We start from the raw sequence: 72,089 nt of genomic DNA on the forward strand, positions 1-72,089 counted from the left end.
CAAAACCGTAAACTCCCATAAAGGGGTTTTGATGCCCCAAAACCCTTCCAAATCCTTTCTAGTGCTTAGATATGACTTAAGGACTTGCATGTACGAGCTTTGATCACCAAAATCTTGTCTTTTAGGTAGTAAACATGAGTTTACGGCCCAAGAACATTCTTGGACCATAAACACTCCTTCATAGACCATAAACACCTTTTAAGGTGTTAAATTGCCCCTTAAACACCTCCAAAAGCTTGCATGAGTGCCTAGAACCTTGTATTCCTTCATGTGATGAACCAAAACATGTATAAATGAGCCACACTTGATTTTACGGTTTGGGAAGGTCTCCCAAAACCGTAAACACCTCCCAAGGGTGTTTATAGTGCTCTTAACACCTTGCATGGCTTACATTTGGGTCTAGAACATTGCATGCTTAACCTACAACCACCAAAACACATGAAGAATGGACCAAGCATGAGTTTACGGCCGTAAACTCATGTGTTTACGGCAGTAAACTCCCCCAGTCTCCTTGAAGAACCGTAAACCTCTTTTCCAAGGTCATTTTAAGTCCCGGTCACTTCCTTAGCCTTTGAACCAACCCTAGAACCTTCCTTTGTGCATTGTAAGACCTTTAAGCGCCCAATAACACACCACCCATGAGTTTACGGCCGTAAACTCATGGGGATATGGTCTATGGGCCGTAATCTCCCCTAGGAGTTTACTCTTGAAGAGCAAACTCCATATCTAAGCCTTACACCTCCTTAGATGCAACCCGGATCACTCGTAACACTTGAGATAAAGTGTTTTCGCGTCTCGGAGTGTATTATATCAATTAATTAGTATTTCAAAGTCTAATTAGATACAATTATGTATCTATTCATATTACATAGGAACCTCGCGTGTATTCAAGCCTCGAACTGACACTTAGCATCCTAACCGGCACATTTCTCGTCTGGTGAGTTCATACCCCTACACTTTTTCCGTGTTTTCAATGTTTTCAGGGGGAATACAAGCAAAAGTACAAGAATATCTTGTACTCAAACTTATTATTTCGTATGAAATGTTTCATATTCCGTATGCTTTTAACACTGGAAACTGTATTAACCGACCGTTTAATTTGCAGAATTAGTTTTCAAACTATTTGTGAAACTCATTATAAAATGCTATATTTTATATTTCACAAATGATTTTCCAAATTATTAATGTTAAAAGCATTAACCTTAGAACTTTTGATACATCCTCTGTAACACTCCACAGAGATACGCGAGTGGAGTACCACCTTTGTAACCAGAATCTAAAACAGGATTTTTCGCATTATTAATTGTAAATTCATTATTCTTAAAAATTGGAGATATGTCCTCTGAAACACTCCACGGAGATATGCGAGTGGAGGACCGCCCCTGTAACCAGAATCTCCTGGACGGAGAGCGTGACTTGAGTGTATAGATCTATACGGGCTCACTACCCCGCACCTTGTTGGTAGCTACAGTGGGACCAGCAGGTCGACGGGTGACAAAAGTCATAAAATGATATTGGACTTCTTATTGCCATATCTAGTCTATCGTATGGTTATGGAACTCGCAATTTAGATAACGAAGATTTACTTGTTAGTAATAATGAACCTAGTGAACTAATAACATTAAGAATTAGTTTACTACCTACTTATTAGTTTTATATACGTGTTAAAACTAATGCACTTTACAAGGATAACCAGGCTTTCAGAATACTTCATTAACACTATAAGTATGGTAGATACTTGTACACTTCATTCCGAATCGATAGCCAACCACAAAATTTTAAGGAAAATAAGGGTTTTTCCTAGGATAACTGAACTGTTCTTAACCAGATTGTGTAACAAACGGATAACTCAACTTTTCTTATAAGGAAATATGGGATTTTCTTGGATAACAACATTTACACAAAACCAAAGGAAACTTGTTCTTTTACTAAAACAAACCGCTTATGAACTCACCAACTTTATGCTGATATTTCTAAAACTGCTTGTATTCTCAGGTCAACGTTAGACAGGTACCCCGCAATCTTTTGTAGAAGACGAAGCATTTAAGAAGTCACGTCTTTACTTTTGTTCAAACTAATGTATCTATAAAACATGTATTACTTTACTTTCAAACAATTGTAAATATTCTTAATGTAATGTAATGTTTTGTGTTTACTATGCTTACTATGTACATTGGTTGTGATACTTACATGACGTCCTCCGCCCCGGAACATTTCCGCCATCGGTTTCGGAGTGTGACAAATTGGTATCAGAGCCCTTGTTTATAGTGAACTAAGTATACCGAACCTTACATGGTATAAGACTATAAACACTAAGGGGCCGAAGTGCTCTGAACTAAAAGTATACTTTAAAATATAAGTATTTTTCAAAAGTATACAAGAATACCTAACCGCCAGAAATCGTAACTACAAGTAGAACAAAACATAAGTAATTGGGTGTTGTGTATTGCGGTTAAACCTGGGCAGTTATGTAGTCGTGTCTAGGGTCAATATAGCCTGATCAACAATATTCATTCGAGACACGACCAACATGTGCTTGGGAGTGACTGTGGTATGCATCATGCCTAAAGCTTACCTGATATCCAAACAATGAGTTATCGATGCAGCGAAACATAAAATACTATGGGAGTATTTTAGCCAAAACCGAATACGTTGTAGAAATTCATTCCGAGTGTTGTTATTCATTCCTTCCTTAGCGATAGTTTATCTGCTTTGATAACTCTTCCTGTTTTATCGCTTAGTAGAAGTCTATATCTGTCATAATGAGATATCTCTTGTTCCATATCTCTTGATTCAATTTATAGGACTTATGATCCTCTCTTTCTTGGCTATTTTAGATCAAGATGACTCCAAAGAAAAGACCCAGCTCAAAGAACAACAATCCTCCTCCACCACCACCTCCCTCTCCATTTGATCCCGCCATGTTCCAAGCAGCTGTTACTGCTTCTGTGACTGCCGCTATGTCACAAACGAACCCCAATGGTTCATGCGGGCCAGGAGGTGGAACTCAGCCCCAAAATCAGGAAGGTAGTCAGGGACATCGGAAGGAGTGTTCCTACAAATACTTTATGAACGCGAAACCCACGCCCTTCAATGGCACTGTAGGTGTCATTACCCTAATTCGATGGTTCGAGAAAATCGAATCTATCTTCGAAATTTGTGCCTACTCTGAAACTGATAAGATGAAGTTCGCCACCTGCACTTTCACCGACAAGGCCCTGACTTGGTGGAACGGCCGAGTCAAATCCTTGACCCCACCTGTAGCCAATGCTATGGGTTGGGAGAGCATGAAGGAGCTTCTGCTTGCAGAGTACTGCACCCGGGGCAAAATGCAGAAGCTAGAGCACGAACTCTAGAACCTAAAGATGAAGGGTTCCGATTACACTTCAAGATTTGATGACTTGGCGCTTCTCTGTTCGGGAATGGTTACCCCGGGGAGTAAAAAGATTGAGACATTTATCTGGGGGTTGACCCAGCCAACCAAGGGTAATATCTTGGCTGCAAAGCCAGACACCTACGACAGCGCCAAATGCCTAGCACAAACTATGATTGACCATAGTGATGACCTTGAGGAAGCAGCCACCACTCCTGAACCGACAAAAAGGAGTGGTGAGAAAAGAAAATTTTAGAAAAAGAAGAAGATTCAGTCTTCGTAGGAGTCCTCGAAGAAGCAGCAAACTGTGGCAGTCCACGCTGCTACTACCCCTGTTGCTGCTTCTGTCATCGCTTCCATAGCTCAAACACCTACTAGTAGGTATGCTGGTACCTTTCCCCAATGCGACAAGTGTAACTTCCACCATAACACTAGTCTATGCCGTGAATTGTCATGCTCCAACTGTGGTAAAAAGGGGCATACAATTCGATTCTGCAAAGCACCAATCCAATCAACAAATTAATCTTCAGGAGCGGGTGTCGGTCAGGCCTGCTACGGATGTGGTGAAGTCGGGCATTTCAAGAGAAACTGCCCCTAGGTAGCAACAGCTGGCAACACCGGGAGATTCCTAGCTATGGGACGAGAGGAGGCAGTCGCCGATCCCACTATTGTCTCGGGTACGTTCCTTCTCGACAACACTTATGCTAATATCCTTTTCGATTCTGGTGTTGAAAGAAGTTTTGTTAGCAATTCATTCAAACATATTATTAAACATAATCCCCAACCATTAACCGAAACATTTACCGTCAAGATGGCTAACGGTGAGAAAGAAAACACTAATGAAATATTCATAGGTTGTACCCTTACCCTGAATGATCATTCTTTTCCCATCGACCTAATGCCAGTTACCATAAAGAGCTTTGATATTATTATTGGCATGGATTGGTTGAGTCCCAATCATGCTGATATCCTTTGTTACAAAAAATCCATCCGTCTAAATCTCCCCTCTGGCCAGACTCTCATGATCTATGACGATAAACTCAGTTCCAATCTTCGCATCATTTCATGCATTAAAGCTCAAAAACTTATGTGAAAGGAGTGTTACACATTCCTAGTTCATGTAATCAACGAGAAATAGGAATTTAAAGACCTCGAGAGCATCCCCGAAGTCTGCAACTTTCCTGATGTCTTTCCCGAAGTGTTCCCAGGAATTCCTCCCGAACGTCAAGTCAAGTTTCGCATCGACCGAATTCCTAGAGCTACCCCCATAGCCAAGTCTCCATATCACTTAGCTCCAACAGAAATGCAGGAGTTATCCAGTCAGCTTAATGAGCTGCTCGACAAAGGGTTCATCAGGCCGAGTTCCTCACCTTGGGGATCCCCGGTATTATTAGTGAAGAAGAAAGATGGATCCTTTTGGATGTGTATAGACTACCGTGAGTTGAATAACTTTACCGTCAAAAACCGATATCCTCTTCCTCGAATAAACGACCTTTTCGATCAACTTCAGGGAGCCAGTTACTTCTCGAAGATAGACCTTAGATCAGGGTACCATCAGCTTCGAGTCCACGAGAATGATGTTTCCAAGACAACATTTAGGACTCGATACGGTCACTATGAGTTCGTAGTAATGCCCTTCGGTCTAACCAACGTACCGGCAATGTTCATGGATCTGATGAACCGGGTGTGTCGTCCTTTTCTGGACAAGTTTGTCATCGTGTTCATTAACGACATACTTGTCTATTCCCGAAACAAAGAAGATCACAAAAAACACTTGAGGTTAGTGTTGGAAACTCTTAGAACGGAGAAGTTGTACGCGAAATTCTCCAAATGCAAATTCTGGATTCGGAAGGTATCTTTCCTTGGTGACGTGGTAAGCAAGGAGGGTATACACGTGGACCTGTCCAAAATCAAGGAGATAGAGAATTGGTCGGCACCGAAGACACCCACAGAAATCCATCAATTCTTGGGTCTCGCTGGTTACTATCGTAGATTAATTCAGAATTTTTCCAGAATTGCCAAACCCCTAACTACTCTGACATAGAAAGGTGTACCCTTTTGTTGGAGTAAGAAACAAGACACTACATTCCAAACATTGAAGCGAGCCCTGTGCAGCGCACCTATCCTGTCCCTGCCCGAAGGAAAAGAGGATTTCGTTGTCTATTGCGATGCGTCCAATTAGGATTTAGGCTATGTGCTTATGCAGAGAGGAAAAGTTATTGCTTATGCCTCAAGACAGTTGAAGGCACACGAAGTTAACTACACAACTCACGACCTGGAGTTAGGAGCAGTGGTCTTCGCATTGAAGATTTGGAGACATTACCTCTACGAAACTAAGTGCACGATCTTCACTAACCATAAAATCCTGCAACATATCTTCCATCAGAAAGACTTAAACATGAGGCAGCGGTGATGGGTAGAACTGCTTAGTGACTATGAGTGCAAAATCTGCTACCATCCCGGCAAGGCCAATGTGGTAGCAGATGCCCTTAGCCGAAAGGAGAGTTCAAGCCGCAAGGTGAAGACACTGACAATGACCATCCATTTCCACTTATCCATACAGATCCGAGAAGCCTAGTTGGAAGCCTTAAAACCAGAGAACGTGTCGAACGAAGCCTTAAGAGGAATGGATAAGAAACTTGAGATCAGAGGTGACGGAGTCTATTGTTTCATGGATCGAATCTGGACCCCAAAGTTCGGAGGTTTCAGAGAAGTTGTTATGAATGAAGCTCACAAGACCAGATACTCTGTTCACCCAGGTTCGGATAAGATGTACCTGGATCTCAAGAAACAATACTGGTGGCCAAATATGAAAGCTGAAATCGCTACCTTCGTGGGGAAGTGTTTGACTTACGCCAAGGTGAAGGTTGAATACCAAAAGCCCTCGGGTCTGCTCCAGCAGCCCGAGATACATGAGTGGAAACAGGAGATGATTACCATGGATTTCATAACCAAGTTACCCAGATCTCCGAGTAGGTACGATACCATTTGGGTAATTTTCGATCGTTTGACAAAATCCGCTCACTTCCTTCTGATTAAAGAATCAATCAAGATGGAAAGACTTACACGAACCTACATCCAAGAGATAGTCCGGCTGCACGGTGTGCCTGTGTCCATTATCTCCGATCGAGATAGAAAATTTACTTCAGGGTTTTGGCAGTCCCTTCAGAAAGCTCTTGGAACTAAGCTAGATATGAGTACAGCTTATCATCCTCAGACTGACGGAAATAGTGAGAGAACTATCCAAACCATGGAAGACATGCTGAGAGCATGTGCCATCGACTTCGAAAAGTTGTGGGACACCCATTTACCCTTGATCGAGTTCTCGTATAACAACAACTACCACACCAGCATCAAGGCTGCCCCGTTCGAAGCCCTCTATGATCGCAAGTGCAGATCCCCTTTGTGTTGGGCCAAGGTATGGGACACGCGGCTAGCTAAGAATCGAGTCCCCGATAGTGTTCTCATTGGTCCTGAAATCAACCACGAAACCATCGAAAAGATCATCCATATCCGAGAACGATTGAAAGCTTCATGAGACAGACAAAAGAGTTACGCCGATAAACGACTGAAACCCTTGGAATTCCAGGTTGGAGATCGTGTCCCATTGAAAGTCTCACCCTGGAAAGGCACAATATGCTTTGGAAAGTGCAGAAAACTTAACCCTAGGTACATAGGACCTTTCGAGATCCTTGCTAGGATCGGTCCCGTAGCCTATAAACTCCGACTACCTCAAAAGCTTAGCAACATCCATCCTGTCTTCCACGTCTCTAATATTAAAAAGTGTCTATCCGATGAAACCCTCATGATCCCTCTTGATGAGATTGAGATCAACGAAAGTCTGAACTTTGTGGAAGAACCAATCGAAATCATGGATCGAGAGATCAAACGTACGAAAGAAAGTCGCATCCCGATAGTGAAGGTTCGCTGGAATGCCAAGCGGGGACCCGAATTCACTTGGGAGTGCAAAGACTCGATGAAACACAAATATCCGCATCTCTTTCCAAATCCATGATTTGTGTCTTAATTCTAAATTTCAGGACGAAATTCCCTCTAATGGGGGGATAATGTGACAATCCGAAAATTTTCCGTCACTGTAACCCGTTCCCGTTAATAAAATCGTTTGTATTCCAATTTTTATGTTAACTTTGGATTAGGTTAATTAATTAAGACTTTCATTATGACCTCATGAGTGTCGAAACCCATTAGAAACGCGTGAAAACACCCTCGATATTCAATTGGATATTTTTTAGTTACGACCACGTCGGGTTACGACAACTTAATCGGGTACGACCATAAGCCTCGTTTAACGTCGGTATCGGGTAGATATCCATCGCGCCACAAACTCAATCCTTATATAAAGGATGAGTGACCTTCATATTAAGCTTTTTTCCCACCTCCTCATAACTTTCTCTCTCTACTCTCTCTCTAAAACTCGAATTTTGATCCAAAAACGCCCCTTCAAGCTCCAAAATCGTAGGTGATCTATCCTAGCTTGTTGTTTAACTTGTTAAGCATGCCAATCTATGTTTAAACCATCCAAAACTCTCAAAAACTTGTGTTTACGGTTGGGGAACATCTCCCAAAACCGTAAACTCTCATAAAGGGGTTTTGATGCCCCAAAACCTTTCTAGTGCTTAGATATGAGTTAAGGACTTGCATGTAAGAGATTTGATCACCAAAATCTTGTCTTTTGGGTAGTAAACATGATTTTACGGCCCAAGAACATTCTTGGACCGTAAACACTCCTTCATAGACCATAAACACCTTTTAAGGTGTTAAATTGCCCCTTAAACACCTCCAAAAGCTTGCATGAGTGCCTAGAACCTTGTATTCCTTCATGTGATGAACCAAAACATGTACAAATGAGCCACACTTGAGTTTACGGTTTGAGAAGGTCTCCCAAAACCGCAAACACCTCCAAAGGGTGTTTAAAGTGCTCTTAACAATTTGCATGGCTTACATTTGGGTCTAGAACATTGCATGCTTAACCTACAACCACCAAAACACATGAAGAATGCACCAAGCATGATTTTAAGGTAGTAAACTCATGTGTTTACGACAATAAACTCCTCAAGTGTCCTTCAAGAACCGTAAACCCCTTTTCCAAGGTCATTTCAAGTCCCGATCACTTCCTTAGCCTTTGATTCAACCCTAGAACCTTCCTTTGTGCATTGTAAGACCTTTAAGCACCCAATAACACACCACCCATGAGTTTACGACAACAAACTCATGGGGATATGGTGTATGGGCCGTAATCTCCCTTAGGAGTTTACTCTTGAAGAGCAAACTCCATATCTAAGCCTTACACCTCCTTAGATGCAACCCGGATCACTCGTAACACTTGAGATAAAGTGTTTTCGCGTCTCGGAGTGTATTATATCAATTAATTAGTATTTCAAAGTCTAATTAGATACAATTATGTATCTCTTCATATTACATAGGAACCTCGCGTGTATTCAAGCCTCGAACTGACACTTAGCATCCTAACCGGCACATTTCTCGTCTGGTGAGTTCATACCCCTACACTTTTTCCGTGTTTTCAATGTTTTCAGGGGGGATACAAGCAAAAGTACAAGAATATCTTGTACTCAAACTTATTATTTCGTATGAAATGTTTCATATTCCGTATGCTTTTAACACTGGAAACTGTATTAACCGACCGTTTAATTTGCAGAATTAGTTTTCAAACTATTTGTGAAACTCATTATAAAATGCTATATTTTATATTTCACAAATGATTTTCCAAATTATTAATGTTAAAAGCATTAACCTTAGAACTTTTGATACGTCCTCTGTAACACTCCACAGAGATACGCGAGTGGAGTACCACCTTTGTAACCAGAATCTAAAACAGGATTTTTCGCATTATTACTTGTAAATTCATTATTCTTAAAAATTGGAGATATGTCCTCTGAAACACTCCACAGAGATACGCGAGTGGAGGACCGCCCCTGTAACCAGAATCTCCTGGACGGAGAGCATGACTTGAGTGTATAGATCTATAAGGGCTCACTACCCCGCACCTGGCTGGTAGCTACAGTTGGACCAACAGGTCTACGGGTGACAAAATGTGACATCCCCATTTTCACGGCCACAAAAGACCGATTTTGTTTATGCTTTATAAAAATCAGAGTTCTTCTTTTAATAAAAATGTTGCGGAATTTGTTCCCAGAAAAACATGATAAATACGTTATTAAAACATTTTCGGAGAAACGTATTTTATTCATTTCAAAATGTTTGGGATGTCATCGTTAATACAGAAACATAAGCATAAACAAAACTTATATTTATTTACACTAGTGATCTACATCTCTTTAAATCTCTCAGTGTAAAGTGACTTCGTATCAATACCTGTGATATAAATAAACTGAGTGGGTCAGGTTGGGAAACCTTGTGAGTACATAGGGTTTTCAACCCACAATAATATAATTATTATGTTTAAATAATCAAACAATCAACCCAATTACCCATCCCCATTATCTTCTTTATTCTTAAGGGTCTACCCTAAGAATCAGCTATTTCTCATTCATTCATTCCTAAGGATCATCCTAAGGAAACAACATGAAGTCCATTGTTGCCAATGACACATTGGTCAAGCGCAGCTGCTAATCTTGTCACTTAGGCGCAGCTGCCAGAATTGGGACATTTACTATGAGGCGCCTCTGCCGGTATTAACCTTTAAACGCTACTGTCATGGTCATAAGGCTCCATATTAGGCGCAACTGCCGATACTATCCTTAGTGCACAGCTGCTAGGACGTTTACCGTAGATCTAAATCATCTACGGGTTGTGGCGCAGCTGCCAGTGCTCATCTATAGGGTACTAGGTCCACTGCTGCCAATGTACACCTATAGGGTACTAGGTCCATACTACTAATGCTCCTCTATTTTAGCTTTTATCCCTCATCATTCATCTACCCATGATTTACCCAACATGTTTTGTAGATATAAAATACTTTATACAACTTACATCATTTAAAACAAGTATAAAAATCTTTCATCAGCATAGACAACAAGTATTCAGACAATATGCACACATAGCACATAATTTATTTTAAAATACTTCATATCTATGTGTAAGATGAAAGGGACTATGCACTCACCTGAAAGGTGGTGACTCAACACTCGGACAGCGCTTCGATACTCTCAAAACAACTTTCCTTCGATAAAACCTAGTATCAACACCACTAGGGTTTAGTCTACCGATATCCGCGAAAAATTAATAGTCTGACTATTATTATTATTATATAAAAGTTAAATAACACTCAATACAACTCATAATAATAGCCCAAATAATTATTTTCAGGTCCTAATAATGTTACTATAATTAATTAGAAGCTATATTAAAACTAGCGTAGGCGTAGCTCACTTACAACGGGTTTTTCGCAGAACCGGGCTTCGCTGGAGCAGCGTTTCCTGAGCCGAAAGGCTCTTTTCTCAGAGCCGTCGGGTACTCCGGGGCTTCCGCCTCGTGCTAGGGAGTTACCCTAGGCTTTAGGGGGTTAGGGAGGCTTAGAGAGAGAGTTTAGAGAGAGAAAGAAGGTTTGGAAGGTGTGAGAATGAATGGAACCCGACACCTCTATTTATAGTGGAAAAACCTGATGGACTCGCCGATTCTGAGTCATGACTCGCCGATTTGGTGCATGTGGCATCCTTCTGGTGGTGCCACGTGTCCAATTCTGGTGGTGCCATGTCACCCCCTATCGCGTATCAGCCTTCAAACTTAGAAAAATCATAACTTTCGCATACGAGCTCCGTTTTCGAAGTTCTTTATATCCACACGTAGGTAAAATCAATATCTACAACTTTCGTTTAGACTCCGTTGGCTAATCCTCGACCGATCTCAAATTTAACAGTAGGAGGCGTTTAGACTGTTAAATGACCGTGAAGAATTCATAACTCCTTCATACGGACTTCGTTTTCGTCTGTCTTTTTACCGTTGAGTTCCTATTAATGAGATATTCAACTTTCATTTAGGTCGTGTAAGCTAAAAACCGCTCGAACTAAAATTCGAGTTTCGGGCTGTATACTGCTAAGCCGAATCTTAGAAAAATCATAACTTCCTCATACGAAGTCAGATTTGGGCGTTCTTTTTATCGACGCTCTTAGTTTAACATATTCTACGAATTTCATTTAGATCACTAAGGCTAAAAAGTCCTCCATTGTAAATTCACTATTTACGCTTCCCGGTGCCGTGTCGGTTCCGTCGCGAAACTTCGATGGGCCATAACTTCTTCGTTATAACTCGGATTTCGGCGTTCTTTATATGTAAGGAAACCTTGTGACATATTCTACAACTTGGTTAAGATTATTTATTCTAAATAATCTTTTGTCGAAAAGTCATTTTCGACCCCTATTGCCTCTAAATTGACTAGCCCGGATCTGCGGGCGTTACACAAAAGTCATAAACCGGGCTTCGCTGGAGCAGCCTTTCCTGAGCCGAAAGGCTCTTTTCTCAGAGCCGTCGGGTACTCCGGGGCTTCCGCCTCGTGCTAGGGAGTTACCCTAGGCTTTAGGGGGTTAGGGAGGCTTAGAGAGAGAGTTTAGAGAGAGAAAGAAGGTTTGGAAGGTGTGAGAATGAATGGAACCCGACACCTCTATTTATAGTGGAAAAACCTGATGGACTCGCCGATTCTGAGTCATGACTCGCCGATTTGGTGCATGTGGCATCCTTCTGGTGGTGCCACGTGTCCAATTCTGGTGGTGCCATGTCACCCCCTATCGCGTATCAGCCTTCAAACTTAGAAAAATCATAACTTTCGCATACGAGCTCCGTTTTCGAAGTTCTTTATATCCACACGTAGGTAAAATCAATATCTACAACTTTCGTTTAGACTCCGTTGGCTAATCCTTGACCGATCTCAAATTTAACAGTAGGAGGCGTTTAGACTGTTAAATGACCGTGAAGAATTCATAACTCCTTCATACGGACTTCGTTTTCGTCTGTCTTTTTACCGTTGAGTTCCTATTAATGAGATATTCAACTTTCATTTAGGTCGCGTAAGCTAAAAACCGCTCGAACTAAAATTCGAGTTTCGGGCTGTATACTGCTAAGCCGAATCTTAGAAAAATCATAACTTCCTCATACGAAGTCAGATTTGGGCGTTCTTTTTATCGACGCTCTTAGTTTAACATATTCTACGAATTTCATTTAGATCACTAAGGCTAAAAAGTCCTCCATTGTAAATTCACTATTTACGCTTCCCGGTGCCGTGTCGGTTCCGTCGCGAAACTTCGATGGGCCATAACTTCTTCGTTATAACTCGGATTTCGGCGTTCTTTATATGTAAGGAAACCTTGTGACATATTCTACAACTTGGTTAAGATTATTTATTCTAAATAATCTTTTGTCGAAAAGTCATTTTCGACCCCTATTGCCTCTAAATTGACTAGCCCGGATCTGCGGGCGTTACACAAAAGTCATAAAATGATATTGGACTTCTTATTGCCATATGTAGTCTATCGTATGGTTATGGAACTCGCAATTTAGATAACGGAGATTTACTTGTTAGTAATAATGAACCTAGTGAACTAATAACCTTAAGAATTAGTTTACTACCTACTTATTAGTTTTATATATGTGTTAAAACTAATGCACTTTACAAGGATAACTAGGCTTTCAGAATACTTCATTAACGCTATAAGTATGGTAGATACTTGTACACTTCATTCCGAATCGATAGCCAACCACAAACTTTTAAGGAAAATAAGGGTTTTTCCTGGGATAACTGAACTGTTCTTAACCAGATTGTGTAACAAATGGATAACTCAACTTTTCTTATAAGAAAATATGGGATTTTATTGGATAACAACTTTTACAGAAAACCATAGGAAACTTGTTCTTTTACTAAAACAAACCGCTTATGAACTCACCAGCTTTATGCTGATATTTCTAAAACTGCTTGTATTCTCAAGTCAACGTTAGACAGGTACCCCACAATCTTTTGTAGAAGACGAAGCATTTAAGAAGTCACGTCTTTACTTTTGTTCAAACTAATGTATCTATAAAACATGTATTACTTTACTTTCAAACAATTTTAAATATTCTTAATGTAATGTAATGTTTTGTGTTTACTATGCTTACTATGTACATTGGTTGTGATACTTACATGACGTCCTCCGCCCCGGAACGTTTCCGCCATCTGTTTTGGGGTGTGACATTTGGTGTATATATATATATATATATATATATATATATATATATATATATATATATATATATATATATATATATATATATATATATATATATATGGAGTGGTTCAAATGAGAACCACAAAAGATTAAGAACCCTAAGAACCTCATTTAATGAGAACCGCAAAATTGTAATTTTTTTAGTCTAATACTTCCGTGCATGCATTCATTTATGTTTTAACACAAAACTTTTATAAAATATAACTTTATACAGTCCATTTACTAATACATAAAATTCACAACTTAACAGAACTTATTTTACACTAATTCTCAAATTCATAGAAATCAAACTCAAACTTTACCACCACCAAATGCCGCCACCAACCACCCGTGCCAACATTGCAACAACTCTTTCTTCCAAATGAGATCTGCATATAAAATCAGATAATTACATGTTAAATACTACATTCATAGTTTAATAAACTGGTTTATTCATCGATTTTGAATTTAATACAAAATAATTATAAAACCTAAGGCATTCTTACATACTTATATAACATTAAAAATAAATATATTTACAACAAATTAATATAAATTTTTTTACATAAATCATTCATATTTTATTACAAAAATTATTAAAAAAAATCACAGCAACATGTAGTCAATTCATCATTTAATATACTTAATTATCGTTTAATATATAAAATTTAATTCTTAATATAAAAAATTAAAACTTTAATACATAAAAATATCATATTCTTAACTTAAAACATACATTTATATATTTAGATCCAACGGTTGGTGTTTTTCAAAATTTAATGTACATAATATTCACAATTTAAATTTTATATAATTTTGTTAAAATTAGATAAAATCATATATATGTATAATGATTCTTTCTTCTCATATTTCAGAAGCAAATACAAAATTCATAAAAATTTCAAATTTTAATACAGTCAATTCACAGCTTAATACAATCATTTCACAGTTTAATACATAAAATGATAGCTTAATACAATAATTCATAGTTTAATAGACAAAAAATATATATGCACGACTATATTTTTTTAACTTAATACTAACAGTTATATGTTCATATCTTGAGGCATTTTTATCTATTAAATTGTGAATTTATTATACTAAGCTGTGAACAAATTTACAGCTTAACACAACAAATTCACAGTTTAATACAATACATTTACAACCTATTTACAAGTATAATCTCATATTTCAGTGTGTAAAAAACTCATTTATATTTTAATACATGCATAAGTTATCTCATACTTCATAAGCAAACATCAAAAGAAAAATATATACGTGAATCATAAAAGCAGATAACTTATCTGAAATCAACGAAGAAGATGAGTGAGAAATAACACATATCATTACTCTACAACCATCGCCACCATTAACATTGCTAACTACCATACGTTGCCATCAACCATCGCCACCACAAAGCATCAATGTCAACACCACCAACACCATTCCCTAAAATATCATATAAGGATTAAAAAAAACAAAATTCACAGTTTAATTCATTGTTTCAGACACTAATTCACAACATAATTTAATATTTCAAACACTAATTCAAAACTTAATTCAATATTTCAGACACTAATTCACAACTTAGTGCATAAAAAAAACACATTCACAACTTAACTTACATATTCACAATTTAATGCATAAAAACACATATTCACAGTTTAATACATTATGTTCACAACTATTTTATAGGTATATAATTCAAATCTGGATTAAAAAAATTAGAATTCACAATTTAATAAAGCATTTTAGGACTTTTATTCACAATTTAATCAAAAACCTGGTATGCTCTATACAAAGATATTCAGATGATCGATTTAAAAAAAACAACTTAAAACTTATAAAAAATAATATATTCTCATATTAAAATTAATAAAAAAAAAGTCATGTATTCACAACATAAAACATATACTTTTTTTATTAATAATAGTTAAAATTAACATTAACATAACTAAATAATTTATGAAACCTTAAAACATCACAATTTAATCACAAGAACAATAATACAAAAAACAATCATACATAAATCATTTATATTTTAACTCAAAATTAATTAAAAGTTCAAAAATTAATACAATTAATTCACAGTTTAAACGAAAAATTCACAGCTTAAGCTTAATGTGGTTATTCATATTTCTAAACACACAAATTATAATTTAATACTCAAAATCCATAGTTAATATAGTCAATTCACACTTTAAACAGAAAATCCACAGCTTAATGCAGTTAGTTTATAGTTTAAAAAATAAAAATCACAAATTAATACATAAAATTCACAACTTATTACAATAAATTCATAGTTTAATGCACAAAAAGTATAAATTCACAACCATATTATTAACTTGAAATTCTTAATACAATTAACTTACAATTTAATACACAAAATTTATATATTAATACAATAAATTAACGGTTCTATACAAAAAAAAATTATATATATATTCACAACAATATTCTCAAATTAAAACTTGCAATTATACTTCTATATATAGAGACATTTCTATGTATTAAATTGTGAATTTAATATATTAAACGGTGAATAAAAACCATAATTTAATACACAAAATTCACAGTTTAATACAATCAAAGACGGATCTAAATTTCTTTTTAGTGTATTCATTTTTAGTTTAAGTATCTTAGGTATGAACCTAACAAAATTGGTGGTGAAGGGAAAACTAAAAACATGAATCATAAATATATTATTATCAAATAAGTATCTTTTTTAATCGATAACAAATTTTTAAAAATGTCTAATATAATTATTTATTCTAAAATCAATTTGGGATATCCATATCTTATGTTTATAATTATGTATAATTCTAATTTTTTTTTTAATATTAACATTAATGAAACAAACAAATATAGTAATAATTATAAAATACTTTTAACATTTCATCAAATATCTTGTGTGCACCACACAGATTAATACATTTCAATATTTTAATTCACAGTTTAATAAATCAATATACTCTCATTAACGGTATTTACAACTTAAAAACATACTTGATTTTATTGAAACATATGATTAAATACCTTGTGTCATCACACTAATTCACAGTTTAACAAAGTATTTCAGGATTCTCATTCCTAATTTATTAAAACAATTTAGGGCTCTAATTTATAATATTCACAACTTAAAAACATATTAATTCACTCATTCATAGTTAAAACCAACATTAACAAAACTAAACAATAATTGGAAAACATCACAATTCACAACTTATATAAAAAAACATAAATTCAAATTATTTGAGAAAAACCTAAAATATAATAGCATACATTTTAAATTTAATTAACAACATAACAACCATAAAACAATATCATTTTTATGCAAATATTATAACAAATAATATAACAAACTTGTATTCACAACTTAGTAGAATTAAAAACTAAGATTAAGTAAAACAAACAAAAAATACGATATTAAAACATTAAATTCACACATTAACAAAAGAATAAAACGATCAAAAGAAAACTAACTTTTTAGCATGGAGATCAAAAATGGAGCAAGACTTTTAGAATAAAATAGCTTATATTATAATATAATGACATGTTCTTAAAAAATCAAACTCAAAACATGTATAATTAATAGTTAAAAATTTTAAGATTTTAAAATAATTAAATCTATAATGATAGGCAAATCATAAAACTAAAATTCCTAATTTATTAAAACAATTTAGGGCTCTAATTTATAATATTCACAACTTAAAAACATATTAATTCACTCATTCATAGTTAAAACCAACATTAACAAAACTAAACAATAATTGGAAAACATCACAATTCACAACTTATATAAAAAAACATAAATTCAAATTATTTGAGAAAAACCTAAAATATAATAGCATACATTTTAAATTTAATTAACAACATAACAACCATAAAACAATATCATTTTTATGCAAATATTATAACAAATAATATAACAAACTTGTATTCACAACTTAGTAGAATTAAAAACTAAGATTAAGTAAAACAAACAAAAAATACGATATTAAAACATTAAATTCACACATTAACAAAAGAATAAAACGATCAAAAGAAAACTAACTTTTTAGCATGGAGATCAAAAATGGAGCAAGACTTTTAGAATAAAATAGCTTATATTATAATATAATGACATGTTCTTAAAAAATCAAACTCAAAACATGTATAATTAATAGTTAAAAATTTTAAGATTTTAAAATAATTAAATCTATAATGATAGGCAAATCATAAAACTAAAATATAACTAAAAAAATAAGAAAAAAGAAGTAAATATCATGAGATGCATGTCATATAACAAAATTAATTAATAGTACTTTAACATGTGCTAGACTAGGGCATAGATTGTAGTAAAAAAAAGCATATGAATCTATTTAGCTAGTGAATAGTAACACTACAGAAATAAAATGAACAACAAACGATTATCTCTATTACTTTCGAAAACATAGCAAAGTGGTTGAATATCTGTGATCATACTATTCCACTATAAGTATATACACTTCTTGGCTTTTTTTTTATCCAGTCCACTCATACCCAACCCAACTGTCTTCAAACAAAATGAAGTGAACAGTATATGTTTGTCAGATGACTATTATTAGGAGCTGGGTGGATACAAGAGTAACAAAAGACACCTGATTGATAATGAAAATACCCAAATTGATGATATAATAGCATTTGTATCAACCTAATAATCATTAAAATAATAGCATATTAATTCCCTATAGCTTCACTTGTTTTCTTAAAAAAACAAGTATGTTATTATTAAGTCAAACGAGTGAATAATTTCCAAATCAGTAGTTGTTGAGATAAAGTATGTTATTTCAAGTTCCAAATAACCATAATTGAGCAAAATCAAAGCATTTCAACTACCTTAACTAGATAATAAAAAAAACTAAGATTCAGATAAGTAAAGAGTACCTTGGAAGGAAGAGTTTGCTTGGTAAAGAGAGGAGACCCGTGGTAAAAAGAAAAATACCTTAATCGAGTTTTCTACAATTCATTTGTTTTCTTAAAAAACAAAACCACCGGTAAAGTCAAACATGAAACCCTCCCTCTCTTGCAACACCTAATTTTTTATATGACATAGCTGCTCGTCGGAATAGTGAATCTGGCCTCGCCTATCGTCCGTGGTGTTGCCGTCATCATCGGTGGTGTAGTTACCGACATAAATCACAGATCTAGAGATGAAAGAGGAAGACGTAATCAGTGGATCTGGTGCATGTGGTGTAGAAATAACAGATCTAGATGGCGATGCCGGTGCCGACTTGTATTCCGACGAGATAACAGATCGAATGGTGTAGTAACAAATCGATGCAATGGAGGTTGTTGGTGGACTAGATCTGGATGAGATCTAAACATATTTAAACCAGATCTGACAGGAGAGGAGGTGATTGTGAGGCTGGTTACCAATGGTGGTCGGAGGCGGCCGATGGTGGTGGTTCGCCGATGGTAGGAGTAGGCGACAGTTCTCTGACGGTATGAGGCGGCGGATGTATAGGGGTGGTGGTTGGTGGCAACCGGTGGAAATAGTTATGTGTTCTTCAAGTTTTGGTGGGAGACGATGAGAGAGTTTGAGGGGTTCTAAAACTATCAGATGCTTTTTGTTTTTAGAAAATATGAGGAAAATGAAAGTATTAGATCTAGGTTAGATAATGAGTTTTTAATTGGTTCTTAGGTTCTTAATCTTTTTTGGTTCTCATTTGAACCTTTTTATATATATATATATATATATATATATATATATATATATATATATATATATATATATATATATATATATATATATATATATATATATATATATATATATATATCAAAATTAGGTAGCTAAAATATAATATTTTGATTAAAAAAAGTAAAATTTATAACAGTAAATATATCAACAAAAATATAGTTTAATATTTGATTATATATTATACAATTACGTGGTATTGGTACTATAAAGTGAGTAGGCTGTTTCGTGTTTTGATTTATAATTGGTTGAGTATTGTTCGACTGTCCGCTGAGCCACCAAAATCTAAGAGGGCCTCAAGCCCAGTAACGTATTTGTACCTCTCACTTCACTATGCTAAATTCTTTTTAATTTCTCAATATATTTTTGGTCAAATATGTGTGAATCGCTACAACTGATTTGTGGTCATAAAGAAGGATCTGTAAAATCGGTTGTATTTTTATAATAGTAAAAACACATATTATATAACTTCTGTTAATATATATTTGTATTACTATATTTTATTATAGATTGTAGATTCAGTAATTATAAAAATAAATAAATAAATAAATAAATAAGACACCAAATACAAAAAAAGGTATTAAGAACTAAAATTTATTAAAGTAAACAATACTTTTCTATCATTTTTATCCTCTTTGTTTTTTTATCCTAGGTTGTTGCCGTCTGCATCTAATTGAGTACTTGGGCTTATTAGCCCTAATGGTTTTCATAACGTAAATCTTGGTCGGCACGATCAATTTCTTCTTGAAGTTAAACGGTGCTTTGTATTTCGGCTGCATATTAAGGAAATTTTATGTTCTAATTTAGAAAATCCTAAAATCATTTTTTTGTTTGAGAGACATACAAACATATATTTTTTTACCATATGCTCTCATTAATTCTGTCAAATATGATTTTGTGGTTATTTTGAATTAATTTTTTTCAGTTATTATTTTATAAGTTTTTCTATTTTAATAAATTTAAGATAATACTTGAATGTAATAGTTATAATAAATGTAGTAATAAATCAATATTAATTTTATTAATGGACTGATTTTTTTATTTCAAAATTTTCAAATTAAAGTTCATTAGTTTATTTATTTAAATTTAGAAGATAAAAAAAAATCAATTTTAATAATTTATTATTTTTCTTATTTTCTTATAAATCCAAAGTTTTTAAATATTTAGATTTATATATTAATTTTTTAATTAACCTATGTAATATATCGGTCTTACACCTAGTCTATTCTAATAAATGAAGATTTTTTTGTTGCATGTCATACTTTCATTCAATTTTACAAATGTTATCGTATGATTATTTTGAATTAATTATTTTTACATATGTCATTTTATTAGTTTTTTTATTAAATTCAATATAATATTTTAATGTAATAATTACAATAAATATAGTAATAAATGGATAGTAATTTTATTAATGAACTAACCTTTTAATTTCAAAATTATCAAATTAAAGTTCATTAGTTTAGTTTTTTATTTATTTAAATTATTTTATTTAAATTTAAAAGATAAAAAACATTTCAATTATAATAATTCATTATTTTTTCTTATTTTCTTATAAATTTAAAGTTTTCAAATATTTTGACCTTTATGTTTAACACTTTTTTCTTTTTTTTTTTTTTTTTTTTTTTTTTTTTTTTTTTTTTTAATTTAAGCAATGTATTACATGATTCTCACAACTAGTTTCCTATACTATTTTTTTCTTCTCCAAAAAAACTTGAAATTTCAATATTTGGGTGAGAGACATATTTTCTTCAATAAAAGATACCCTCGTATTACAAAACATTTGATAGTTTAGTTTTACTATATCTCATATAATAATAATAATAATAATAATTATTATTATTATTATTATTATTATTATTATTATTATTATTATCTCTTTTTAATCTAGCATTCTACGAACCAAGCATTTTCGATATCTAAAAAGTCTTATTAGGTTGAGGTGAGTGGTGGCGGACTAACTGAGGTCCAGCCTTCCCCATTTTGCTGAAGTATATGCCAAATAGGGAGAGGGAATGGAAGAAAGTAGAAGAAATTAGGTTGTTGAGTGGGGAAAAAGAAATAGAGAATAAGGATCTAACACTCCGTTTGAAATTAAATAAAATGAGTAAATAATTAATAAACTCTTAAGCCCCTAGATATTATTATTATTATTATTATTATTATTATTATTATTATTATTATTATTATTATTGTAGCCAAACCAATAATATCTTAACGAGGTGTTGGTTCGGGGAGTTAAATGTCATAATTTAGAATTTTTGGGGTTAAAACATAAATTCTTGATTAGTTTGTAAGGAATTATGAAGGTTGTGGGCTATTTAGTAAATTATGGGTTTAATATGAAAAAATTTATGAAGACAAGGGGTTGCATGGTAATTATTAGGACTTTAATTGAATAGATTTTAGAGGATAAGGAGCCAAATGGTAAATTTTGGGCTTAGTTTGAAAAGAATGTGTAGAGGCAGTGAATATTATTATTAAAAGGTGACCAAGTTTGGTAAGACACGAGATTTGAACCCATGTTATTTCCCTCCTGTTTTTTAAGATGTAATACCCCAAACCCTAACCCTACGTCCTTATACCACCAGCCGTCATCACCATGTGTGGCATCTTCAGCCGCCACCTTGAGAAGCTCCAAGACCGCCGCATGCCACCTAGCTGTGGAGCACCATTACCCTAGATCTACTGACGGAGACGTCGTAGAAGCCGGATACACCATCAAGAACCATCGGAGTCGTCACAAACGGCTGGAGAGGTCACCGAGACGAAGGAGAAGGTTGTGAACGATGGAGCTAAAGTCGTGAACGACTGGAAGGCTTCGGTAAGGCTTAACCATGACTCGTTTCTCCCATCTTTCGTCCTTTTTGATTGTACAAAGTCGTCATCGTCGTTTCTGTTTGCTCTGATGGCAACAGCCGTCGAGTCGGTGGTTGGGAACTTCGATCTCGTGTCATTTATGCGTTTGTGTTGCTGCTATGAGTCAAATACGTGGGTGTAAGTGTATTTTATGGCCGGAAAGCATGGGTATCCACCATGGCAGCCAATCACGGTGGCTGCCACCATATCATCTTCTCCTGCCACCACCAGCCAATGTGAGGAGGTGGCTGTGTGTGTGGGTATAGCTCGTGAATTTAATGTTATATGGATATTTGGACAAGAAAACTGAAGAAAACTCATCACCACCACCTGCTGCCGTCGTTCTGCCATCCGATGACGTCAATCCGCCACTGCTAGCCACCATCTTAGGTGGTTGTGGGCTTTCCGGTGCGTTTAGATTAATGTTGGAGTGCTTGTGATGTTGTGTTAGCCCATGAACATAACCAGCACCACCGTGAGGTGGTGGCTGCCACCACATGCCACCACCAGCCACCACTAGGGTGGCTATGTGTGTATGTTTGTATTATCATGTGTATTATTCGGGTTTTGCTTTGTAATATTGTAACCGATCTGAAAATAATAAAAAGAGACTTGTAACCACCACTGTGAGGTGGTGGACACCTCTATGAGCCACCGTTAACGACCACTACCCGAGGTGGTAATGGGTGATGCGTGCCTTATGGAACCCTAATGGATCTTATAAGACCCTAGTAGGACTAATGAAGCCCTAATTGATCTAAGGACTTAGTTTTGGGCCTAATCGGCTAGTATTGGGTTGGAAACCCTAATTAGGGTTAGGAAAAACCCTAATGAAATGAAACCCTATATTTAGGGTTGATCGGGACACGTACGGGAACTATTTAATAAACCTAAACTATTAATTAATAATCATCTGGAATTAACCTAAAGCAATATTGGACTTAATGGATTAAGCCCGTAATGCATTAATTAAAATCACTTAACCCTAATCATCATTTTATGTAAAAACCCTAATTGGGTTTGGATGCTTGTTGGGCTATTTATTGGACTAAGCTACAGTGGGCCTTGGTGGGCCAACAGAGAACATATTTATTGACTAAGGGAAATTATTGGGCTTCAGGATAATACTTATTAGACATGCTTGGGCCCAATTTGGAAAATTGGGCCATATGTGGGCCAGAATTAGTCCTTAAGGATTATCAGCTATTGGGCCATCAGAATCCCAATTGGTTGGACTAGAATAATTTGTTGGGCCTTCAAGTAAGTCCATGTAAAGGTTTGGGCCTAATTTGGAAAATTGGGCCATAAGTTGGGCTTTGGCCCATTACTTGTCTATTGGGCCTTTGGAGTGTGAGTTGGACCTTGGGCTTGGAACCTAATTAGTAATTGGTTATTGTTTGATGCTGGCAGTTTGGGAATCTATCAACCAGCAACTGGGGTTGCGTCTGTGGGACTTCAGCAGTGCCACGTGACTCTCCTCACCATACTAATGGGTCTAAGGCACCAATGCCTACCCATTTTATGATATGTGATACACTAACTGAAGTTGTCTTATGTGGCATGTTAGCTGGTTATTTGATAGGGAGTATGCTAGTGATTATGTGGTATGCTAATTGATTTTGTGGTACGTGATATGCTACTGGTCTTTGTGATACTTGCATGGAAGACCTCGGGGAGTTCCCTGGGCACTTAGGTGTAAGACCTTGGAGGGTTTCCTTGGCATCCTAGGTTAAGACTGTTTGATTAATGTCTAAGTCCATAACTATAATTGGTAAGACTTGACCCGACCCGGCATTATCCATTTGGGTTGCATGGCATCATGCATTTGGATAGACTATAACGAGAGAAATAACACTTAAGGATTATTTAATATATTATAAGTTCTAATATATTAATAGGATTATTTAATTAGTATTGATCAAGAATTAATTTAGAATTAATTAAGTGATCAAAAGAAGACTAATTAAATATATGGGTTGATTGTGTAAATCATCCATACTTGTATAGTGGGCTAATGCTCCATGGATTATCAAGTTGGGCTAAAACCCATAGGATGCTCCATGGTGTATTTGAACCCATGGATCCAAGAAAATGGAAAGCCATGAAAATTAAGGGTTTACCCTAATTGTAACACTATATAAAGATCATATTCTTGGGAAAATCGGCCACTATGAGTAAGTGATAGGGCTAGCCGATTTTCATGAAGTGTAGAATTCTCTCAAGTTATTCCAAGTGTATTTGGTGTTGTGTGAACCATTTGAGGTGTCACACTTGAGGCACTAGGCACTCAAGCTTCATGAAGACATTCTACATCCAAGAGGTATGTATTCTATCTTGCTATAGGCATTGTTTTGTATGCTAGATTAGGATAATACCTTGGATGTTCATATTTGCATGTATAGTAGAGAAAACATAGATCTAAGGTATTTAGGGTTGCATGTACACTTAGGAGTGTTAGAATGCTCAAAACCCAACAGTGGTATCAGAGCCTAGGCTTGTTTTCTTGTTATACTTGCAAAACTGCTTAAAAATCGAAGGTGTTTGCTGTCTGATCACCAGACTCGGCGAGTCCATCAGGAGAGTCGGCGAGTCCATGCCTAAAAAGTTATCAAAACGATCCAACTCGCCGAGTTGGTTCATGCACTCGACGAGTTGGAACCCCAGACAGCATAAATTCGACTTTTTTTGGCTGGAATTGGACTAGGAACATTACCCTAAGATGTTTTTGGACTTATAAACTTGTTTTTGATGTATGTTCATGCTAATCCAATTTCAAAGATAATTGTCAATAGATTCATGTTTTGTATTAGTTTAAGGTTTAGACTAATTACATGAAAAAGTTTGATTTGAATTATCTTGTTCTTATAAGTTACTTAGATTAATAGAAAAGTTGAGTGAAATAGTTGTTTTCAATCCAAATTAATCTAAGAGTTGATTCTAAAATGTGTTTTTATAACTTGTCCTCAAGTTACATGAAGAGTCACATTTAAGTTTCATAAAACTCATAAAAGTTGGCAAAGGTTACAAAATGAAGAGTCTAGTTCTAATTAAATGGTTTTGTGACTCCATAACTTGTCCTTAGGTTATGTAGGACCAAGAGTCTCTTCATTAAATAATAAATAAATAAAAAAAAGTGTAACCTTAATTAATTCCATAAGTTATAAAATAAAGAAAAGTTAATTCTTTTATTAGTTTAAAGTCTTCCATAACTTGTCCTCAAGTTCATATATGCACGTTGTGCATGGCGTTCACTTCGTATGCCCCTCTTTTTCTATAAAAAAAATTATATCTTCTTTGTGTGAACATTGTTTCATACCCTCTTTATATAGTCGTGTAACTATCCTTGAGTACTACAAATTACATTAAGGTTGTGTTGTCAAATTTAAACGTTCATTTTTAACCTGTATTTTACATTTTTCCAAAAATTGTATCTTCTTTATACAGACTCTGTTTTTGACCTTTTTCATCTCAAGGTTCTTATCTCTTGGAGTACTATGATTTTCCTTTTAACGACTTTAGTTAAAACTTGACCGATTTCTTTATACTATTTTGACATTAGTTACATTGGTTACGTGGTTAATTTTTACTTTTCATATAACTCCTCCAATGGGAGTCATATTTTTACAAAGCTTATATATTTGGGATCATGTTACCGTGTACTTTCCAAATACACTAACCATTATTAATAGCAGTATGATTCTTTGGTCACTCATTTTTTACCATATTAACCTTTTTACACTTATAACTCATAGCATATCTAATAATATTTTCCGTAATATGCAAAATCTATTGCTTCCATTTGTCTATGCTGAATTCTAGTGACTTTGGTTTCACGAAAATTGCTCAGTTGTCACATTCTCCCCCTGTTTTAGGAATTTCATCTCGAAATTCAGACCATAAGATGCTCTTATTAAGGGAGATCGGTTTCTTATTCTGGGATCGACTCTTTTCCTTTTTTGTTGGGACAACTAAATTTCCTTTTTGTTAGTTTTACTTCTAATTCTTCAACTTCATCTCTGTTATTGGATACTAGCTCTTTTTTTATCTACATTTTAAACCAATAGGAAACCTATGCTTTTTGTTCTAGTTTTGTTATGGATTTCTAGAGGGATTCTATTGAATTAGGTGTCTAAGACCATAACTATAACTGATATATATTTGAATTGATAGTATCATAGTCCTTTTGGGTTGCCCTCATACATAGCAACTAGAGAGGATGACTTTTAGAGAGAGAGAGAGAGGTTAAGTTTATTATTTGATTAATAAATTGAAATAAATGATTTGTTAATATATTATGAAAATAATATATTAAATAGAAATGGAAATATTTAATTAATATTTAATCAGAAATTAATGAGAATTAATTTTGGGATTAAATGAATTAATTAAAAGTATAGGGGCTAAAGTGCAATTGTTCAATAGTTGATCAAGAGATTCTAGAACCTTCCTAAGGAATCCTTGGATGGTTTCGTAAGGATAATCTAGAGTTTTTAGATTATCTAATGTGGATAAATAAGGAGCTTGATAATTACAAATTTGAAATAATAATATTATATTCAGATTAGGGTTATCCAAGGCATCCTTGTTGCACTATAAATAGGCCCTCAACACTAAGGATTTTTAGCCATCAGAAACCCTAGAGGAATAGCCAAAATTCCTATCTCTCCCTCCCCTTTCTCCTCTCTCATCCTCTTGCTTGTTTTGGTGTGATCTACTAGAGGCGTGACACTTTTGACGCTTGCTCTCAAGGTTCAAAGAATAGTAGGATTTCATTGTTATTGCCATATAACAATCAAGGCATGTCTTTTTAACCCTAATTTTGTGATTTCAAAAATATTAGTAGTCCTAGGGGTTTCTATCTGATGTTAAAAAGTTGTATGTTCAATTAGAGAAAACATAGATTAAGAATTGGGGTTGCATTCACACATAGGTTTTTGTTTGTTATGCTAAAAACCCATCTGTGGTATCTGAGTCTTGGCTTGTTTTCTATATAATTGATTACAATTGTTTGAACCTGATCAATTAGGGTTTATGGCAATTAAACCCTTTTGGATGTAGGGTTTTTCGATTCTAGGGTTTCTTGAAGCCTAGGTTTCGAAAATTGGAAAGGGTTTTAACCCTTTCCCTTGCCATATAAATTTCGGAATTTGGGTTTCCTTAACCTTCAAGAATTTTGAAATGGCAAGGACTGAAATCCTTTCCTTTCTCCCCAAGATAAGCAATTTTCGAAAATTAGGGTTTCTGGTAGGGTTATCTTATTTTTGGTAATTATCTTTTTTTTTTTTTTATTAATTGGATAATTATAAATTTTGATTTATCCCTCCCATGATTTTCGAAATTTAGGGGGAGAGGATTAGGTTAAATTATATTGATTAATTTAATTGGATAATCCTCAAATAGATTTAATAAATTAGTTAAATGTTTAATTAATGGATAAATATTAAATCATATAGTTTAATTTAAAATTTAAATTAAATGTTTTAATTTTTTAAATTTAGCAATTAAACCTAGTATTTTGAAATGTTTAAAATACACCTTATACTATATGTAAAATTAAATGTTTAATATTTACTATATGTATAAGACAAGTCAGTCAAACCGCAAGTACGCCTCATTCACAAAGCCAATCTACAAGTGGGGTATAAGGAAACTACCTATAAAATAGTAGTTGAATGGGTGCCCACTCTCAACCACCGCTTCCATGATTGGTGGAGGGTCGTTAGCCGAACGGTTTTGATAGGATAAATAATTCTGCTTAATAAGTATAATGAATTATAAAGCAACTAAATTCTTTTGTTAAATTTCCAATCTTAGTTACTTTAGGAAAAATGTGAAGTTGTATGCTAACCCATGAAATTGCACATTACACTTTATAAGTCGTTAGTGGATCATGCGTGGTTAACTGGCACACTAATATGGACTAATAAAGAGTGGTAATCGGTGTCTCATAATTTATCATTGATTAATTGAGTGTGTGTGGCTAACCGACACATTAAAATGAGATGATAAATGACATCGACAGTACCAAGCTAATGTACATTGTTATTCACATCTTGTTTGCGATCCTCGGTATCCCACTCACAAACGGAATAGCATAATCGAGATTAAACATGCCATTGAATAGTTTTTGATGAATCTCAAAAGATCAAGGAATTTCAATAAAAACCTAATTTTCTTTTCCATGGTGAAATTGGTAAATCATCATTTACCTACCTTTATTTATTTTACAATTAGATTACGGCGTCCCTTTTCTATGTTGTGAATTATCTAGTTGGATCCTAGCCTTAATATTTCATTTTGGGTGTTATATTAAGGAATATTCTTATCTAACCAAAACTAGTCTTCTCTTTTAGATGTCTACTCCCAACGATGCTTTCAGTTCCTCCTCCTCTAATAGCAACTTCTCGGTTTTGAACATCTACTCAAGTGTTACTTTTGATGGCACCAATTACAATGATTGGATGCGAAACATCAAAATTGCTCTACGTTTCGAGGACAAAGAGTATATGCTCAAAAAGGAACTTCTTCAGATTGATGAAACTAAAGTTACTGTCGCAAAACTAGTTGTGCATAGGAAACAGTACAATGATGCAACCAATATGGCATGCATCATGGTGGCTACTATGACTCCTGGGCTACAAAGGTTCTATGAGGATTACTGGCCATACGAGATGAATAAGGAATTGATGGAAAAGTACCATCAACAAGCTCGTCAAGAAATGTATGAGGTGTTAAAGTCCATCATCGCTAGTAAGATGAAAGATGGAGAGTCCGTCAGTAGCCACGTGCAAAGAATGAAACGACACGTGGAGCACTTTTCAAAACTAAATGTGAACTTTGAGAATGAATTTTCTATTGATATAGTCTTGCACTCATTTTCCATTTGTTATGATCAGTTTATCTTAACTTATCATATGAACAACCAAGAGACCATATTAGCTCAACTTCAGAACCTCCTACGAATTGTTGAAGCAAGAATGAAGGGAAAAAGTGTTGCCTCCACTTCTGCTGCTGCTCCATTCCTAGCCATTGGGCAAGGAAAAGGGAAGAAAAAGAAAGGTCCACCTAAACAGAATTGGAAGGGAAAGTCCCAAGATGTGTCCTTAAGTAGTGGACCCAAAGAAACGACCAGTTCTGAAACTCCCCCTGCCTTTAACCCCAAAGAGGCTACTTGCTTTCACTGCCATGAAAAAGGACATTGGAAACGATGCTGACCTCAGTACTTACAAGACATAATGGATGGCAAGGTGAAGCTAAACTCAGTAGGTATTTACACTATCCTATCTAATAACTCATCATATTTTCATTCTTGGGTCCTTGATACAGGATGTGATTTTCGAATTTTTCTGATTTCCAGGGGATAAGAAAAAGTGAGGATATGGAGCATGGGAGAACGAACTTGATCATCGGCAATGAGAGATCTTCATCTGTTACCAAGATTGGAGTTTACAGCTTAGTGCTTAGTAGTAGGTTAAGATTGGATTAGTTAAATTGTTGCTACTCGTTAGACATGATAAGAAACATCATTTCATTTCATGCTTTATATAAAAAAGGTTTTAGATATTCTTTAAATGATGAGAATGGATCTATTTCTGCTTTTAAAAATGGTGTATTTTATTTTGAAGCTTTACCTTGTGATGGTGTGTATGAAAATGTGATGGTCGTAGAAAATATAGGAAATAGTGTCTTACAAAGTGATTCGTCTAATGGTTTAGACAAAGTATGCTTGTGGAATTGTCTTCCTGGACATGTCAACAAGAAACACATTGCCCAAATCCAAAAGGATTGAGTGTTGGAATCGTTTAACATAAGTTTGGATGATACGTGCACGTCTTGTTTACTTGGAAAGATGAAAAAATCATCTTTCGCTAGTTCTTAAGAAAGAGGTGAGGGATTGTTGGATCTCATACACATAGATGTGTGTGGACCCTTTAGATCCACCACAAGGGATGACAATCGATTCAATGTAACTTTTACTGATGATTATAGCAGAGATTACTATATCTACTTAATCAAGCACAAGTCGGTGACCTTTGAAAAGTTCAAAGAGTTAAAAAAAGAAGTAGATAATCAATTGGGTAGGAAGATCAAGAGGCTTAGATCTGATAGAGGTGGTGAGTATCTTAGTATCAAGTTTCATGACTACCTCAAGGAATATGAAATAGTTTCGCAATATCGAATATGAAATATCGAAACTTGTTAGACATGGTTCATTCCATGATGATTCGATCTTCACTTCCAATATCATTCTGGGGATATGCCTTAGAGACTTCCATCCATATTCTTAATATTATCCCAAATAAGAAGGTTGCCAAAAAAACCTCACAAAATATGGACAGATAAGGTTCCCTCGTTAGCATATATCTTGGTTTGGGGTTGTGAAGCTTTTGTTAGACGAGACACTCACGACAAGCATGAACCTCGAAGTGAGAGATGTATTTTCATTGGTTACCCACAAAAGTCCTTTGGATATTTGTTCTAAAGACCTAGTGAAAACGTGGTCTTCGTAACACAAAGGGGAGTCTTTCGAGAGAGAGACACACAGAGAGAGAGAGGGAGAGAACTCACATGCAAATAGGGCAGTAGGAGTACAATTGATCTTGAAGAAATTCAAGAGTCAAACGATGAAGGAACCTTTGAAAATTTCAGGGCTCAACCTGAGGAAGAAATTCAAGTTGAACCAGTTGACGAGACATTACCTCTTAGGTGTTCAAGTTGAGTTAACATTCAATTTGTGTTGTATGGTTTCCGTATAATGACAGAAGGCAATACATTTATCAATGATATCACACTGGTAAATTTGGATGAACCTCTTCGTTGTTCCATTAGAGTTAGCATGCCACCAAATTTCTATGGTTTCCATATAATGTTAGATGGTGATACGTTTATCAGTGATCAAACACTAATAAACTTAGATGAGCCACCTAACTACTAGGAAGTGATGGCAGGCCTGAGGCTGCTAAATGAAAATACGTTTAAAATTTTGTTGATCAAGAACCTGGTTGAAAGAAGGCTTGTTGCAAATGGATCATCAAGAAAAAGATCTACATGTATGAAAATATGCACACATTCAAGGCACAATTGGTTGCAAAGGATTTTAATCAAACCCCAGGGATTGACTATGATGAGACCTTCTCACTAGTAGCTAAGATTAAATCTATAAGGGTAATGGTAGCCATAGCTATGTTTCATGACTATGAAATTTGGTAGATGGATGTCAAAACTACCTTCCTTAAAGGGAAGCTGGTTGAAGATCTATATATGAGTCAGCTAGAGGGTTTTTTGGATGCAAAGTATTTCAATAAAGTGTGAAAGCTTGAGAAATCAGTTTATGGATTGAGACAAGCTTCTAGTAGATGGAATCTTTTCTATGATGAGAAAGTCAAAGAGTTTGGCTTCTTTAGAAGTGAAGATGAATCTTGTGTATATGTCAATGCTAGTGGGAGTACAATAACCTTCCCTGCTATTATACGTTGATGACATACATCTTATAGGGAATGACGATCCAACTTTGAAGGAAGTGAAGTCTTAGCTTGGAAAGTGTTTCGCTATGAAGGATATGGGAGAGGCTGCTTATATTCTAGGGATAAGAATATTGAGAGACAGGATCAAAAGACTAACTGGACTTAGCTTGGAAAGTGTTTCAAACACCTTTTGTTTTGAGTTCTTTTGACCAGTTTCTCATCTAGGCACTATACTTTACTTAAATGTGCTTTCTTAAAATCCAATATGATATTTTTGTAACTTTCTACTCCACACATGTTTCTATGATACCTCTATTTCCTAAATTTCCATCACACCTCATTCATTTATTTTATTTCAAATTAGTTATACAATCTATAAAGTTTCTATATTTTTACCGCATTGCAAAACATAGCGCTCAATTTTAAATTTCCAGTGATACACTCTCAACAATGTATAATTACTCTTCTAAATATATTGATTCTTTACCTTATAGGTATTGTTCTTATAACTTTAACAATAGCAATCATTGTTGCTAACTTCATTTTCTTTCCCCCACACTTGATTTCTTGTTATCCTTATGATTTTAGATCTCGCACACCCATAATAGTAATATAATACATTGTCTAAATTTGTTTCTTTCTACTTTGATTCTCTTGGTACCATGTTTGTACACATGCAGATTGGAAGTCTACCCTTTCGTTGAGCGATTAATATATGTATAGTCGTGAGACAAAATTTTGATTTATACACACTCATATTAAAGTTTTAGCAGGCTATTCTCGAAGATTCATCCAAGATTTCTCCAAGATAGATGTGCCATTGACCCGTTTTACCAAGAAGAATGTGACTTTTAGGTGGGGCCCAGGTCAGCAGTCTGCTTCGAGACCTTGAGGCAGAGGATGTGTGAGGCCCCAATCCTAGTAACACCTGACGGGTTGGACGATTTGATAGTGTATTGTGACGCATCAATATCAGGGTTGGGGCGGTATTGATGCAGAGGGGACATGTGATCGCTTACGCCTCGAGGCAGTTGAAGCCTCATGAGGCGAATTACCCCACTCATGACCTAGAATTGGGGGCAATGGTGTTTCCCCTAAAGATTTGTAGACACTACGTGTATGGAGGACGATGCACATAACAAGATCAAATAGACTTTCGAATAACATAGCCTACCCTAAGACCTGAACCATACAAGGAACATGAAATAAGGCAAAATCAATCATTTTGAGGCTATAAAACCTTAATCGTATACGATTTTGAAACCATACACATAGCAAGATTCATACAATTATCAAAACTCGTATATCAGTGTAGCATGGCTAACATGTTGAGGAAACTAATCACTTGGCTCGACCGATCACGCGCGTTGCACTCTCCTCTTTTCCATTTTAAGAAATTAAACTTTGATTTTTGAAAACAAATTTACCATTTCCTTAGTTTGAGTCTTGACACACCCGAGAGTGTGCTAGAATCCCTCAACCCAAGGCTCTGATACCAACTTGTAACAACTCAATTTTCAAAAGAAAATTTTCATTTTTAAATAATCAAAACATTTCCAATCAACCATAAAATCTCAATAACAATTGTTTTCAAAGTTCACACATCAACAATTTTTATGTCACATATCAGAGTTTCCCATATAAACGTCTGTGAGAGTGCATGCTGCGCCATCAAACCTTTCCCTTTCCCTTAGGCTCAGAAGTACCTGAAACGAATCAACAAATAGTAAGCTAATGCTTAGTGAGTTCCCCATACCCCCCCCACACACAATCCACATAAATCACATATACCATATTAGCTAATAAGCTACATAAACCACATAAGTAATGCATAGAAACATAGGGAAGCCCTAGAAACCCTCCGGGGTCTTACTCTGGGTGCCATGGGAACCCCCACATGTTCTTAGCCCAATGTCTCGGGAACCCCCCGAGGTCTTGATTAAGGATGGCATGGAAACCCTCTAGGGTGTTATACCCTAATGTCTCAGGACCCCCCCCCCCCCCATGAGGTCTTTACCTAGAATGCCATGGAAACCCTCCAAGGTCTTACAGCTAAGTGCCTCGGGAACTTCCCTAGGTCTTTAACTAGTGTGATAACCCTAATTTTTTTTTTTCCTTATAAGTCTAGCCAATCAATCCAAACCCTTCAGAGGATTATTGGTTGTACACACCCTAATAGACCTCCAAAGTGAGAGTTCTTCCCCTATCATCTAGTTAGACATGTTAAAGCCTTGATTCTAGCCTTGAAACACCATAAGACTCATGATCATCAAGAGTGTATGGCCGTACACCCATTCTACGGTTGTACACCCTTGTTAGGGTGATAACCTTGAGCCTCAAACACTTCTAGATGCCTATTACCCTTGAACCCTTGAATCCCCATGCATCAAGACCCAAATTTCACCACTCTTGGAGTGTGTACGGCTGTACACACTTGGTATGGTCGTAAACACATTCCCTTGGTCGTACACTCCCATTGATCAATCACATGTGATTGTGACACTTCATTTCAAGTGTTTCCTAGTCCCTAAGATTGTTTTTTTGCATGATAGTTGTGTTAAACACTAATTACATGCCTATATATGCCATTATATATCATTTAGGACTCATTTGTGTCTCGGGAGCTCATTCGTGGAACTTCTCATCCTTACGCAAATCATCAGTTGAATCACCCACATAAGGTGAGTTTATACCCCTATCATCAATATTTTAAATGTTTTAAATGCTTTTAAGGGGGGAATACAAGTTGAACACAATGATAAATGTGTAAATGTTATTTGTGATAACCATCATGATTAAAAGATTTCTTATGCTTTTATAAGTGATCAAAACCATTTCAAAAACTCTTTTTAAGATGTGTTACTTTGTTGTTTATAAAACACCATTTTTAAAGTACAATCATAACTTAGTAAATAAATGGGTATTTTCTTCAAGTCAGTATCAGTTCAAGTAAACATACTAGTAAACTATAATAGCTATAGTTTAGGGGTCCCATACATACTATAAATCAGATAGGGAGGAACATACTATAAAGAAAATAGGGAGGAACATACAATATACTATAACAGAAGAACAAATCATCATTAACATACTTATACTAATTATTCCTAGTAACCTAGCAAGGGAACGTATCATTAACTCATTGTTCTAAATAAAATATGATAATAAAAGTGGTATAAGGATATATATATATATACACACACACACATACACACACACACACACACACATATATATATATATATATGGGGTACATCTACAAAGTACCAGAAAATAATAAATAAAATACACAACTTCCTACTAATATGAACATTAAGTAGAATGGGGCCTCGAATGCTAACTTTATGATTCCTTAGTGCATACATCCTGGATATATATATTAATCGGGTCCGATGCACCCAGTCTACTTTCTATCCGATCTTAGTTATATATATATATATATATATATATATATATATATATATATATATATATATATATATATATATATCGTATACACCAAGAAATGACAAGGTGTACCAGGTATGAGTCAGGTTATAGTATACAAATTTAATACACTGTTTTCTAGTACAAAAACATACCTTTTCAGATAGAACATGTGGCAGACTAAACTAGAAACTTATCAGTAAAAGGGTTAATCCATTTTATTAAACCAGTATAACTTAAAGGACCTTTAGTAGTTAATTCTATAATACCTTAGTTTATACATCAAGGTTATATATAATTAATATCCGATAGGTAGTTGGATGTGTGCTTTCCGCCTTACTTCCTATTCTTTCTTTGGTTGTGGGCTTAGGGTGGATTCACACAATTAACTATCCCTTCGATATTGGATTATATATAGCTTGTATAAACTAAGTGATTATAGAAAGAACTATTTTGGTTACCATTTTTTCTAAAGGAAATAAGGGTTATTTTTAAAGAATATTTTTCATCAAATAAAGGAACTATTACAATGGGATGTGTGACTTCCGCCTCATTTCCTATTCCTTTTTTGGTTGTGAGCTTAGGGTGGATTCACACAATCGATTGTTTGTTTGATTTGGATTCTATATAACTTGTATCCATTTAGCACTCATAGAAATGATTGTAGAGTCATTTTACTTATCTTTCATCACATCAGAAGATATAGGATCTCTTGGTGGAACAGGCGAAATTTTCTAAAAAGAACTTACAACATACTTTACATCACTAAAATACTTATGAACTCACCAACTTAAATGCTGATCTACTCTTTCAAAATAATTTGTACTCTTAGGAAACTAGTAGACAGGTACGCACACACTGGGATTTAGAAGATGGAGCATAGTTGCTTCATGTCTTGTTTTGTTATTTACTTTTGGATTTAATCTTTTGTGAATCACTAATTTGTAAACACTTTAATATTAATGCAATGGTTGTTTGTTACTATGATTACTATGAAACATGTGTTGTGATACTAAACATGACATCCTCTGCCCCCGAACGTTTCCGCCATTTTGGTTTGGGGGTGTGACACCTAGGATGCCATGGAAACCCTCCAAGGTCTTACACCTACGTGCCCCGGGAATCCCTTGAGGTATTCCATACGAGTATCATAGATACATCTAGCATAACACATAATACATAATCAACTAGCACAACACATAGAAATATTACCAATTGTTAATGACCTTGTACACACTGTAGAGCAATCTCCCACTTAGACAAGTCATCAACTATATCTTCAATAATCAAAAAAGTTTTAGCTATCCAACGCAACTACCGAACTCTTGATCTAATCAAAATTCAGCCCTTAGATAAGTGATCTACTATCCCTTCATTTTATGATATTTGTATGAACTCAAGGCATGCATAATGGTCAATCTCAAAATTCAAGATTATGCTTCCTGATAAAAATTTGTGACGACTGCGTCTGACTACTAAATTCAACACGTCAATTTCAGTCAGGGATCGTCCAAGCACTTTAGATATCAGCACCAAATCATTGAGGGTCCATAGATATCGGTTCTCTTTTTAAGGCGGAATGAACAAATAAAATTTGACTACATAGTTTTTTTTCTATTTCATCATGTCACATATGTACATACCGTTTATAACTACCAGTTACGGATGAGGTTGGAGTAGACCAATGCATAAAAGAATCATAGAGCACAACCCCACATGTGTCTAGGTTTGAAGAATATAAGATATTATTGTCTTAAAATTACTCATGACTGAGTCCATGAAGTAGTCTCTAAGCGTGGGTTGGTCCAATACTTAAATCTATATTAAGTACTCATGAGTGTTACTGCTATGGACAATCCAATAATGCTCAAGACAGACTTAATCACTACTTACTTCCAAGAATATGACCAATTATGGACGCTTGAGTAAATTAAAACTCGGGAAGGGGGTTCCAAACATGAAAAAGGAGAACACATTAATAAGCTAATTGAAATGACTGATCTCCATCATATATTAAGATCTCCACGCCAAATCGAATTAATACTTATAATGCTTTAAGTTCTCAGGTTAAAAAAAACTAAACTATGAGTGTTTAACCAAATTCATTTGTAAATCTAATGCCTCTCGACTTTGTCTGATTATTAGACTTGGTCAGTGACATTTGCTTAGGGAATGGGTTGACAAGATTCTATTCCGATACGACTTATTAACCTGATGTCTTCACATTTGACTCACTGTCAAATGTGTTGGAACTTATTGAGTATGTATCATGTAACCTTGTGTGACTTGGGATCCATACTCGAGGTAAGTTCACCCTTATAGTCACAAGAGCATCCAACTTGACCATCAATGATTGAATTTCAACAAAGATGTCATTAATGAATCTCTTTTAGTCACATTGTTTTCTTTGCAATTTGACCAACTACAATATACTATAAATGTAACTCTTACACTTATCTCTTCCATACTATCAATACCATTTCCTCTCTCCTCCTAGGACATTTAAGAATGTTCTTGATCTTGATTCCTTGATTCTTGCCAAATTGATCTAATCTAATTTGTCATGCTCGAGGCATACGAGTCATCATATACGATACATGTCATGAAATATATGATCGATCCCATAGCAGAAGCTTGTGAGATACGATTCATAACCTCTAGTTCAATAGTAAAACTAGGACATTAACATTTCTTAATGTTATGCCATATTTTAATATGCACGAACTCCTTTTGAGTTCTACATGTTGAGTTTCCTCAACATTCCATGTACTTCTGCTTAATCAAACGAATTACTTTGATCTATCTCCATAAAGCTTATAATTTACATGTTCTGTATTTCTATGTATATCAAAGCGAAACAATTCTCATACCATGCCAAGTTTTTACACTTGCTAATCTAGGAGATAGTTTCCTATGAATAGTACATTATCTATGTACAATACAACGGTGTCACACCCCGAAAACCTAAGGCGGAAACATTTCCGGGGCGGACTCCACGTTGAGTATCAAATCCAATGCACATAGTAAGCAAAGTAAACAACCATTACATTACATATCAAAGTTTACATTTGTTCAAAAGTAAAGTTATACATTTGTGATACATAGTATATATGAACAAAAGTAGAGACGAGTCTTCTGTACGCTCCGTCTTCTCCAAAAGATTCGCGGGTACCTGTCTAATATGGACCTGAGAATACAAGCAGTTTGAAAATCAGCATAAAGCTGGTGAGTTCATAAGATGGTTGTTTTGTAAAAATGTACGAATTTCCTTTGGTTTTCCGAAAAATTTGTTATCCAAGAAAATCCCATATTTTCTTAGAAGTAATGTTTGATTAATTGTTGGTTACACGGTTCTGGTTATGTTTAACTATGAACCCATAAAAGTCCCATACTTTCCTGAATGTTGGTTATCAATGTAAAAGATGTATTTTGTAAAACGTGGTTATGTTCAATGTGTCCCCAGGAAAATCCTATATTTTCCTAAAAGTAAGTTTATATAATGAATTTTGTCGTAATGATTGATTACCATTCGTACTTATTGTATTAACTAGATATTCTGATATCCTAATGGTGTTTCACTGGAGTGTACCTAGATAAATGTCATTGTATTCGTATTTCATTTGTGGTCCTATTCGTATTCGCATTCAATTCATATTCGTATTTGTATTCTTAGTCCTATTCCTAATCCCATTCGTACTCGTATTCGTATTCGTATTCGTATTCTCATTCGTATTCTCATTCGTATTCACAGTCGTATTCGTATCCCTACTCCTACTCCTATTACTATTTGTATTCGTATTTGTATTCGCATTCGTATTCGTATTCATATTCACAGTCATATTTGTATCCCTACTCCTACTCCTATTACCATTCGTATTCGTATTCGCATTCGCATTCGCATTCGTATTCGTATTCGTATTCGCATTCGTATTCGTATTCGTATTCTCAGTCGTATTCGTATCCCTACTCCTACTCCTATTACCATTCGTATTCGTATTTGTATTCGCATTCGTATTCGTATTCGTATTCGCAGTCGTATTCGTATCCCTACTCCTACTCCTATTACCATTCGTATTCGTATTCGTATTCGCATTCGTATTAGTTCTAATTGATGATTAGTATGAATTATTCATAGATTATCAAATATGATTTAGTTTGTAACACTTTATCAAGAAATCTATGATTAGTCTGAAAGCTAACTTCGTAATTCGAACTATTTGATAAACACAGTTTTTGATATACATAATGAAATCAATTGAACTGAAAACAATAAGTTGGAGTACAAGATTTCCTTGTACTTTTGCTTGTATTCCCCCCTGAAAACAGTGAAAAACATTTGAAAAAGGGTAGGGGTATGAACTCACCGGTCGAGAAGCGTGTCGGATTGGATGCTAAGTATCAGTTCGGGGGTTGATAACGCGTAAGGTTCCTATGTAATATGAAATGATACACATTTGTATCTAATTAGGACTTAGATTGATTAATTGTTAGGGACAAACACTTTTAGTCGCGAAAACACCCCATTGCAAGCGTTTGGAAGGACCCGGGTGGCATTTAAGGACATATATGGCTCGGATATGGAGTTTACCCCTCAAGAGTAAACTCACAAGAGGGTTTACGGTCCTAATGACCATCCCCCATGAGTTTACGGCAGTAAACTCATGGGTGGGGTGTTCCATGATGCTAAATGGCCTTACTTTACTTGGGAAGATTAGTTAGGATCAAAACTAGGGTATCGGAATGGATTAAACTCACATATGGACCATATAAAGGAGTTTACGGCCTAAGAAGATGTTCTTGGGAGGTTTATGGCCGTAAACATCCATGGGGTAGTTTTGGCATGAATTAAGGTCCTTAACTTGATTGTGGTTGCTTCTAGACTCATTTCTAAGGCTCATGATGTGTTTAAGTGGCATCTTAACACATAGAAATGAGTTTAAGGTCTAAGAAGATGAGTTTACTCCTCATGAATGGGTGTTTACAGTCCAAGCATGTGCTTGGGCCATAAACTCAAGCTCATCCCATTTGATGAAGTTTTGGAGCATCACATGAAGGCATATGAGGTTCTACACTCCCATAGAAGTCCATTGAAGGTGTTTAGGGGCAAACTAACACCTTAAGAGGTGTTTAAGGTCCTTGCATGGGGGTTTACGGTCCAAGAGGGTTCTTGGGCCGTAAACTCATGTTTACACATCAAATCCCATGATTTTGAGGTCCTTGGTTCTTGCATGCAAGTTTCTAAGTCGAATCTAGGCCTTTGAAGTGTTTTGGAAGGGTTTTATGGCACAAAAACCCCATTTTCATGAGTTCACGGCCTAGGGATGTTCTAGGACCGTAAACTCATGGTAATGGTCCTAATCCTCATAAAAATCTCGAATTTGAAGGCCAAATGTGTTAAACTAGAAGCTAGGATAATTACCTTAATGTTTTGAAGCTTGATTTGGATGTTTTTGGCTAAAAATTGGATTTTAGAGAGAGAGTAGAGAGAGAAAGTAGAGAGATATTGGAAAAAGCTTCAAATGAGGCTCTCTCAACTTTATATATGCTGAAAGTTGGGGACACGGTGGTATTCTACCCGATACCGTCGTCAAGTGAGGCTTTTGGTCGCACCCGATTTAATTATTTTTATAACTTGATGAAATAAAATATTTATTTTTCCAATTAATAAATTGGGGCATTTCCATTGATTTCTAGTGTATTTGGACAATTATTAAGTCATAAACAAACTCAAAATGACTTAATTTAGAAATGAAATGGAAATAATTTAAGACGACGGATTTTTAATGACGGAACGGGTTACGACGACGGGACGACTTCGGGTTGTCACAAACGGTGACTATAATGAGCCCACTAGCATTAACATATATATGGTTTATCTATGTTTTTCCAAAATTCAATCTCCTTGAACTTTCTCATTCAAACAAAGATTCCAATTACTTCCAATAGCTTTGACATATATATGGCTCATCTTTATTTCTCGAAATTCAAACTCCTTGTACTCTTTCTCATTGAAACATAGATTCCAATTGTGAGATGATTGTTTCATTCATAAATGAATTTTCTTAAGCTTACACATCCTTCACAACCTATATTGGTTTGATTATATGTCTGTTCCTATCCATTCTGGTCTGTACTTGAAGATCTACTTACACCTCATGGTTAAGGCCTAGTGCTTGATCTACCAAGTTTTCATATACATGGACTAAATCTTGCCCTCCATGTCCTCTTTCCATGTTGTAGCCTTTAGGGCCTACCATAGCATCCGATAGCTGGTATAATATGATTGCTCCATACCATTGACACATTTATCTTTGTAATATAAACTCTTATATAACTAGGCGCATGACGTCCTCAATCATATTCATAAGGAAGATGTGAAGGTATGTTAGTTTCCTCAATAGCACTTTCAGTATCAGAGTGAATGCTAGGTCCAACTTTAGGCTCTTTGTTGGTTGACTATCTAATTTTATCAAGATCAACGTGGCTCCTGCTAGCCTCTTTGGAAATTAGCTTATTCTCTTGGAAGACTAATATTCGAGCGACATACACTTAGTTCTCAAAATGTTGTTAAACAACTATCCAAAATGCTTGATGGGTTCTCCAATGAGATAATACATCTCTATTCCAAGTTCTAGATTGTCGAGTGTTTCACGACAAGTGTAAGCCTCATAATCATAGAATTCCATATGTGCTAGAGAGGACTAATTTCTACTTCATATATCATTGAGTATCTCATGAACCTTCTCAACGGGTACAAGACCAAAGGACTTCTTGTAACACTATTCATGGTATAATCCATGAATTGTTAGTAAGCATAGTTCAACTCATCTAGTACAAAATAAATGAATGATTTCTTTCTCTATCCAACAAACACTTCCTAGTGGTAGTGCTTTGGGTGGAGATAGATCGTGCAACTCTTCCATTATTCCTTAGATGATCAATAATGTTTTGAATCAAATTTGAACTATTACTACTATACTAGTTTCATAGATTTCATAACTTTCTTTTAACATGTTAGAATGCTCCACATTTAAATAAGTTAGAAATATCTCATGAACCATACTATAAATAATTTCAATTATAATACCATAGACTAAACATTTTTGAAAAGATTTGTATTTTGATCCTATGAATAGTAGCAAGGGCTTGACATTCGTGATCAAATTATCTTCTCCATGTTTCAGTCTCCTTACTTCATTTTAGTCACTGCACATTCTTAAAAATTATCACACCCCGAAAACCGAAGGCAGAAACATTTCCGGGGTTGACTCCACGTTGAGTATCAAATCCAATGCACATAGTAAGTAAGTAAACAACCATTACATTACATATATAAAAGTTTACATTTTTTTGAAAGTAAAGTTGTACAGGTGTGATACATAGTATATATGAACAAAAGTAAGGCGAGTCTTCAACACACTCCGTCTTTGCCAAAAGGAATCATCGGGTACCTGTCTAATGCGGACCTGAGAATACAAGCAATTTGAAAATCAGCATAACGCTGGTGAGTTCATAAGCGGTTTTGTTTTCTAAAAATGTTCAAGTTCCTTTTTGTTTCTGAAAAAGTTACACACCAATAAAATCCCATATTTTCTTAAAAGTTGGTTATCAAATCCAATGTGTAATGTAAAAGATGTATACTGAAAACATGTTTACCCTTGTGAATTGTAAAGTTTAGTTATCTAAATTTGTTACACGAATCTAGTTGTATACAAATATTACCCTAGGAAAATCCCATATTTTCCTGAATGCTGGTTACCAAATGTGAAAGATGTATACCGAAAACCTGGTTGTCCTTGTGAAATGTATTAGTTTTAACACGTATATAAAACTAATATATACAAAGTAAACATAGTTACTTTATTCATTATTACTATTTAGTAAATCTCTGTTATCCAAATTGCGAGTTCCATAACCATACGATAGACTAGATATGACAATAAGTAGTCCACATCACCTTATGACTTTCGTCACCCTTGAACCTTTCAGTTCGGCTGTAGCTAGCAGCCAGGTGTGGGGTAGTCAGCCCCGTATAGATCTATACACTCAAGACACGTTCTCCCTCTAGGAGATTCTGATTACGGGGGCGGTCCTCCACTTGCGTATCTCTGTGGAGTGTTCCCGAGGACTTGTCTCCAATTTATAGGAATAACAAATTTACTAGTAATAATATAGAAAGGTACTGATGCAAACAATGATCCTCCACTCGCGTATCTCTGTGGAGTGTTACCGAGGACAAAACAATGTACTAGGTTTCATGTTTCAAGTTCAAAGGTTATGCTTTTAACTGATATAATGTGGAAAACCATTTGTGAAAATATAAAATACAATATTTTGTAATGTTTTTCACAAATAATACGATAGTCTGTTCTGCGAGTTCAAAATGTTGTTTGTTATGATTATCAGTGTTGAAAGCATATGAATTATGGAACGCAACACATGTAAAAACAAGTTTAAAGTACAAGTATTCCTTGTACTTTTCTTGTATCCCCCCTGAAAACAGTGAAAAACATTGAAAAGAGTGGGGGTATGAACTCACCGCTTAATGTAGGGTTCGAGTGTCAACGGATGCCCTGAACGCCTATGGCCCGTATTATTCATGTGACGACACATAAATGAGTTAGAACTAAGGTGTTTCATGACTAAACATGATGGGAAAACATCCTTAGGGATTGGAATTACTAAGAATAAGTGTCCTATGATCCAAACTTAATGATTTATGCAAGTTTAGGGCCAAATATGGGCATTAGAGTGGGTGTATGGTCTTGAAATTCAGTGTACGGGTAGGGAGTGCAGCCAGGAGTGTATGTGAGGTAGCACACAAGAGTGTGCGGCCATACAGGGGGTGTGTGCGGCCGTACACAGGAGCGTGCGGCCGTACACTCCTCATTTGAGTCCATATGATGATTTTGAAGTGTATGCTCTTCATACTTGGGAGTTTTGAATCTGTGCTACCCCCATATGAAGGTGTGCGGCCGTACACCTTGAAGGGATGATGAATATGATGACCATAGTGAGTTTTAAGCTTGGGATTCAAGTGTTTACCACTATACTTAGCTTGAAGATGGAGTAGATCACGATTATGAAGCCTTCCAAGTATTCTTGGTTGATGATTTAGGGAGAGAAAGTAGAGAGAGGGAAGAGAAACATCTAAATGAATGAATGAAGGGGTGTCCATCCATATATTGAATTTGGTGTGAGGTTGAGGGTGTTTGCGGTTGGGTGTGTGGCCGTACACACAGGTGTGTGGCCGCACACACAAGTGTGTGGCCGCACACACCTTATTTGGTGAGTTTGGCTCGATTTTGTGATACTAAACACTCTCCAACCCATCCTAAGACTCATATCTAGATTACACTAAGTCTAGAGCACCCATATCTAGATTACACTCTCCAAAGGAAAATGTGTGTCCCACGACTTTCGGAAATCGATGACACATGCTCTAAGCATGTCTTCTAGAGTTTGGATAGTTCTCTCATTTTGTCCATCGGTTTGAGGGTGATAAGCCGTACTCATGTCTAGTTTGGTTTCAAGAGCCTTCTGGAGAGACTGCCAAAATCTAGAGGTAAACCTGCTATCTCGATCAGAGATAATGGACGCAGGTACACCGTGCAATCGAACTACCTCCTGGATGTAGATTCGCGTGAGTCTTTCCATCTTGAATGATTCTTTGATCGGGATGAAGTGAGGAGATTTTGTCAAACGATCGACAATTACCCAAATGGTGTCATACCCACTGGACACTTGGGTAACTTGGTGATGAAGTCCATGGTAATCATTTCACATTTCCATTCGGGTATCTCGGGTTGCTGGAGCAGACCCGAGGGTTTCTGGTACTCAACTTTCAATTTGGCGCAAGTCAAGCACTTGCCCCCAAATGTAGCGATCTGAGCTTTCATGTTGGGCCACCAGTATTGTGTTTTGAGGTCTAAGTACATCTTGTCCGAACCTGGGTGAACAGAGTATCTAGTCTTGTGTGCTTCCTCCATGACAATTTACCTGAATCCTTCGAACTTTGGGATCCAGACCCGGTTCATGAAACAGTAGACTCCATCACCTCTGATCTCAAGTTTCTTGTCCATTCCCCTCAAAGCTTTGCTTGACATGTTCACGGGTTTTAGGGTTTCTAATTGGGCTTCTCGGATTTGCATGGGTAAATGGGAATGGATAGTTATCGTCAGGTTTTTCACTTTGCGGCTCGAACTTTCCTTTCGGCTAAGGGCATTTGCCACCACATTAGCCTTGTCGGGATGGTAACAGATCTCGCACTCATAATCACTGAGTAGTTCTACCCATCTTCGTTGCCTCATGTTTAAGTCTTTCTGATCAAAGATGTGTTGCAGGCTCTTATGGTCAGTGAAAATCGTACACTTGGTTCCGTAAAGGTAATGTCTCCAAATCTTCAGTGCAAAGACTATGGCTCCTAGTTCCAAGTCATGAGTGGTATAGTTGACCTCGTGTGCCTTTAGCTGTCTCGAGGTATATGCTATCACTTTTCCCCTTTGCATAAGCACACAGCCTAAGCCCTGATTAGATGCATCACAATAAACAACAAAGTCCTCCGTTCCTTCGGGCAGGGACAGGACCGGTGCGCTACACAAGGCTCGCTTTAATGTTTGGAATGCGTTGTCTTCATTTTCACTCCAACAAAAGGGTGCACCTTTTTGTGTCAGTGTGGTTAGAGGTTTGGCGATTCTGGAAAAATTCTGGATAAATCTCCGATAATAGCCGGTGAGACCTAAGAATTGACGAATTTATGTGGGTGTCTTCGGTGCCGACCAATTCTCTATCACTTTGATCTTAGAAGGATCCACATGAATACCCTCCTTGCTTACCACGTCACCGAGGAAAGTTACCTTCTGAATCCAGAATTCACACTTGGAAAATTTCGCGTACAACTTTTTGGATCTAAGGGTTTCCATTACTGACCTCAAGTATTGCTTGTGATCTTCTTCACTTCTGGAGTAGACAAGTATGTCGTCAATGAACACGATGACAAACTTGTCTAAGAAGGGACGACACACCCGGTTCATCAGGTCCATGAATACTGTCGGTGCATTGGTTAGACCGAAGGGCATCACAACAAACTCGTAGTGTCCATACCGAGTCCTAAAAGCTGTTTTGGAAACATCACTCTCATGAACTCGTAGCTGATGGTACCCTGACCTAAGGTCTATCTTTGAGAAGTAGCTGGATCCTTGAAGTTGTTCGAGGAGGTCGTCTATTCGCGGAAGGGGATATCGGTTCTTGACGGTCAACTTGTTCAACTCACGGTAGTCCATACGCATCCGGAATGATCCATCTTTCTTCTTCACAAACAAAACCGGAGTTCCCCAAGGTGAGGAACTCGGTCTGATGAACCCTTTATTGAGTAACTCGTTGAGTTGGCTGGATAACTCCTGCATTTCTGCTGGAGCTAGGCGATATGGAGACTTGGCTACGGGGGTAGCTCCAGGAATTAGGTCGATGTGGAATTCAACTTGACGTTCAGGAGGAATTCCCAGAATCTCTTTGGGAAAGACATCAGGAAAGTTGCAGACTTTTTCGTAGAAAAGGATATCAGCATGATTGGAACTCAACCAATCCATGCCAATGATGACATCAAAGCTCTTTGTGGAGACTGGCATCAGGTCAATGGGAAAAGAATGGTCGTTCAGGGTAAGGGTACAGTCTATGAAGATATTGCTAGCATTTTCTTTCTCACCGTTAGCCATTTCGACGGTAAATGTTTTGGTTAATGATTGGGGATTACGTTTAAGGTTATGCTTGAATGAATGACTAACAAAGCTTCTTTCGGAACCCGAATCGAAAAGAATACTAGCATAAGAGTTGTCGAGAAGGAACGTACCCGAAATAATGGTGGGATCGGCGACTGCCTCCTCTCGTCCCATGGCTAGAACTCTCTTGGTGTTATCAGCTGTCGCCTTCTTGGGGCAGTTTCTTTTGAAATGTCCGACTTCTCCATAATTGTAGCAGGCTTGACCAACACCTGCTCCAGAAGATTGATTTGCTGATTGGCTGGTGCTTTGTAGGATCGGATCATGTGCCCTTTTCGACCACAGTTGGTGCATATAAGTTCACGGCAGGGGTCGGGGTTATGGTTGTATTTACACTTTTCACATTGGGGAAGGCTACCAGCATACCTATTAGTAGGTGTTTGAGCTGTGGATCCCACAACAGAAGCAGTAGCAACAGCGGTAGTAGCAGCGTGGACTGCACCTTCATGGGATGATGAATATGATGAAAATAGTGAGTTTTAGGCTTGGGATTCAAGTGTTTACCACTATACTTAGCTTGAAGATGGACTAGATCACGATTATGAAGCGTTCCAAGTGTTCTTGGTTGATGATTTAGAGAGAGAAAGTAGAGAGAAGGAAGAGAAACATCTAAATGAATGAATGAAGGGGTATCCATCCATATATTGAATTGGGTGTGAGGTTGAGGGTGTTTGCGGTTGGGTGTGGCCGCACACACAAGTGTGTGGCCGCACACACCTTATTTGGTAAGTTTGGCCCGATTTTGTGATACTAAACACTCTCCAACCATCCTATGAATCATATCTAGATTATAGTAAGTCTAGAGCACCCATATGCAACCCCAAGATTTAATAAAAGACAACGAAGTCAAGTTTTAGTGCTGAAACATAGATCAATTACATGGGTTAGAAGTTTCGAGTTGTCACACAAATGTTAGTACATAATCCTCAGTAAAATACTCAAGGTTTTGAAGTGATGTTCTGATGGCATTAGGAATCCATATATTTGATTCAACACCAAAAATGGGAGAACTAGGTATCTATTGATCATATGGAAAGTAGGAAGGGCTCATGATCCATGATCAAATTTAACCTTTTCATATTTCGGTCGTTTCACTTCAAATATATATTTTGGGCAAGTATGCTTTCTAAGTCCTTTTCTTGTTATGGAAATGAATTGATATCAAAACACGTCTCAAAATTAGCCTTCCTTTATCCTCATTATATGGTCCTATATTAAATATACTAACACTAATAACCTTTTAACCCATGGAAAATTGACTTTCTTCTTCTTGACACTTCTATTCATGGTAGTAAATATATGTGAGAGTGTTTGAAGTTTTAGTTTCTATGATTTGCCATGTTAGTTTCAAAAAGAAAACTCAACATGCTACACAACTCCTTCATGGACATTCCAAGTTGTTCATATGAGAAACATTATGAACTATTTATACAGACATGTTAGCTAGTCGACTAACCCTAGTCAACTCCTAACTCAAGGAAACTCCATTTTAGGTTGTGTGAGGCCCCAAACCAAGTACTACCTAGGGGCTAGACAATTTGGTAGTGTATTGTGAAGCAAGGGGTGTTGTCGCCATGGACTTCATTACGAATCTACCAGGGACGGCAAGGGGTGTTGTCGTCATATGGATTATCATGGACAGGTTGACGAAGAGTGCTTAGTTTATTCCGATTTATGAGAGCATCTCCGCTGAGAAATTAATGGATAAATATGTGTGAGAGGTGGTGGCAAGGTTCTGGAAGAAGTTACACGAGGAACTGGGTACTAAGTTACTTTTCAACACCATGCACCACCCTCAGTGTGACAACCTGTAATTTATCCCGTCACTAAAACTGTTCCCGTCAAATAAAACCGTTGTATTAAATTCGTTCCGTTAACCTTTGCGTTAAATTAAATTTATCGCAACTTTTATTTTGATTTCGTAAATGTCGGGATGTGTTATAATCATTAAAATATTGTCCATATTTGTTTGGAAAATTATTATTTTCATCTAAATCGTGATTACGGCAAATTTATCGGGTTCGACCAAAAGCATCGTCTAACGGCAGTATCAGGTAGAATTCCTCTGGGCTACGAACTCAAAGCCTATATAAGGGATTGAGTGAAATCATTTTGAGGCTTTTACTATCTCTCTAAAAACTTTCTCTCTCTACACTCTCTCTAGAACTCGAAAGTGGTCCAAAAACCTCATTTCAAGCATCATTTGGTAAGAAATCCATCCTAAACTTGTTGTTTAACTTGAATGGTTTGGAAATTCTTTTTGGAATCACCCAAAACACATATGAACATGTGTTTATGGTTTGGGGACCCTCCCAAAACCGTGAACACCTCATATGAGGGTCTTGAAGCCTGAAAACCCCTCCAAAACACTTCTAGGGCTTAGATTCGGCCTAGAAACTTGCATGCATGAGCTTAGGACCCCAAAATCGTATCATATGATGTATAGACATGCGTTTATGGCTCAAGCATGTTCTTGGACCGTAAAACCTCATTCATGGACCATAAACTCATGTTAATAAGTCAAAATGCCCTTAAACACCTTCAAAATGCTTCCATGGGAGTGTAGAACATCATAAACCTTCATGTGATGCACCAAAACATCATCAAATGGGATAAACTTGAGTTTACGGCCCAAGAACATTCTTGGACCATAAACCCACCTCCTTAGGCTGTAAACACCCCTCAAAGGGTGTAAGGTGCCTTTAACCCCTTGAATAGCTTGGTTTTGGACCTAGAATCACATATGATTGAATTACAACCACCAAAACCCTTGATTCATGGACAAACATGAGTTTATGATTGTAAACTTATGAGTTTAAGGTAGTGAACTCCCTAAGAACATCTCCTTAGACCGTAAACTTATTTCCCAAGGCCATTTCAAGTCCCGATCACTTCCTAAGCCATGGAATTGACCCTAGAACCTTCCCGTGTGCATTGTATGACCATTTGGCATCCAAGGACCCACCACCCATGAGTTTATAGCCGTAAACTCATGCGGATGTGGTCAATGGGCCGTAAACTCCTTAAGGAGTTTACTCTTGAAGAGTAAGCTCCATATTTAGGCCTTACACACCCTTAGATGCTACCCGGATCACTCCTAACACTTGAATTAAAGTGTTTTCACGTCTTGGAGTGCATATTCATGTCTAATTAGTGGTTCAAAGTCTAATTAGATACAATTTTATATCATTTCATATTACATAGGAACCTCGCGCGTAATCAAGCCCCGAACTGACAACTAGCATCCAAACCGACACGTTTTCCCGACTGGTGAGTTCATACCCCTACTCATTTTCAATGTTTTCACTGTATTCGGGGGGGGGGGGGGGGGGTGGGGATACAAGCAATGTACAAGTAATACTTGTACTCAAAACTTGTTTTATATATGTTGTGTTTCATATTACATATGCTTTTAACACTGACAGTCGTAATAAGTAACCATTTGAACCTACAAAATACATTATCATATTATTTGTGAAAAACAATATAAATTGGTGTATTTATATTTTCACAAATGTTTTTCCCATTATAACAGTTAAAAGCATACATTAGAACTTAGAACATTGTTTTGTCCTCGGTAACACTCCACATAGATACGCAAGTGGAGGATAGTCATTTGATCTTTCAGTATTATTACTAGTAAATTTGTTATTCCTATAAATTGGAGACATGTCCTCGGAGAACACTCCACAGAGATACGCAAGTGGAGGACCATTCCCGTAACCAGAATCTCTTAGATAGGGAGCATGACTTGAGTGTATAGATATATACGGGGTTGACTAACCCGCACCTGGCTACTAGCTACAGCCGAACCGAAAGGTTCAAGGATGACGAAAGTCATATAGGGTGATGGACTACTTATTGCCCTAATTAGTCTATTGTATGGTTATGGAACTCACAATTTGGATAACAGAGATTTACTTTTTAGTAATAATGGGTTTAGTAACTAGTTTACTTGGTATTTATTAGTTTTATAAACGTGTTAAAACTAATACATTTTCAGTGTACATCTTTTACATTTCATTTCGAGTTGGTAAACTAACATGCACTTTACAAGGATAATCAGGTTTTCAGTTTACATCTTTCACATTAGGAAAATATAGGATTTTCCTGGGATCATAGTCGAACATAACCAGAACCATCTAATCTAACATTTAACCAAAGATTACTTTTAAGAAAATATGGGATTTTCTTGGGTCGTAACATTTTCAGAAACCAAAAGGAAACTCATACATTTTCACAAAACAACACCGATTACGAACTCACTAGCTTTATGCTGATTTTTAAAATGCTTGTATTCTCAGGTCCGCATTAGACATGTACCCGATGATCGAAGACGGAGTGCGTAGAAGACACGTCTTGCTTTTGTTCATATATATACATATGTATCACACTTGTACAACTTTACTTTGAACAAATGTAAATTTTCATATGTAATGTAATGGTTGTTTACTTTGATTACTATGTGCATTGGATTTGATACTCAACGTGGAGTCCGCCCCAGAAATGTTTCCGCCTTCGGTTTTCGGGGTGTGACAGATTGGTATTAGAGCCCTTGTTTATAGTGAATGACGTATACCAAACCTTACATGGTATAAAACTATAAACACTAAGGGGCCTAAGTGCTATGAACTAAAAGTATACTTCAAAGTATAAGTATTTTCAAAAGTATACAAGTATAACTAACCGTCGAGACCCGTAACTACAAGTAGAAGAAAACATAAGTAAATGGGTGTTGTATGCTGCGGTTAAACCCGGGCAGTTATGTAGTCATGTCTAGGATCAATATAGCCTGGCCAACTATATTCATTCGAGACACGGCCAACATGTGCTTGGGAGTGACTGTGGTGTTCAGAATGCCTAAAACTTACCCTAATATCCCAAACATCGAACCGTGGTCATAGTGAATTATGAAATACTATGGGAGTATTTCTCGAGCCAATCCTTTTTAGAAATCCTCATTCAAGCGATGTTCCCTAATCATTCCTTAGCGATAAATTATCTGTTTTGATAACTCTTTCCTGCTTTATCGCTTATTCGGAATATATAACTATCATATCTCTTGATTCAAATAAGAGGACTTATCATCCTCTCTTTCCTGATCTTATTAGATCAAGATGCCTCCAAGAAAGAGACCCAACTCAAAGACCAACAACCCTCCACCACCACCTTCTCCTCAAATTGACCTCGTAACGCTTCAATCAGCCATTACTGCCGCAGTGACAGCTGTCATGTCACAAATGAACCCTGGTAGTTCAGGAGGTGGTCCCCAACCCCAAAACTTAGAAGATAGCCAAGGACACCGAAAAGGGGGTTCTTATAAAGACTTCATGAGTGCAAAACCCACTTCCGTTCATGGCACTGGAGGTGTCATTTCCCTCACCCGATGGTTCGAGAAAATCGAATCCATATTTGAAACATGTGCTTGTTTGGAGTCTGATAAAGTAACGTTTGCAACCTGTACCTTCAGCGACAAATCCCTGACTTGGTGGAATGGCCGAGTCAAATCCCTGACCCTACGTGTATCCAATGCTATGGGTTGGGAGGCCATGAAAGAACTCCTTCTGGCTGAGTACTGCCCTCGGGGTGAAATACAGAAATTAGAGCACGAGCTCTGGAACCTGAAGATGAAGGGTTCCGATATTGCTGCATACACCTCGAGGTTTGATGACCTGGCACTGCTCTGTCCGGGAATGGTTACCCCGGAGAGTAAGAAAATAAAGAGGTTTACTTGGGGGCTGACTCAACCGACCAAAGGAAACATCTTATCTGCGAGGCCGGATACCTATGACAGTGCCGAAAGTTTAGCCCAGACCCTGATTGATCACAGTGATGAGGTTGAGGAAACAACCACCACTCTTGAAATGACCAAGAGGAGTGGTGATAAAAGAAAGTTCTGGAAGAAGAAGAAAGGCCAACCTTCTCAAGGATCCTCAAAGAAACAGCAGACTGTAGCAGTCCATTCTGCTACTACCCCCGTTGCTGCTGCTTTTGTTGTCGGATCTACCGCTCAGACCCCTACCAGTAAATATGCTGGTAACCTTCCTCTGTGTGAAAAGTGCAAGTACCACCATAACCCTTGCCCCTTCCACGAGCTATCATGCACCAATTGTGGTAAAAAGGGGCACACGGTCCGATTCTGCAAGGCACCATCCCAATCAACCAACCAATCTTCTGGAGCAGGTGTTGGTCAAGCCTGCTATAATTGTGGAGAAGTTGGGATTACAAGAGGAACTGCATAAAGAAGGCAACAACTGATAATACCGGGAGATTCCTAGCCATGAGACGGGAGAAGGCAGTTGTCGATCCCATAGTTGTTTCGGGTACGTTCCTTCTCGACAACTCTTATGCTAGTATTCTTTTCGATTTGGGTGCTGAAAGAAGCTTTGTTAGTCATTCGTTCAAACATAATCTAAAACCTAATCCCCAACCATTAACCGAAACGTTTACCGTCGAGATAGCTAACGGTGAGAAAGAAAGCGCTCGCGATATATTCATAGGTTGTACCCTTACCCTGAATGATCATTCATTTCCCGTCGATCTTATGCCAGTCTCCATTAAGAGATTTGATGTTATCATTGGCATGGATTGGTTAAGTCACAATCATGCTGATATCCTTTGCTACGAAAAAGCCACCCGTCTCAATCTTCTTACGGGTCAGACTCTCATAATCTATGGCGATAAACTCAGCTCCAACCTTCGCATCATTTCCTGCATCAAAGCTCAAAAGCTTCTGCGGAAGGAGTGCCAAGCATTCCTAGCCCATGTCATTAACGAGAAACAGGAAGTTAAAGACCTCGCGAACATCCCCGAAGTCTGCAACTTTCCTAATGTCTTTCCGGAAGAGTTTCCAGGAATTCCTCCCGAACGTTAGGTTGAATTTCGCATTGACCTAATTCCTGGAGCTACCCCCATAGCCAAGTCTCCATATCGTTCCACTCCAGCAGAAATGCAGGAGTTATCCAGCCAACTTAACGAGTTACTCAGTTAAAGGGTTCATCAGACTGAGTTCCTCACCCTGGGGAGCTCCGGTTTTGTTTGTGAAGAAGAAAGATGGATCCTTCCGGATGTGTATCGACTACCGTGAGTTGAACAAGCTGACTGTCAAAAGCCGATATCCCCTTCCGCGAATCGATGACCTTTTCGATCAACTTCAGGGAGCCAACTACTTCTCAAAGATAGACCTTCGATTAGGGTACCATCATCTACGAGTTCATGAGAGTGATGTTTCCAAAATAGCTTTTAGAACTCGGTATGGACACTACGAGTTCATAGTGATGCCCTTCGGTCTAACCAATGCACTGGCAGTGTTCATGGACCTGATGAACCGGGTGTGTCGCCTTTTTCTGGATAAGTTCGTCATTGTGTTCATTGATGACATACTTGTCTACTCTAGAAATGAAGAAGATCACAAACAACACTTGAGGTCGGTGTTGGAAACCCTTAGATCCGAGAAGTGTACGCAAAATTTTCCAAGTGTGAATTCTGGATTCGGAAGGTAACTTTCCTCGGTTACGTGGTAAGCGAGGAAGGTATTCATGTGGATCCTTCCAAGATTAAAGCGATAGAGAATTGGTCGGCACCGAAAACACCTACAGAAATTCATCAATTCTTGGGTCTCGCCGGCTATTATCGGAGATTCATCTAGAATTTTTCCAAAATCTCCAAACCCCTAACCACTCTAACACAGAAAGGTGTACCCTTTTGTTGGAGTGAAAAGCAAGAATCAGCATTCCAGATACTAAAGCAAGCCTTGTGCAGCGCGCCAGTTCTGTCCCTACCCGAAGGGACAGAAGACTTCATTATCTATTGCGATGCGTCTAATCAGGGCTTAGGTTGTGTGCTTATGCAAAGAGGAAAAGTGATTGCTTATGCCTCAAGACATTTGAAAGCACATGAGGTCAACTATACCACGCATGACTTGGAGTTAGGAGCTGTAGTCTTTGCACTGAAGATTTGGAGACATTATCTCTACGGAACCAAGTGTACGATCTTCACTAACCATAAGATTCTGCAGCACATCCTTAATCAGAAGGACTTAAACATGAGGCAACTGCGATGGGTAGAGTTGCTCAGCGATTATGAGTGCGAGATGCGCTACCATCCCGGCAAGGCCAATGTGGTAGAATATGCCCTTAGCTGAAAGGAAAGTTCAAGTCATAAAGTGAGGACACTATCGATGACTATTCATTCCCACTTATCCATGCAAATCCGAGATGCCCAAATAGAAACCCGAAAACCCGAAAACAAATCAAGCGAAGCCTTGAGGGGAATGGATAAGAAACTTGAGATCAGAGGTGACGTAGTCTGCTGTTTCATGGACCGAATTTGGACCCCAAAGTTCGGAGGATTCAGGGAGATTGTCATGGAGGAAGCACACAAGACCAAATACTCTGTTTACCCAGGTTCGGACAAGATGTACCTATATCTCAAGAAACAATACTGGTGGCCAAACATGAAAGCTGAGATCGCTACTTTTGTGGGCAAGTGTCTGACTTGCGCCAAGGTGAAAGTCAAGTACCAGAAACCCTCGGGTCTGCTCCAGCAGCCCGAGATACCCGAGTGGAAATGGGAGATAATTACCATGGATTTCATCACCAAGTTACCCAAGTGTCCGAGTGGGTACGATACCATTTGGGTAATTGTCGATCGTTTAACCAAGTCCGCTCACTTCATCCCGATTAAAGAATCGTTCAAAATGGAAAGACTCGCGCGAATCTACATCCAGGAGGTAGTTCGACTGCACGGTGTACCTGTGTCCATTATCTCTGATTGAGATAGCAGGTTTACCTCCAGATTTTGGCAGTCTCTTCAGAAGGCTCTTGGAACTAAACTAGACATGAGCACGACTTATCATCCTCAGACCGACGGACAGAGTGAGAGAACTATCAAAAACTTGGAAGACATGCTTAGGGCATGTGTCATTGATTTCGGAAAGGCATGATACGCACATTTTCCATTGATCGAGTTCTCGTACAACAACAGTTACCACGCCAGTATCAAGGCTACTCCGTTTGAATCCCTTTACGGTCGCAAGTGCAGATCCCCTCTGTGCTGGGCCAAGGTAGGGGACACGCAGCTAGCCAAGAGTCGATTCCCTGACAGTGCTCTCACTGGTCCTGAAATCATCCGTGAAACCACCAAGAAAATCATCCAGATCCGAGAACGACTGAAAACTTCACGAGACCGACAGAAGAGTTACGCTGATAACCGACGGAAACCTCCGGAGTTCCATGTGACATCCCCAAAAATCACGACCAGAAAAGACCGATTTTGTTTATGCTTTATAAAAATCAGAGTACTTCTTTTCATAAAAATGTTGCGAAATTTGTTCCAAGAAAAATACGATAAATACGTTATCAAAACATTTTCGAAGAAACGTATTTTATTTATGTTAAAATGTTTGGGATGTCATCGTCAATACAGAAACATAAGCATAAACAGAACTTACATTTATTTACACTAGTGGTCTACATCTCTTTAATCTCTTAGTGTGACTTCATATCAATACCTGTGATGTAAATAAACTGAGTGGGTCAGGTTGGGAAACCTGGTGAGTACATAGGGATTTCAATCCCACAATGTTATACCATATATACAGTTTAAAATTCATAAAATATCCAATTTCACCATATATATATATATATATATATATATATATATATATATATATATATATATATATATATATATATATATATATATATATATATATATATATATAACTCTTATCCCACCCCGTCGATCCTCGCAACGAGGCTATCCATACTCTCGGACCTAAGATTAGTCGTTTTACCTACTCCATACACCCGGATCAGAAATGAACGAATTTACCAAATCCATACTCTCGGACTAGGGACGAATGACTAATCCATACTCTCGGATTAATGATGAATGATTATGCCTAATCCATACTCTCGGACTAGGGACAATGACTAATCCATACTCTCGGATTAATGACGAATGATTATGCCTAATCCATATTCTCGGACTAGGGACAATGACTATGTCTAATTCATACTCCCGGATAAGTGACATATACTAACTTCTATTCTCTGAGTTTAACTCACTTGTACTCTTAAGAATATACTACCCAATATTCCTCATATTTAATTTAGGTCTACTCTTTATCCTAAATTATCAAATATAATCAGGTATGTTCTTTAACACGAATTTCAAGCAACATCAATTAACTCACACATAAACATATAATTAATACTTCAATCAATACTTGTATTAAAATCATGTTCATGAAATGGACTATACACTCACCTGAAAGGTGGTGACTCAACACTCGGACAACGCTTCGATACTCTCAAAACAACTTTCCTTCGATAAAACCTAGTATTAACACCACTAGGGTTTAGTCTACCGATATCCGCGACAAATTAATAGTCTGACTATTATTATTATTATATAAGAGTTAAATAACACTCAATATAACTCATAATAATAGCCCAAATAATTATTTTCAGGTCCTAATAATGTTACTATAATTAATTAGAAGCTATATTAAAACTAGCGTAGGCGTAGCTCACTTACAGCGGGTTTTTTCGCAAAACCGGGCTTCGCTGGAGCAGCATTTCCCGAGCTGAAAGGCTCTTTTCATGGAGCCGTCGGGCGCTCCGGGGCTTCCGCCTCGTGCTAGGGAGTTACCCTAGGCTTTAGGGGGGTTAGGGAGGCTTAGAGAGAGAGAGTTTAGAGAGAGAAAGAAAGGTTTGAAGGTGTGAGAATGAATGGAACCCGACACCTCTATTTATAGGGGAGAAATCTGATGGACTTGCCGAGTCTGAGTCATGAATCGCCGAGTTGGTGCATATGGCAACCTTCTGGTGGTGCCACGTGTCCAATTCTGGTGGTGCCACGTCACCCCTATCACGTATCAGCCTTCAAACTTAGAAAAATCATAACTTTCGCATACGAGCTCCGTTTTCAACGTTCTTTACATCCACGCATAGGTAAAATGAAGATCTACAACTTTCGTTTAGACTCCGTCGGCTAATTCTTGACCGATCTTAAATTTAACAATAGGAGGCGTTTAGACTATTAAATGACCGCGAAGAATTTATAACTCCTTCACACGGACTCCGTTTTCGTCTGTCTTTTTACCATTGAGTTCCTATTAATGAGATCTTCAACTCTCATTTAGGTCGCGTAAGCCAAAAACCACTCGAACTAAAATTCGAGTTTCGGGCTGTACACTGCTAAGCCGAATCTTAGAAAAATCATAACTTCCTCATACGAAGTCAGATTTGGGTGTTCTTTTTATCGACGCTCTTAGTTTAACATATTCTACGAATTTCATTTAGATCACTAAGGCTAAAAAGTCCTCCATTGTAAATTTACTATTTACGCTTCCCGGTGCCGTGCCGGTTCCGTCGCGAAACTTCGACGGGCCATAACTTCTTCGTTATAACTCGGATTTCGGCGTTCTTTCTATGTAAGGAAACCTTGTGACATATTCTAAAACCTGGTTAAGATTATTTAATCTAAATAATCTTTTGTCGAAAAGTCATTTTCGACCCCTATTGCCTCTAAATTGACTAGCCCGAATCTACGGGCGTTACAATTATCTCCCCCTTAGGATGATTACGTCCCGGAATCATCAACGAAACAGGGCTCACATGATGACTCCATTTGTTATCTATTCATCCTAATTCATAACTTCGATGTTTCTTCGAACGTGTATCTAACTCTTAGACTCATTGACTACAGGCGGTGCTCGATCCTACCTCCGCCCTCTATCTCACATTAGACTCCAAATTATGACCTTCAAGTCAAAATCGTCAATCCTCAGTTGATACAAATTAAATGGAACGATGCGTCATATTCTAATGACCTATCATCGTGCGATGCATTGCTTGGACTTAGGTCGTTTAGAGTTAAATTCCGGAACAGTTTATACCTTCCTTCATGTTCTAATTTACATCTTAAAAGGTACAGTTTTTAGCAACCGTTGAGATACTTTTACTGATCGCTTTGATTAATTCTTCCGGCTTAAGTCAGTGCTACATCGAACTTGATTCTCTGAACCACTTAACATACTTATCGTAGTCGGACTCAATTCGATATGACCACTCGGGTCGGAATATCAACAATCTTCTTGGTCATTACCGAAACAATGGTAACAACATACTTGAATAAAATGAAATCAATTACTAGCTTCTTGGTAACCTTGTGACTTTCCCTGATCCAAGCGTGAGTCATGTGCTTTCGGTAGTATAGGCCTCTACTACCATTCACACCTACTCATACTCGTCCCAAGTATTGTCCCTCAGTTTTTCCAAGTCACCATACAAGAAAACCATACAACAACTTAACAAATCAGATAACAAAACAAAGGTTTTATATTATTTCTTGAAACTATTACATTGGTTTTCAAGTTCACCCTAGACTATGCCTCTAACGGGCTACATCGTGAGGTACTATCTACACGATTACTCCATAACTCGATCCTCGGATGTCAAGCCTTCACTCTTGAATCCTCGCATTGTCATTTGCTTCATCAAGGATCATTTGAAATGCTGTCGCCTTTGGCTTTGGTGGCACATTTGGCTTTGTAGCCCCTTCTCTCTTTGGGCAGTCTTGTTTGAAGTGTCCTTCTTCTCCACACTTAAAGCAGACTTCTCTCTTGGTTGTGCATTCGCTGGCATAATGACCAGTCTTCCCGCATTTAAAGCATGTCGTATATTTAGAGCATTTCCCGATGTGCTTCTTTCTACACTTGTCACACCATTGCGTTCCTTCTTCAGACTTCGAGAATTTTCTCTTCTCGCTAGACCTTGAAGATCCTTCAAACTTTCTCTTCTCGCCAACCTCCATCTTGCTGGCAGCTCTTCCCTTGATCATATCTTCGACAGACTTGGCAGCCCAGATAGCTGCCTCTAGAGTAGGTGTTTGACGCACTGGCACCGCGTACTCCCATGGAAGTCCTTTTGCGTACTTGTCGATTTTCGTCAGCTCATCCGGAACAAGATGCAAGGCGAACTCCATCTTCTCTGTGAAGTTGTTGGTGTATTCATCAATAGACGTGCTTCCTTTCTTCAAGGTAAGGAATTGGTTTTCTAGCTCAAGCAAATTTTGGACTGAGCAGTACTTACGTTTGAACTGCACCAAAAACTCTGCCCATGTCAGTTGCAGGGGCTCATTGGGGCTTAGAGTCTTCCCCAGAGTGTTCCACCAACGAACCGCGCCTCCTCTGAACTGGCGTACTGCAAACATTGTTTGTAGTTTGCCTCTGCAACCACACGTCAAGAAAGCTAACTCCATCTCTGAGATCCAATCCATGACCCCGATCAGATCTTCCTTTCCAGTGAAAGTCGATGGCTTGCAGGTCTGAAAGTCCTTGTACTTGCATCCATTCCTCTCGACTTCGTCATCTTGATTGTTCCTTCTAATCACCGGTGGATCAGCTTGACCAATGGTCCTACTGTTGTTCCCTTCCTCAGACTGCCCGTCATTCAGCTCGGGCTGCTCAATAGGCATCATAAGTTCCTCTCGAGCTTGTTGAAGTAAACGCCTTGTTTCCTCCATTTGACGATCCAACATCACCTGGATCATCGCTTGCACTCCGGCCATCGTTATTGGCTCAGCAGCGGCTACCACAACCGGTATCTGCCCAATCACTGGGGGTTGGTTTCTATTCCCATTTGCGTTCATGTTTCCGCTACGGGTTCTTGCCATCTTGATCTATACACCGAATAAGGTGAATCTAGACCTTTACTTAGGATTGACGGTTAAATCATCCTTATCACTCCGAAACGTTTATATGCTAGTTCTAATATCGTAGTTAAACGCTTAGAATCCTAAATACATAAGGTTTCCAAATCCGGTCGGCAACAGACCATAGATCCGAATACATAGGGATTTCAATCCCACAATGTTATACCATATATACAGTTTAAAATTCATAAAATATACAATTTCACCAAATATATATATATATATATATATATATATATATATATATATATAACTCTTATCCCACCCCGTCGATCCTCGCAACAAGGCTATCCATACTCTCGGACCTAAGATTAGTCGTTTTACCTACTCCATACACCCGGATCAGAAATGAACGAATTTACCAAATCCATACTCTCGGACTAGGGACGAATGACTAATCCATACTCTCGGATTAATGATGAATGATTATGCCTAATCCATACTCTCGGACTAGGGACAATGACTAATCCATACTCTCGGATTAATGACGAATGATTATGCCTAATCCATATTCTCGGACTAGGGACAATGACTATGTCTAATTCATACTCCCGGATAAGTGACATATACTAACTTCTATTCTCTGAGTTTAACTCACTTGTACTCTTAAGAATATACTACCCAATATTCCTCATATTTAATTTAGGTCTACTCTTTATCCTAAATTATCAAATATAATCAGGTATGTTCTTTAACACGAATTTCAAGCAACATCAATTAACTCACACATAAACATATAATTAATACTTCAATCAATACTTGTATTAAAATCATGTTCATGAAATGGACTATACACTCACCTGAAAGGTGGTGACTCAACACTCGGACAACGCTTCGATACTCTCAAAACAACTTTCCTTCGATAAAACCTAGTATTAACACCACTAGGGTTTAGTCTACCGATATCCGCGACAAATTAATAGTCTGACTATTATTATTATTATATAAGTGTTAAATAACACTCAATATAACTCATAATAATAGCCCAAATAATTATTTTCAGGTCCTAATAATGTTACTATAATTAATTAGAAGCTATATTAAAACTAGCGTAGGCGTAGCTCACTTACAGCGGGTTTCTCGCAAAACCGGGCTTCGCTGGAGCAGCGTTTCAGGAGCCGAAAGGCTCTTTTCTCGGAGTCGTCGAGCGCTCTGGGGCTTCCGCCTCGTGCTAGGGAGTTACCCTAGGCTTTAGGGGGGTTAGGGAGGCTTAGAGAGAGAGTTTAGAGAGAGAAAGAAGGGTTTGAAGGTGTGAGAATGAATGGAACCCGACACCTCTATTTATAGGGGAGAAATCTGATGGACTCGCCGAGTTGGTGCATGTGGCAACCTTCTGGTGGTGCCACGTGTCCAATTCTGGTGGTGCCACGTCACCCCCTATCGCGTATCAGCCTTCAAACGTAGAAAAAATCATAATTTTCGCATACGAGCTCCGTTTTCGATGTTTTTTATATGCACGCGTAGGTAAAATTAAGATCTACAACTTTCGTTTAGACACCGTCGGCTAATTCTCGACCAATCTCAAATTTAACAGTAGGAGGCGTTTAGACTATTAAATGACCGCGAAGAATTCATAACTCCTTCATACGGACTTCGTTTTCGTCTGTCTTTTTACCGTTGAGTTCCTATTAATGAGATCTTCAACTCTCATTTAGGTCGCATAAGCCAAAAACCGCTCGAACTAAAATTCGAGTTTCGGGCTGTACACTGCTAAGCCGGATCTTAGAAAAATCATAACTTCCTCATACGAAGTCAGATTTGGGCGTTCTTTTTATCGACGCTCTTAGTTTAACATATTATACGAATTTCATTTCGATCACGAAGGCTAAAAAGTCCTCCATCGTAAATTCAGTATTTACGCTTCCCGGTGCCGTGCCGGTTCCGTCGCGAAACTTCGATGGACCATAACTTCTTCGTTATAACTCGGATTTTGGCGTTCTTTATATGTACGGAAACCTTGTGACATAATCTAAAACTTGGTTAAGATTATTTATTTTAAATAATCTTTTGTCGAAAAGTCATTTTCGACCCCTATTGCCTCTAAATTGACTAGCCCGGATCTACGGGCGTTACATTCCAGGTTGAAGATCGTGTCCTGTTAAAGGTCTCGCCCTGGAAAGGCATGGTACGATTTGGAAAGCATGGGAAATTTAACCCGAGGTACATTGGACCATTCAAGATCCATGCTAGGATCGGTCCGGTAGCTTATAAACTTCGATTACCTCACGAGCTTAGTAACATTCATCCCGTCTTCCACGTCTCAAATCTTAAAAGATGTCTATCCGATGAAACCTTAGTGATTCCCTTAGACGAGATCGAGATCAATGAAAACCTAAAATTTGTGGAGGAACCAATTGAAATCATGGATCGAGAGATCAAACGCACGAAACAAAGTCGCATCCCGATAGTGAAGGTTTACTGGAATGCCAAGCGGGGACCGGAGTTCACTTGGGAGCGTGAAGACTCGATGAAATAGAACTATCCGCATCTCTTTCCAAATCCATCATTTGTATCTTAATTCTGAATTTCGGGACGAAATTCCCTCTAACGGGGGGTTAATGGGACAACATGTAATTTATTCCGTCACTAAAATCGTTCCCGTCAAATAAAATCGTCGTATTAAATTCGTTCCATTAACCTTTGCGTTAAATTAATTTTATCGCGACTTTTATTTTGATTTCGTAAATGTCGGGATGTGTTATAATCATTAAAATATTTTCCATATTTGTTTGGAAAATTATTATTTTCATCTAAATCGTGATTACGACAAATTTATCGGGTTCGACTAAAAGCACCGTCTAACGGCAGTATCGGGTAGAATTCCTCCGGGCCACAAACTCAACCCCTATATAAGGGATTGAGTAACATCATTTTGAGGCTTTTAATCTCTCTCTAAAAACTTTCTCTCTCTACACTCTCTCTCTAGAACTCGAAAGTGGTCCAAAAACCTCATTTCAAGCATCATTTGGTAAGAAATCCATCCTAAACTTGTTGTTTAACTTGAATGGTTTGAAAATTCTTGTTGGAATCACCCAAAACACATATGAACATGTGTTTACGGTTTGGGGACCCTCCTAAAACCGTGAACACATCATATGAGGGTTTTGAAGCCTTAAAACCCCTCCAAAACACTTCTGGGGCTTAGATTCGGCCTAGAAACTTGCATGCATGAGCTTAGGACCCCAAAATCCTATCATATGATGTATGGACATGAGTTTACGGCCAAAGCATGTTCTTGGACCGTAAACCCTCATTCATGGACCATAAACTCATGTTAATAAGTCAAAATGCCCTTAAACACCTTCAAAATGCTTCCATGGGAGTGTAGAACATCATAAACCTTCATGTGATGCACCAAAACATCATCAAATGGGATAAACTTGAGTTTACAGACCAAGAACATTCTTGGACCATAAACCCACCTCCTTAGGCCGTAAACACCCCTCAAAGGGTGGTAAGGTGCCTTTAACCCCTTGAATAGCTTGGTTTTGGACCTAGAATCACATATGATTGAATTACAACCACCAAAGCCCTTGATTCATGGACAAACATGATTTTATGGTTGTAAACTCATGAGTTTAAGGTAGTAAACTCCCCATGAACATCTCCTTAGACCGTAAACTCATTTCCCAAGGCCATTTCAAGTCCCGATCACTTCCTAAGCCATGGAATCGACCCTAGAACCTTCCCATGTGCATTGTATGACCATTTGGCATCCAACAACCCACCGCCCATGAGTTTACGGTCGTAAACTCATAAGGATATGGTCAATGGGCCGTAAACTCCTTAAGGAGTTTACTCTTGAAGAGTAAACTCCATATTTAGTCCCTACACACCCTTAGATGCTACCCGGATCACTCCTAACACTTGAATTAAAGTGTTTTCACGTCTTGGATTGCATATTCATGTCTAATTAGTGGTTCAAAGTCTAATTAGATACAATTGTATATCATTTCATATTACATAGGAACCTCACGCTTAATCTAGCCCCGAACTGACAACTAGCATCCAAACTAACACGTTTTCCCGACTGTTGAGTTCATACCCCTACCCATTTTCAATGTTTTAACTGTTTTCAGGGGGGGTGGGGATACAAGCAAAGTACAAGTAATACTTGTAATCAAAACTTATTTTATATATGTTGTGTTTCATATTACATATGCTTTTAACACTAACAGTCGTAATAAGTAACCATTTGAACCTACACAATACATTATCATATTATTTGTGAAAAACAATATAAATTGTTGTATTTATATTTTCATAAATGTTTTTCCCATTATAACAGTTAAAAGCATACATTAGAACTTAGAACATTTTTTTGTCCTCGGTAACACTTCAAAGAGATACATGAGGTGGAGGATAGTCATTTGATCTTTCAGTATTATTACTAGTAAATTTGTTATTCCTATAAATTGGAAACACGTCCTCGAAGAACACTCCACAGAGATACGCGAGTGGAGGACCAATCCCGTAATGAGAATCTCTTAGATAGGGAGTGTGACTTGAGTGTATAGATCTATACGGGGTTGACTACCCCGCACCTGGCTGCTAGCTACAGCCGAACCGAAAGGTTCAAGGGTGATGAAAGTCTTATAGGGTGATGGACTACTTATTGCACTAATTAGTCTATTGTATGGCTATGGAACTCGCAATTTGGATAACATAGATTTACCTTTTAGTAATAATGGGTTTAGTAACTAGTTTACTTGGTATTTATTGGTTTTATAAACGTGTTAAAACTAATACATTTTTAGTGTACATCTTTTACATTTCATTTCGAGTTGGTAAACTAACATGCACTTTACAAGGATAACCAGGTTTTCAGTTTACATCTTTCATATTAGGAAAATATGGGATTTTCCTGGGATCACAATCGAACATAACCAGAACCATATAATCTAACATTTAACCAAACATTACTTTTAAGAAAATATGGGATTTTCTTGGGTCGTAACATTTTCAGAAACCAAAAGGAAACTCATACATTTTCATAAAACAAAACCGCTTATGAACTCACCAGCTTTATGCTGATTTTTAAAATGCTTGTATTCTCAAGTCCACATTAGACATGTACCCGATGATCAAAGACAGAGTGCGTAGAAGACACGTCTTGCTTTTGTTCATATATATACATATGTATCACACTTGTACAAATTTACTTTTGAACAAATGTAAATTTTCATATGTAATGTAATGGTTGTTCACTTTGATTACTATGTGCATTGGATTTGATACTCAACGTGGAGTCCGCCCCGGAAATGTTTCCGCCTTTGGTTTTTGGGGTGTGACACTCAGATAGAAGGCTAGAGCAAGAGACGATCTAGACACTTGAGGATATGCTTTGGGCATGCGTGTTGGATTTTAGAGGTAGTTGGTATACATACCTACCATTGGCAGAGTTTTCGTATAACGATAGTTATCATGCGAGTATCAACCTCCCTCCGTTTGAGATGTTTTATGGTTAGAGATGTAGGACCCCGATTTGTTGGGGTGAGGTTGGACACTGAGTCATGGGGAGCACCGAGGTAGAGCTCTAGACTACGTGGTTGATTCAGCAGGTACGCGGCCGTCTACGAGTCGCACAGAGCCATTAAAAAAGCTATGATGACTGTTGTCGGTCGGACTTGAGCTCCAGGTGGGGGATTTCGTCTTGCTGAAAGTGTCACTGTGGAAGGGTATGATTAGGTTCCAGGAGAGGGGAAATCTAGGGCCCGGTATATTGGACCGTTTAGGATTACTTCCCGGGTAGGCTAGGTCGCCAATCGCTTGGATTTACCAAACGAGCTTAGTCAGATACACAACACCTCTCATGTATCTCAGATTCGGAAGTGTGTCACAGACGAGACCGTGTTAAATAGTGTTGGATTAGTGTCTAAGGCTGTAACTATATTTGGTAAGTACTTGACCCGGTTGTGCATGGTCCTTTTGGGTTGCCTTCCCCATAGTAACTTGAAAACGTGATTTATATAGAGAGGAGAAATATTATTATTAATGTGTTATAAGAATAATATATTAAAGGAATAATAATATTATTTGATTGATATAAGTCATAAATTAATTAGGAATTAATTCGGTGACTTAAATAGATTAATTAAATAAAGCGGCATAAACTGTCAAATGTGTGATAGTTGTGTTTTAGACTATGAATCCTTATGGATATGGGAAGCGATGATGTTAAGGATATGGATATCCTAGAAATCGTCCAAGGCCTTATCCAGAAGGATCTTTGGATTGCTTTGAGGCTAAGTTATCCAATTAGGGTTTAAGGTAACACCCTAAGAACTCATAGTATAAATAGACCCTTAGGGTTGGAGAAATCGGAGACTCAATGTTTGAGGAAACCCTAGAGCCGATTTCTCACCTCTCTCCCTCTCTCAAATCATCTTCTTGCTAGTAGGTGTTTGTAAGCCATTAGAGGAGTAACAATTGTGACTCTACGCTCCAAGGAAAAGAAGTTTTCAAGCAAGTAACTCAAGATATTCTTCTAGATCTAATTTCATATGTTATGAACTGTTTGTTTACACTAGATCTATGATTCAAAGTCTTGGATACAAAGCATGTTCAATTAGAGAAACCTAGATCCAAGCAATAGGGTTTCCATGTGCACATAGGAAATTTCTTACCATCAATGGTATCAGAGCCTTGATTGGTTTCAATTGAATATGATGCTTAATTGTTTTGCTTGCTGAAAATCGTTTTTCTTGGCCTCTGCCCGACCCAACTCAGCGAGTCAGTGTCTGGACTTGGCCCTACTCGGCGAGTCCAAGTGTCAGGCAGAGGATATTTCGGGATTTTGTTCCTATTTTGTGTTGGATTTGATACCTAAACCGTTTTGTTATGTTAAAATCCGAATTTTGACTTAATTTTATGATTATCCTTGACATAACAATACATAATTTCAAATCTTTTCAATATTGGTTATTTATATGATAAATATTGACTATTTAAAATTATTTGGTAATTATCTAATGACTAAAATTGGATTAGGTCAAATACAGATAATTATGAAACTAGTTATTTGAATTATTTGTTATTTGATCCCTCTAGTTTTGAAAAGTTCAAATTTGTCCCGAAGTTTTGAGATTTAAATTTTGTGATTAAAAGTTTAATTTAGAAGAATTTAAATTTCAACCCCTAGAGTTTTACAAGTTTAAAATTCAACCCTATACTATTATATTATTAAAGCTTAATGAATATATATAAGTATAATTAAAATGTTAGTCTTACCGTTAGTAGGTCTCATTCACGAAGTCGATCTATAAGGTGGGTATAAGGTTGCTGTCTATAAAATGGCGTTTAATGGGTGTACACTCACACCCACCGCTTGCTTGACTGGTGGAGGGTCGTTAGCCGAACGGGTAGGATAGGGCAACTCTCTCTTCTCATTAAAAGTATAATGTTGAAATATTAAGTAACTACATGTTTTTCCAAATTCTCAATCCTAGTTACTTTAGGCAAAAGTGAATTGATGCAATGCCATGAAATTACACTTTGCATCCTTGCTAAGAAGTTAGTGGAGCGTGTGTGGTTTACTGGGACACTAACTAGTTCTAAGCAAAGGTGGCAAAGGGTGATTCATTGTTTATCATAGTTCGATGGAGCGTGTGTGGTTTACCGGCACATCAAATAGGTGATTGTAACAATGAAGGCACCGTGTAGATTAGCATGGTTATTCACACCCACTTTGTGATCCTCGGTATCCCAGTCACAAACGAGAGGGGCATATCGAGATTTAAACATGCCATTGAAAAGTTCAATGAACTCCAAGAAAATCTAGGAATTCTTAATACATTTAAAACTTAAAGTTATGTTTTTCATGGCGAAGAATTAGTGAATCATCATTCACTTACCTCCAAAGTATTTGCATGTTGGATTACGACATCCCTTTTATAATATGTAAATAATGTTGTTGGGTCCTAGCCCTAATTTTTCATTTTGAGTGTTTAATTAGGGATTCAATACTAATCAAAGTTTGTCCTTTCTATTTTTAGATGTCGAACGCAAACAACGCTGCTGCTAACTCATTCACGTTAATGAGTCTTTGTCAAAAAGTCACTTTCGATGGATCGAACTTTAGCGAATGGATAAGATACATTCGCACGATCGCACGTTACAAGGACAAGGAGTATGTTCTCGATGAGAAGCTCGAGAAGATCATTCCAGAAACTGCTACTCCTGAAGAAATGGATGTCTTTGAGACACATGAACGTGATGCAACGAAAGTCCATTGCATCATGATAGCCACAATGAACTTCGAATTCCAAAAGTCCTATGAGGACATGTATCCTTATGAGATGCATCTAGACTTGATGGAGAGATATCACCAAAGCGCGAGGCAAGAGCGCTATGAGATCATAACGAATATGATCACTGATAAAATGGGAAGTGGAGAGTCTCTAACCGTGCACTTACAAAAGATGAAAAGGTATGTTGATCGTCTTCGCAAGTTGAATGTCAACTTTGGGGAGGATTTGGCTATCGACATTGTTCTTCACTCCTTGCCCTCATGCTACAATCAATTTAGGATGACCTACCACATGAACAAATAAGAGGTCACCTTAAGCAAACTCCAAGGGCTCCTAAGGACTGCTGAGAGCAACCTCAAGGACAAGTCTGTTGCACCAACTCCCAATCCACCCGCTGCTCCTGTTTTGGCTATTGGGCAGGGAAGGGGCACACTAGAAAACAACCCTTTAATGACGCGCAAACAATGACACTCGCTGATAGAAGACGCGCATTGGTGTGTGCCCTAAAAAATAATGTCAAATTTACAAAATTTGAAGGATAGTGGACACGCATTTGTGTGTGCCCTAAAATTAGTGTAAGAAAAGAAAAAAAAATGCGGAGGGCACCTTTCATAAAGTGTGCGTCCTCTAAATATATCGCTTTATGTTTTTTTTTTGCCTAAAGGCGCGTTTTTAAAGGGGGAAAACGAAATCATTTGAAATTCTAAAATTTTGAAGAACCCCGCTTCTACCCTCTCTCCTCAGTATCTCCCTTTTCATTCACTCCTTCATTCTCTCTGTAAACCCTAAGCCATCGCCACTGCCACCACCATTGAGCCTTAAAAACTCAATCCACATTAGAATCCTACAATAGAACCCTAATAATCCTTTTGAATCAGCACATCCTTTTGAATCGGCTCGTCTTCCTTTACCTTTGTACTCTCTCTCTCTCTCTCTGCAAGCCCTAAGCTGCCACCACCAACATCGAACACGATAATCTTTAAGAGCTTGGAGTACATCTAGAAACCTAAACACACACTTCCTCCATCTCAAGATACTGGTTCAAGATCGGAACGCCAATCCCTCTGTCCCCACCCAGATCCCACGCACCACTGCCCCTAACCTTCTCCTTCAAAACGAAAGACACGCTCGATGATTCTTCCTCTACCGGTGGTCCCACCTCCGAATCACTTGAGACTTAAATTTTTGAGGACCGACTCTCACAGGTACATCTGCGTAATCAGAGTGGCAGAGGGAAGAAAGTCGACCCATGGAAGAGCATGAAGTCTGGGAAGAAATCCGGTTGGAGTTCTGGATCTAGGGCAAACATGTACCTCCCACTGGTGTCTTCGAAGACACCACACCTGTTTTTCTCAATCTTGACGTTGAGGAGAGTCACAGACACCACACCTGATTTTCTCTCTCTCTCTCTCTCTCTCTCTCTATCTATCTACCCCTACTACTCGACAACCACCCACCATCCTTCGTCTTCTTTCTGGTTCACCAGCGCCACCAATAAAGCCCCCATTATACCACCAACACAACATACCACAAGATTAAAGAATGAAACATTGGGTTTTTGTTTTGAATCCCAGGTACAGCATTTGCTGAGGTTATTTTTTCTTAGTCAACTAATTTTGTATTTTTTTTGGTTTTTTATGGCTGCTCAGAAGATGTTGGGTTTTTGTATTTTGCATGTAAGCATCTGAAAATGGCGTTTGGGATTCAGAAGAAGTTGAATTAGGGTTTTCAGTTTCTTTCACGCGTTAACATATGCTTATCATAGTATCAACGCGCAACGCATCAGGTTTTCCGCTCATCCCCACTCAGTTATCGGATATCAGTAAGTAATTCATACGTTCGATTTTATCTGTCTTGTCTTCGTATTTGGTTATGTCCAAAACATTGAAGGAGATGCTCATTGGTATCACTGTCGTATATGGAAACCTTGATTGCTTAGCTTGAGATTAGTACTCACTCACCTAATATAAGTTTTGGTGAATCATATCCATATCAAATTTGTTTTTATTGCATATTTTGATGTGGTTATACTTTCTGAATTCTCTTAATTTGAAGTTGAGAGAACCAAGATTATTGTTTCTAGATGTCCTGAATTGTGGTTTGCTTCAGGATCAGGTAATTCTTATTTTGAGTTATACTAGATGTTACTATGACATTCCAGTGTATAGAATACACTTTATTTGGACAGTTACACACACGCAACTATCATATCTTATATGTAGTGTCCTAATATTTGGAAAATAGCAATTACAATAGCCTCAGTTATATGCCAAGAGCATAATTAAGAAGTCCCAAAACCAAAATGATTAATAATCTACCTAGTCAACTAAAATACAACTAGAAATATCAAAAGGGTGCTATTAAATCAACCAAATTTCATGTCATTTTAAATTAAATCCAAATTTCATTTTTCAACTATGCTAAAATTTGATCATTAAATCTTGATATAAATAATTGGGTTCAATAAGATTGTGGGGATTTTCGGTTTATAGTTACTCCCTAATGTAACATTATGCCATAACATTATGCTAAAATCTAATCACAATCTCAGGAAGCAACTTAGCCCATGTTTTGACCTGCACATCTTGGAAAACCTAAAACTTGGACAACCATCCAAGATATTATATATGAAATCAGTCTTTTGAATCACTATCTACTTATTTTACCTCTTACTTTCCTTTTGCAGCCTGAAAATCTTTTGTTAGATTCCCAAGGAAATTTAAAGATTTCAGATTTTGGACATAGTGCATTGCCAGCAGAAGTAAGATTTGAATATGTTGTTATAGTATCGTCCATCAGGATCATCATCATTAATTTATGTGTCTGCAGGGTGTCAGTATCCTTCGAACAACCTGTGGAACTCCCAACTATGTTGCACCAGAGGTAATTACAGTTGCAACTTATCCTTTTTTTTTTCCTTCTTTTTGTAGACTTTGGTAATTCTTAAATAATGTTGGTGGCTGCATGCAGTTTTACAAGAATTTCTGTAACAATCTTAAAGATATCATCTAGAAACCACCCAACGAACAACAATAGCATGGGAAATCCAAAATCACCAAAACAAAGAGCAAACACCGTTAGATCCCTTGGTTAGAGGTCACTCATAATCAATTTCTTTCTTTCTTTTTGTAAACTAAACTAAACTAGCTTAATCTTATCTTTAAGTTTAACTTAAGTTTGATTGATTACACATATTGTTATTATTAATTGGTTCAAATTTTCGTTGTTACAGGAAGATAGGCCAACACTGTTGTAGTTACACCCATCTCTTTCTACCTCCAAAAGAATGTAAATAATATTTAATGCAGATAAAGGTCAATATTTG

General features: G+C 37.2%; 1 protein-coding gene across 1 annotated transcript; it reads left to right on the top strand.

Moving 5' to 3' along the window:
* The first annotated feature begins 28,479 nt into the window (after window positions 1–28,479).
* LOC145030037 (uncharacterized) lies at window positions 28,480–29,340 on the top strand. Its single transcript, XM_078978473.1, has one exon. It carries the CDS (start codon window positions 28,480–28,482, stop codon window positions 29,338–29,340), a length of 861 nt encoding a protein of 286 aa, XP_078834599.1.
* The last annotated feature ends 42,749 nt before the right edge of the window (window positions 29,341–72,089 follow it).

The sequence above is a fragment of the Lactuca saligna genome, chromosome 2, assembly GCF_052625555.1.
Source record: "Lactuca saligna cultivar CGN05327 chromosome 2, ASM5262555v1, whole genome shotgun sequence".
Lineage (NCBI taxonomy): Eukaryota > Viridiplantae > Streptophyta > Magnoliopsida > Asterales > Asteraceae > Lactuca > Lactuca saligna.

What these genes read in the sequence shown, in the direction of transcription:
- LOC145030037 (XM_078978473.1), top strand. Translation starts at nt 28,480, where the DNA reads ATGTCTACTCCCAACGATGCTTTCAGTTCCTCCTCCTCTAATAGCAAC.